At 36.8% G+C, this 71,147-nt stretch overlaps 6 protein-coding genes and 1 pseudogene across 6 annotated transcripts; 4 read left to right on the top strand and 3 right to left on the bottom strand.

Moving 5' to 3' along the window:
• Positions 1-1,383: 1,383 nt before the first annotated feature.
• LOC137730330 (uncharacterized) lies at positions 1,384-10,894 on the bottom strand. The gene is made up of 14 exons (XM_068469397.2): positions 10,252-10,894; positions 9,949-10,063; positions 9,756-9,836; positions 9,357-9,439; positions 9,159-9,265; positions 8,949-9,059; positions 8,588-8,697; positions 2,960-3,221; positions 2,772-2,849; positions 2,608-2,658; positions 2,442-2,531; positions 2,239-2,319; positions 2,029-2,091; positions 1,384-1,909 (listed from the first exon to the last, which is right to left on the bottom strand). Exons 1-14 carry the CDS (start codon positions 10,334-10,336, stop codon positions 1,883-1,885), a joined length of 1,344 nt encoding a protein of 447 aa, XP_068325498.2. The 5' UTR covers positions 10,337-10,894; the 3' UTR covers positions 1,384-1,882.
• Positions 10,895-16,390: 5,496 nt separating this feature from the next.
• Positions 16,391-17,962, bottom strand: LOC148693571 (uncharacterized). Its single transcript, XM_088678054.1, has one exon. It carries the CDS (start codon positions 17,960-17,962, stop codon positions 16,391-16,393), a length of 1,572 nt encoding a protein of 523 aa, XP_088534180.1.
• Positions 17,963-18,620: 658 nt separating this feature from the next.
• LOC148693572 (uncharacterized) lies at positions 18,621-20,431 on the bottom strand. Its single transcript, XM_088677593.1, has 4 exons — positions 20,257-20,431; positions 20,074-20,157; positions 19,671-19,829; positions 18,621-19,573 (listed from the first exon to the last, which is right to left on the bottom strand). Exons 1-4 carry the CDS (start codon positions 20,429-20,431, stop codon positions 18,621-18,623), a joined length of 1,371 nt encoding a protein of 456 aa, XP_088533719.1.
• Positions 20,432-21,178: 747 nt separating this feature from the next.
• On the top strand, positions 21,179-25,221 carry LOC148693573 (uncharacterized). The gene is made up of 5 exons (XM_088678055.1): positions 21,179-21,283; positions 21,602-22,048; positions 22,140-22,323; positions 22,767-24,397; positions 25,126-25,221. Exons 1-5 carry the CDS (start codon positions 21,179-21,181, stop codon positions 25,219-25,221), a joined length of 2,463 nt encoding a protein of 820 aa, XP_088534181.1.
• A 4,506-nt stretch (positions 25,222-29,727) lies between these two features.
• LOC137729651 (adenylyl-sulfate kinase 3) lies at positions 29,728-33,214 on the top strand. Its single transcript, XM_068468647.2, has 7 exons — positions 29,728-30,278; positions 30,387-30,527; positions 30,994-31,143; positions 31,250-31,368; positions 31,492-31,576; positions 32,105-32,151; positions 32,637-33,214. The coding sequence occupies exons 1-7, from the start codon at positions 30,047-30,049 to the stop codon at positions 32,733-32,735; spliced, it is 873 nt and encodes a 290-aa protein (XP_068324748.2). The 5' UTR covers positions 29,728-30,046; the 3' UTR covers positions 32,736-33,214.
• A 10,337-nt stretch (positions 33,215-43,551) lies between these two features.
• On the top strand, positions 43,552-45,785 carry LOC137728188 (endo-1,4-beta-xylanase 5-like). Its single transcript, XM_088678591.1, has 5 exons — positions 43,552-43,631; positions 43,732-43,895; positions 44,004-44,102; positions 44,183-44,971; positions 45,143-45,785. Exons 2-5 carry the CDS (start codon positions 43,839-43,841, stop codon positions 45,497-45,499), a joined length of 1,302 nt encoding a protein of 433 aa, XP_088534717.1. The 5' UTR covers positions 43,552-43,631; positions 43,732-43,838; the 3' UTR covers positions 45,500-45,785.
• Positions 45,786-51,422: 5,637 nt separating this feature from the next.
• LOC148693574 (uncharacterized) lies at positions 51,423-53,106 on the top strand (annotated as a pseudogene).
• The last annotated feature ends 18,041 nt before the right edge of the window (positions 53,107-71,147 follow it).

A 71,147-nucleotide genomic window follows, 5' to 3' on the forward strand; every position in this document is an offset into this window, starting at 1 on the left:
TTGAAATGGTAAAATCAGATTTCCTGTTGAGATTATGAATCCCACACGAGGGAAAGAAGGGACGTTGCATGTGCTTATAAGTAATTTTGCTAATCCCCATAATTCGAATTGATTTTATAGTAGAACCTCAACTTCTTCATTTCCTCAGTCACTTCTTTCGTACCAAGTTGGATTGAAAGTTGTTCAACCAGAACTGGTGACCCATGTTATAAAAGTAGACACAAGGGGTTTATGTGCTAGGTGAGAGCGTAATCCCATTAAAGAAAAAGAATATTGTTTGGCTTTTCACATGATGATATGATATTATTTTACCGTGTAAATGTCATAATTCAAACCAAACATGAAATTTTCTGCAACGAATCAAACAAGAACATTTGTACAAACTAAAATATTTACATTAGTGAGAAAATTAGGCTACAATCTTTGAGTACAAGGCTTGATGTTCTAAGTCAATCTCCAAAGTAGAATTTGATTCAAGGGTGGTGAACACTTGACCTTGAATCAGGCTTGTGATTTCTTTAAGGGCCGTCGAGCCTTAATTTTGAACAAAAGACAATGAGTAGTGTCACATGATAGGTGATTTTCGACTTTGATGGTGGATGAATTGGCATGTGTTTGTTGTGCCTGTTGATTCTCCATGAGCTTGATGAAGAACACAAAGTATACATTTGTGCATTTGGTGTTTGCTTTGGCCAAAGAGATTCTGGTTTTTTTAAAAACTTGGCTTGCTTTGTTTCCCTCGACTGTCTCTTTCATGAAAATGAGCCTAGTGTTTCGCTCGACTGTCTCTTTCATGTAATTTGTGGGATTGATTTTTTTATTTGATTTCATTTGAGCTAATTATTTAATTTAGCTCTTTATTAAATTAGAATCTTTAATTTAGGAAATTAAACCCTAATTGATATAATTTGATCTAGTTAGAGTTAATTTGTCTCCTTTTGTATTGATTTTGATTTAATTTAGACTAATTAATTTAATTTAGTCATGTACTTTCCTTTTAACTATAGTAATAACCTGAAAATATTTTTTGCCAATAATGTGAGCCTTCATAAGTACTATCATAAGGAGGTGTGGGAGTAAGTTAAGCCTCATAATAGACTAGTAATAATGTGGTTCAAATCTGCTTTTGGCGAGAATCGAACTTAAGACCTCTCACTTACAAGTAAAAAAGAATATCATTAGATCGTAATATTAATTGTTGGTGCTTCCATTTTAATTAGGGTTAAGATTCCTTTTTATCGTTGGTGCTACGGTCAATACCCGCCGTTTTTGGGATGTTGTACTTTTTTGTATGGCGTTAAGTTTATGCATGAGCTCTTTAATTTTTAATTCCATATTACCAAACACCTCCCTATTCCAACGTCTAATATTGAATTTAAATCATTCAGCAAAAGCTCGAAACATATCATTTGAGTTTCCAATGAAGTTACATTGCCAATTGTCCTTAACAAATTTATTGAAACTTGGGTGATGAAGCCACATGGCCTCAAACTTGAAGGACTATTTCCTCCAAGAGGTGCCATTGTTACACTGAAGGAAAATAGGACTATGTCCGAGCTAAATATTGGCATGTTATGTAAGGTAACATTTTCATACAAATTAAACCATTCAGAATTGGGCAAGGCATGATCAAGTCTTTCAAATGTTACCTTGGCCAATTCTGTGGTGTTTGAACGAACATAAAGGAATGCATTCAAGAAACGATATGAGAACTTACTAAATGTCAAACGCGATTGGGTTACGAAAACAGAAAGCTTAACTTATGAGAGAAAGCAATGAAACACAACTTAAAATTGAAGATCCCTTAAACACTGTTCAAAATGTAAAGGGTGACCAAAATCCTGCCACCCATTGGATGGCCGTCCATCGTTCACTTCCATTCTCAATCGTAGCAGCAGCTATTCATTTCCTACAGAAAGAACCAACATGGAATCAGACAAGTACATGAGAAGTAAACTTTCGAGGCAGTAGTTTGACAAACACAATTGAAAAATACAGATGATATGCTTTTGATAACATGAGTAAAACCTGTGACATTAGCCGATGTTTTCTCATTAGTTGTGTTCTTGCCTTGTCTAATAGCGCATTCCTCTGCACACAATGCATATACGGAAGTTAGTCTGAATGTCCCGGTTTGGTTAAGGATTACGCTACTTTAGGAAACTATGTGTACATCTTAAAAAGTTTTTGCGTACTAGAGAAAACAGTCCAAATATAACAACAGAAATAAAACCATACCCAAACCCTCTCTTTCTTTTGATCTTCCTTTGTCAGTTTATCTGGATCTCTTTCTTCAGGTACAAAGAAACAGACAGTAATCTGTAAATTTAAGTCGAAATATTAGCTCAATAATTCTTCAACTAACTACAAGACATTCAAAAGATGAGAATTTTTTTATTTTTGGTACAGAAAAAATGAAGATAAACAGAGAGACGACCAACCTTATCAGTGGTAGATGCATACAATTCTGGGCCTAAATTTTTGTTTCTGCGTGGATTAAACTCGAACAAATTCTGTAGTTTCTCATTTTCCTGGTGCATAAACCAAATTGTTAATCCACCATAAATTAAGAATGCTGAGAAAATCAGAAAGAGGGAAAATACCAACCTTCATGTGGTTCTCAAATCCGCCAGCTAAAAAACTCTTCAAAAACTGTAACTGTTTATAAGATATTTAAAAGAAAATGACAATGATTAGAAAACACTACAAATCATATCAACAAGCCGAGTGATTAAACAAACATTAATGAGAAATATGAAACATTCAATTACCTGAATAATTTGATACCATGATGATAACTTTAGTTCTTTTCCATTGACTGTTAAAAAAAATTCCGAGGGACGAGAACTCTGAAAGTATATAATTCAAATTACTACACTTTGATATCAACAAAAATACAATTTAAATGGTTCTGTCTCAATGTATTGCCAGAGAAATAAATTACAAAACTGACAGTTACCTCAAAATATTTCACAACCTCGCGGACTTTGTTTGCAACATTCTCATTTCTTATGTCCGAATAAAGACAGTTTAACTTCTTTAAGACATTCTCTTTCAGTAATTGTTGCATGTGTGAATAATTTGTAAGGCTAGGATCCTTTGCTTCACTCCAGAACTTCTCCAGACTACCAGTTTCAAATATCAAAGCCAGCGCTTCACTGGCTGCTACGCGGACTAATTTATTATCGTGCTCTAATAGGTTTGAAAAGTAAGAAACGGCCCTGCATCAATTTGTACATATACGATGAGTGCTAAAGCAACATAATTCACTCAATAACATGATAGAGATGGGCAATGATTGATATGTATGACATATGGAGTAAAAAATTCTGAAAAGGAAGAGAGAAAGAAATAGCAATTTTCATCTATGTTATTTGTCCTCAAAACTGTTGAATTGTAAGTCTATAGCTGATTAGGAATAAGTCTTAGTTTAATATGTGTAAGCACTTGAGTTAAAATACCAAGTGAGAAGCTGTGTGGTAGTAAGGCAAGAAATGCCAAGCGTTGTAATCTTAGCAACTAGCTAGATGAAGGGTCAAGAATAGTTTGTAAGCAGAAAGCATCCAACTTGGATTCTAACGGTATTATTCCATCTGCATGTTTTATGTGTGGTGTGATAGACAGAGAAAAAGTTAATGAGATTTTGATTTGCTCCTCTATGACTCGCAGAGAAAAGCAACATTCCTTTGAAAGCTCTCCATTGTTAATTTCTCCTTCTTCATTTCAATTCTTCTTCAAACTACCAGAATAAAACACAGAATCACAACATGGTATCAAAGTCAGGTTCAATCATCTGAGCCTGGGCATAGATATATTAATCCACTGAGCTGAATCGAAGCTCGCTTGAAGCTCAATGAAGGTCGCCGGAGACTAGTTATCATTTGAGAAGAGAAATCAACCCATTCGGACCAAAGATGTCTGGATCTGGAGGCTCAGAAGTACTCCAATTTTCTCCGGTGAGAACTACTAGTTCTGGAGAATCAAGATGGTGACGATTTTCAAATCACACGGGTTGTGGAATCTAGTGGAGAATGGAGTTAAAAACTTCCGATTCGAAGAAGAAGAAGGTTGAAGGATCATCAGAGGATGATGCAGATGAAGAAATGGCTGCTGTGTTGATGAAAGACGCAAAGGCTTTGGGAATCATGCAAAATACAGTTTCAGATCAAATCTTCCCACGAATCACCAATGCAGAATCAGCAAAGATGGCATGAGCTTTGTTGTATGGAGAGTACTATGGTGGTGATCAAGTAAGGTCTGTGAAATTGCAAAATCTGAGACGTGAATTTGAATATGCTAGAATGCGTGATGATGAAACTCTGTCTAGGCATCTTACTAGGCTAAATGATTTGATTAATCATATGAAAACGTTTGGTAAAATTCTGTCTAATGAAAGACTCGTACAGAAAGTTCTGATTAGCCTTGGTAAACCATATGATCCCATACGTGTAGTCATTGAGAATACAAAGTGTTTGGAGATTGTAGAATTGCAAGAGGTTGTGGCAATTTTGAAAAGCCAAGAGCAACGTTTTGATTTGCACAGTGTTGATACCACTGAGAGAGCTTTTGTTTCACTCTCTGTGAATCCAAAGGAACAAAACAAGGGTGGTGCTCATTCTGGTTCATCCAGATTTTAGAGAAACTGGAATTCTAAAGGTTAGAAATGGGAATCAAAACCCAAGTTTCAGCAAAAATCCCCCGTGAATGCTTATCAGAATATGAATGCATCTCAGTCAATGAGTCAAGAAGTTGCAAAGCCTCAGTGCAAGGTGTGTTCTAAGTACCATTTTGGTGAGTGTAGATACAAAGGGAAACCAAAATGCTTCAATTGTGATAAATTTGGGCATTGGGCTAGAGAATGTATTGCAGCTAAAACAATGCTAAAGGCAAATAATGCTAATCAAGTGGAGATGATAGGAAATCTGTTTTATGCAAATAGCACAGTCACATAACCAAAGGTGAATGGAGAGTGGTAAATTGATAGTGGTTGTAGCAACCACATGACAAGAAATGTGGAATTGCTTGTTGATGTGAGAACCAACATAGCTGGCAAAGTTCAAATGCCAACTGAAGACCTTGTGAATGTTGCAGGAATGGGTTCATTGGTGATTGATACAAAAAAAGGTAGAAAGTATGTTAGATAAGTAATGTACTTACCTGGTTTAAAAGAAAACTTGCTAAGTGTTGGTCAAATGGATGAGCATGGATATTTCTTGGTGTTTGGTGGTGGAATGTGCAGTGTGTTTGATGGTCCATCACTGGAATGCTTGGTTATGAAAGTGAAGAAGAAAGTGAATAGGTGCTATCCATTGACTTTATTATCTGAGAATCAGGTGGCTTTGAAAGCTAATGTCACTCACTCTACTGAGACTTGGCACAGGAGACTTGGGCACTTACATTTTGGTGGTCTCAAACAATTGAGAGACAAGGAAATGGTGCATGGTTTGCCTCAGTTTGAAGACTACAATGGAGCCTGTGAAGGTTGCCAATTTGGAAAACAACACAAAGAAGAGTTACCAAGAAATCAAGTGCAAAGAGCAACTGCTCCACTTGAACTAATTCATGTTGATATGTGTGGACCTAAGAAGAATGATTCAATTGCTAGAAATAAGTATTTCATGCTGTTAATAGATGATCTCACCAGAATGACTTGGGTCTATTTTCTAAGATACAAGTCTGAAGCATTCAATTGTTTTAAAAAATTCAAAGCTATGGCAGAGTTACAAAGTGGATTCAAAGTTAAGTGCCTGAGAAGTGATAGAGGAGGGGAGTTCAAGTCATCTGAATTCGACCTATTCTGGAAAAAAGAAGGAATACAAAGACAACTCACTCTTGCATATACTCCATAGCAAAATGGAGTAGTGGAGAGGAAGAACAGAACTGTAATTAAGATGGCCAAATCCATGTTGCATGAGAAGAGCATGCCATACTTTCTCTAGGCAGAAGCAGTTCATACATCAGTGTATATTCTAAACAGATGTCCCACAAGGACTTTGAACAACATCACACCTTTTGAAGCTTATTCTAGGAAGAAACTAGGAATAGCACACCTGAGAGTATTTGGTTCACTATGCTATGTTCATGTTCCAAGTGAACACAAACATAAGCTTGAGCCTAAAAGCTCAAAGGAGTATTTGTGGGATATGCAACTTGTGAAAAGGGGTATAGGGTATTTGATCCACTATCCAAGAAACTAGCCTTGTCAAGAGACATTGTATTTGATGAAGAAGCTGCCTAGAATTGGGAAGAGAACTTAGAGTCAATTTCTCTCAATACTGGAAGTTTTATTTATGGTGACATAAGCACAGGAAGAAGTAACAGAATGGTGCTGTCTCCGACATCATTTGTAATATCTTCATCTAGGAGAGTTCTTAGTATTGAAGACTCTGAAGTTCAATCCAAGACACCTATCTCAGGTGAATCTGCAAGCATTTCAAACTTGAGTGAAGGGCACAATCAAGCATTTGATCATACACCATTGAAGTGGAGGAATATGAATGAAGTGTTGGCTCAATGTAATATGTGCATCATGGACCCAGAGAAGTATGAGGATGCTAAACAAGATGAGTCTTGGTTAAAAGCAATGGAGGATGAGCTATTCATGATTGAAAAGACTGGTACCTGTACGCTTGTTGACAGACCAACTGAGAAACCTATTATAGGAGTTAAATGGATCTACAAAACCAAATTAAATCTTGATGGGTTAGTGTTGAAAAACAAAGCAAGGCCGGTTGCAAAGGGCTATGCACAAAAGCTTGGTTTGGACTACAATGAGACCCATGCACCAGTTGCTAGGTTGGACACTATTAGAACCTTAATAGCCTTGGCTGCACAAAAGAGTTGGAAATTGTATTAGTTAGATGTAAAATCGGCTTTCTTGAATGGAGTATTACAAGAAGAGGTCTATGTTGAGCAACCTGAAGGTTTTGTAGTCAAAGGGAAGGAGGAAAAGGTGTACAAACTTCATAAGGCTCTTTATGGTCTAAAACAAGCTCCAAGAGCCTGGTATGGAGAGATTGACAACTTTTTCTCACAGTGTGGTTTCGAGAAGAGCTTGATTGAACCAACTCTGTATTGTTTCTATCTATGTGGACGATATAGTCTACACTGGCAGTTGCAAATCAATGCTAGAAGAGTTCAAGGAAGATATGAAAATGAAGTATGAGATGATAGACTTGCGACTTCTTCATCATTTCCTTGGGATGAGAGTGATTCAAACTAACTTTAGCATCTTAATTCATCAGAAGAAGTATGCAAGTTCTTTACTGAGTAAGTTTGGATTAAATGAAGCAAAGACTATCACAACTCCTCTTGTAGCTACTGAGAAGTTGTCTAAAGATGATGGAAGTGGATCTACCAGTGAGGAAATGTATAGGAGTATTGTGGGAAGTCTTCTATATCTCACTGCTACAAGGCCGGATATAATGTATGCAACAAGTCTATTGGTAAGATTTATGCACTGTCCTACTAATAGACACTATGGAACTGCAAAGAGGGTACTCAGATGCGTCAAGGGGACCCTGGATTATGGCATGGAGTATGTGAAAGGAAGAAAAGCTTGTTTAATTGGCTTTTGTGATAGTGATTAGGGTGGTTCATTGGAGGATATCAAGAGCACATCAGGATATGCATCATTTGGCAGTGGTGTGTTCTCTTGGGCTTCAGTCAAGCAAAACTGTGTTGCACTCTCAACTGCAAAGGCTGAATACATAAGTTCATCAGAAGTCACAGCTCAAGCAATATGGCTGAGGTTTGTTTTGGAAGATTTCGGAGAATTACAAACTGAAGCTACTCCCCTTCACTGTGATAACACTTCTGCCATTGCAATTACTAAGAATTCTGTGTTTCATCAGAAGACCAAGCACATTGACAGGAGGTATCATTTTATCAAAGATGCATTGTAGGAAGGCATCATTGATCTGATCTATTGTCCCACAGAAGAGCAATTGGCAGATGTCTTCACAAAGCCTCTCTCAAAGGATCGATTTAATCTTCTCAGAAGCAAACTTGGAGTAAAATCAGTTTTAGACTTAAAGGGGAGTGTTGAATTGTAAGTCTATAGCTGATTAGGAATAAGTCTTAGTTTAGTATGTGTATGAGTTAAAATACCAATGAGAAGTTGTATGGTAGTAAGGCAAGAAATGCCAAGTGTTGTAATCCTAGCAACTAGCTAGATGAAGGGTCAAGATTAGTTTGTAATCAGAAAGCATCCAACTTGGATTCTAACGGTATTATTCCATCTGCACGTTTTGTGTGTGGTGTGATAGACCGAGAAAAAGTTAATAAGTTTTTGATTTGCTCCTCTGTGACTCACAGAGAAAAGCAACATTCCTTTGAAAGCTCTCCATTGTTAATTTCTCCTTCTTCATTTCATCTTCCATTCTTCTTCAAACCACCAGAACAAAACACAGAATCACAACAAAAACCAAGTAAATAATACGAACTTACTAACTTAGAATTTGATTCACTGCTACTATTTCACAATCAGATGATTTTTTTTTCAGAAAATATATTTTAACTGTTAAAAGGTAGTTCAAGACATTTCTAAATTGAGTGAACTTCTCATTATGTTGAGTTAAAAATTTACCCATTCCAATAGTTGTGGCTGAGTCTCCATCCCTCCATGCTTGTAAGAAGAAACAACCAAGCATATACTGCAGCAACTAGGACCTCTGCCGAATGCTTTTGGGTGTCAACCTAAAAGATAAAACAACGACACCCTTGATTACGACTAAATACTAATAAGCTACAGAAGATAATAACTATAGGGTCCTTGTAGTAGTAGGCATTAGAAATACTAGAGAAAATATATGGGAACTTGTAAATTAAGTTAGAAAATTGGTAAAACAAAGATCCATAATTCTTCAATATAAAAAGTTTTTCTAAAACGAATGCGAAAGAAGATATTGATTGGTTAAGACATAAAGGTAAGCTAAAGGAATACATACATCTAAGGCAGACTCAGGATTAATGAACTTCCAAATAATTTGCATTGCACTTTCAGTCTCCTCCGAGTTAGTTGCACCAAAGAAAGCCACAATAGCCAAACAATCCAATATCTGTATCAAAACATCTCACGGTCAACCCAACTTCTTGAGAAATCCTATAAACAAAACTTAACCGATAGTTTTTATGTAATATCATGAAAATTAAGCTACCTTTAAGGTTGTGGGTCCAGATTTCAGAACTTTGGAAAATACAGGAAGCAACTCTCTGTATATTTCGGACAACTTATCCTCGCAACAAATGACTATGGCCAGCAAGCCTGACATTATGATAAAAGGAGACCCGTTAAAGTTACAAGAGAAATGCAAAACCAAAAAAATACACATGCTACTTGACAGAGCTAGACAAACCAATGACATGAAGTGATAGCTGCTTCTCCCTGTTAGAACCCTTTTTTAGGCAATTCAAGCTTCTGAATAGAAAAGTAGCAAAACTGCAAGAAAACAAAAAGTAATCACAAAAGGAGCTCTCAGAAATCGTTTACACAATCTAGATCTTCTACTAAACAGCGATGACTCAACATACACGATCACACAACCCACATACAAATGAAAAACCCGCATGTTTACCAATTACCTATTACCTATTATCCACACATCAATCTTCTACAATGACATGATTCTTTGGGTGAAGACACAACTATTCTGATAGTACTGGAAAGCGAAGAAAACATAACGCAGTAATTTCATACTTCCTAGCAATAAAGCAAGACAATTTTTTTACACAAAAGAAAATTTAGATATGCTTACTTGTTTTCCAGAAACTCATGGTCTAGTTTACGCTTTAATCCCTCAATTATTGATGCCAATGCCTCCTCTCGGTCGGATCCCCTTCATTGAAAAAAACAAAGAAAACCCATCAAAATTTGGTGGCAAGCAAAATCAATGGTACCCAATTTTCAGAATTACAGAAAGAAAGAAAAACAAAGTGACACAAAGGAACCTCTTCTCAAACAACCCTTCTAACAAAAAGGAAAGTGTCTTCAGTTTTGGAGGCCGAATCACCGGTTCATTGTCCGTAGACTCGTCAGCTGCAACTGCACCAGGTCTACCAGTTTCTAAAACCATGAAAAATCAAGGGGTAAGAATTTATACACACATTGTAACTTTTCAATCTAACCAACATAGAAAAGAATTCTCCATCGACACAAAATCTGAAGATACTAGCTGAACTGAAACGTAATTACAAAAACCAGAAAGCCAAAAGAAATTTACAAAAAAAAGAGAAAGCAAAAAAATGAATTACTTCTTTGGCCGCCGCGCTTTCTGGCGGCTGAAGGCGGAGGAGCTTTGCCTCTTCTCATCATGTTCGAACGCATGTGAGAACTCATCGCTCGAAGTCAATCACAACGCAAAGTCTGGATTTTTTTTCTTCCGGAAACGGACGAATTTCCCCAATTCAATTCCAATCAGGATGAACCCTAATTCCCAATTGGACCAAATCGTAACCCCTTCTGCTAAACTCTGAATTCAGAACTCCGGCGACCCGTCCCAACCCTTTATTCCCGCGACGAACACGAAGCTCTAGTTCAAGCATTGTGGGGAGGTCTGATTGATTTATAAAAAGGTTTTCTTTCTGGTTTTGAATTCCGAATCGGAAAAGGACTTTGCTCTGTTTTTGAATTCCTAATCGGAAAGGGATTTTGCTATTTGCAAATTGGTAAGTAGATGTAGATTGGACTTTATGAAATTGGAGTTGGCAAGAAAAGGCAACCTCAATTGCGCAACTGGAAAAAAATGGCCGCCAATTTTAAAGTATTTAGGGCGGCCTGACCTCCTCCACTGCGGCGGTAAAAGCTCCACCCTGCGCGCGTAGCTTCAGTTATCTGGTATTAGGGGACCGTTAATATGGGAATAGATACCGTTAAAAAAGTGCAAGTTGTTCACGAAAATTTTGAAAATAACCTCTCCCTTTAATATTAGGTTACTCTATTAGAGCATCTCCAACATTTAGGTTAAAATTTAAAATATTTAACTTAGAAAATTTAGATTTTAACCCAAAAATTGTATTTCTCCTCCAACCCTTTTGGGTTAAACTTTTAGCCCAAGATTAATAAAAAATGAATTTAGTATAATTTTTTGTTCTTAAAGTAACTTTAAAAAAAAAATTATGTAGACTATCCTAATTTAAATTTATGAACATTTTAACCTAAAAATATTTAGATTCCGATAAATATTGAAAAATCATTAAACCGATACCATGAAATTCATGGAACACTATGAAAGAATACGAAACACATAAAATATATTTTTTAATTACATTAGTCTTTTGATTTAAATTTGAACCATTAGATCTTGTTTTTTACCGTTAAATTTAATCATATTAGATCTTAACCGTTGGATTCAATAAATTTATAAATATAGAACTACTAAAAATACGCATACATAGTGGGCCAATCCCCACTAACCTGGGCAATCATGTGCTAAATTTGCTCCAGAAATGAGTTTTGGGTTAAAAATCATATTTGCCCGAGCAAGTTGGGGAAGTAGGTCTTATGTTGTCAAATTATTATATTAAACAATGACATTATTTATCCTTATAGACATTGCTTATAATACTCACAACATTTTAAAAAATACAGTTTATCAAACGCTTAACTGTTTTATTTTGCAGCTGATTATTCTTAAAACATAACAAAGGTAATTTATTAAAAAAAATAACAATCCAAAAGTGGCCCTAAGTCCAGTTTTCTTATTTTTTTAATGTGAATAAATAATTTGGGAATTTAGAGTATGAGGTGTGAAAACAAACACTGCTTCAATATTTGTTCATGTCTGCCATTTAAGGTCGGTGACATAATTAATAAATTCAAAGATAATATGCATATTATATACGTACGTACGTGTTTTTTAAACGTACTTTTGTTTTTCATACATGTTTTAATGATTCATTGTATTCCACATTTTTTATAATTTTAAGGTACTATACACGTACGTCCGTATTTATTACGTTTAAAACATGTTATTTTGACACACTTTGACATATAAAATTCACGTTTTCGATATGTATTTTTTTTACATATTATCGAAGAAATGAAATAAATTTCTTCGACAAGTGATGGTGGAAATGTGTTGAGTTTTTGCATGACGGCATGGGTTCAAACCACGTTGGTGACTACTAATCTAAATCTATCATTTGACAAATAAAATAAAATAAAATAAAATAAATAGATATTTCACATGAAGTAAATATTAAAAATTAAAAAAAAAATCATAGAATTTCTCAAAATATTTTCTTAGCAAAGTTGTCGAATAATACACAGACGTATTTTTCACATACTATACCTGTTTCAGATTCTACTAACTCTGGTCGGTAACCTAACAAATGTCTATTTTTTAAAAAGGAAAACTAATGAAAATTTTTTGAAAACTTTGAGTTGTAATGATAAGGATAAAATAAAGGATAAAGTGAATAGTACCAAGATTGACTTTTTAATGTAAAAATATGATTTTTCGTTAAAGTGAATAGTACCGTGAGTTTTTCATTAAAACTCCAATTTTAAAATCCTAAGTAGTTACTTATTTTAAAGCATTTTAGATAATTAGGGTGGATCGGTTTTAGTAAAAATGGGGTTCCTTGTGTGAACCCCATTCGGTCCCAAATTCCAATGACTAAATTGCCCTCACAACTTTCAATCATAGCCGCAGATTCATAACCCTAGGTGTGTATTTTAGTCAAACACATTGTGGGCGGCCGAAAGACATGAGAGTCATTTCCTAGGCCCAAATGTAGCAGCGCGATACAGCTATGTAGGCTGAAGCACAATCCCCACACACACAATAGCAGAAACGTAATTAATTCAAAATCGAGACCCCATTTCACAACAGACATGAATAGTGCAATTTGAACCTCTATTTTATACTATAGTAATAATGTCATAATTTAATTAGTTACCCCTAAAATATTAATGAAACCTCTCTTTTCTTCTTAAGATTCTTAAGATTAAAAAAATCAAATCTTAGAAGTTATCCTTATGACCAAAATGTTCACTCAATTACATGAATTACATGACTCATTCATATGATGTGAGGGCATAATTTTGCTTTGAATAACACAAGATCCATTATAATTTTTTATTTGGGTGGTGCTATCTACACCCTTCTTGATTTCTTGTTGTTGGATGAATGAATTGGAGAATATCAAAGGACAATAATTAACAAAGAATGTGTGTATGATACCATTGTCACATCCCTGCCCGGGCCCCCATCACAACCTGAGCTCGACTCCACCGTAGCACGATATTGTCCGCTTTGGGCCCTGACCACGCCCTCACGGTTTTGTTTCTGGGAACTCACATGAGAACTTCTCAATGGGTCACCCATTTTGGGAATGCTCTCGCCCAAACTTGCTTAGCTTCAAAGTTCGGATGAACTCCGAAGCCAATGAGCTCCCAAAAGGCCTCGTGCTATATGGAGGTGGACATATACATATAAGGCTTAGATGATCCACTCCCCTGGGCAATGTAGGATGTTACAACCACTCTTGATTTTTCACAAAAGTTCTATGTGAATGCAATGGCGAGTCATGGGTGTATTGGAATGACACATAAGCTGAATGAGTTATTTCCCATCTGTCAATTATGTGATGCATTGTTGAACTTTTCAACCTTTGAAATATATGTATAGTGTGTCACACTCAGTAGAGACCAAAGTATTAATTGCAAATTGAAATCTTACCCAGTTGCAGTCTAAATATACATCTAAAAAGTTTACACAAACTTACATAGCTCGAGAATACAATTAAATAGTAGTGTTTTGTGTTAATAATACATCAACATATATCAACATCTCAAATGGTTGAATGTTTTGGGTGGGGCTGTTGGTTATATGGCCACCGATTCGGGTTTTACTTTGACTGTGTATATTTGGTGACCCGTACAACTGATATGGTTTATATTGAGCATATAGTCACGAATCTCTGGTTGAACGCTTAAGGTTTTTTTGTTATACAACAATCTTTTTGTCACTGATGATGGCTCCACCGTTTTGGATTAGTACTGTAGAGTATTCTCTGATGAGTTTGCTGCTTTGGGATTGAATGCTATGAATTTCTTTGTCAATTCGATAACCACTTCATTTTTAGTTTTCATTTGTTCCTAGAGATAAAGAGAAAGTATATGGAGAAGTGAGGAATGGAAAAGGATGATGCAAGGTTCATGGGAAGGATGAAAACAAAAACTTTGAAAATTGAAATAAAAAAAGAGGAGTCCGATTCTGATTATGAATCATTCTTATATTTACTAAGAAATGAATAGTTAGTCAAAATTACCGGGGCCACATAAAAATGGAATTCAACTCCTCCTTTTGGAGGAATTGGATTCCTTGGTGGAAGGTGGGAATTGAGTTCCAAGAGTTGGGGGCAATAAGGAATTCATGATTTTTACTTGTCATACCCGCACATATTTTATAAAATGCCATTGATTCTGATTTTAGTCAATGTCCACAGCCTTGGAATCTTTCACATTGACAAAAGTTTACTCTAACAATTACAACGGACTTGTAGTTCGTCAATTACGCTATTCGAGATTATGTAGTCATAAGCAGATTAGAACGGTAATCTCAGCAATCAGAATTGCCATGGATTCTACAAGCACTAATAAGTAAAGCATCGCATAAAGTGGAGCTATTAATCTCATCAATTGGGGTATGGTTTGTCTTTTTATACACTGTTAAACACCTTTTTTTTTTTTTTTTATATCTCTCAAGGAAGCTTTCTTCGAATCTTCAACCGTCCGTCCAGTAATTAGATCGTGTTTCTGATGAATTTTCACTGGAAAGTGGAAACTTCCTTGGTTTTCTTCAAAGGCAGCGTTCTCCTGCTTTTCCACCGTTCTATTACGTTTCGGTAGGGTTATAGGACTACTTTTGTCTTTAAGGTGCTTTGCTTTTGGGAGACGACTTGACTTGAGTATTTCACTTGGAGAAGTGTGATTTATATACGCTAATATATATATATATATATATATATATATAAAGTGAGAGCCCTAGTTTGGTGAAGCATTCTAAACCCCTAAAATACCCTTACTTATTGATAGAGCGCAAATCAAGGATTCAATACCAAAAGAGGGATAAAAAGGTAAAAACATTAACTATAGAATTTGAAACGCGGGAGACAAGTGAAAAAAAAAGACAGTTCTTAGTTTATCAGTTCTGCTTCAACTTCCCATGATCGAACCAGAGATTTTGACGATTCCCACGATCAAAACTAGAAAGCAGTTTATGATTCCCACGATCTGAGTTCAGTTGAAGGTTACACAATAACTACCCACATACAACCACTATATACAAATGAATAATCGAAAAGAGCCCAATTTTCGAAACCAGACTCCGAGACGCGGCGTGGAACCCATCCTTCTTCACACCTTCGATCCCGGATGCCCACTTTCAGGAGCCCAGCCTCCTGGCCGTTGCTCCTCTCTCTCCCGATCGCAATATTTAAGTAAGTTTTCCATTTTGTGCAAATCCCTAACCCCAACTTTCCTTACTATTTAGCTTTTGATTTCATCTTTTCATTCAACAAAATGCATGCTTTTAGGGTTTCTCAACCTTGATTTAATTATTCTTCATCCAATTTTCACCAATTCATATCACTAATTTGGTCCATCTCTAATTCATTTGCTGGGAAAGGACATTGGAATACCTCGAGTGTTTAGTTGGGGTTTCGATTTGATTACAATTGGTTTTAATTTTGTCTCTGCTGCATTCACCATTGCTAAACCTGGGTTTTGTGCTTTGCATGCAAGGGGCTTTTCAAAATCAGGTACACCACCTTTTGAATTATGTATTAATTTTGTTTGTTGCATTGATTTCAAATGGAAATTTGATTTAGACAAATTAGATCGGACAAGGAATTTCCATAGTTGAACCTAAGCTCGTACCTGAATATTGAGCTGTACAGTTCCCGGTTCCTTAAGGTTTCGGATATCCACACAATCTATTGGGAGCAATCTAGAAATCCCCACGGCCGTGTGAGTTGCGATCGTTCTTCTTAAAGTTTTTTATATACAACTTTGAAGCTTTTCTTCAAATTTATTCACTATATAGTGTAATTCTTCAGTGATTAGAGATTCTGAAAATTTAGAACACGGGGATTTTTAAATCCTCTCAATCAGAAAAGGATTGAAAAGGAATTTTGATTCAGAAAAATTATAGCATGTTTATCATCTTAATATAACACAAATTATAGCATGTTTATCATCTTAGTATTACAATAAGAGGCTCAATAGATTACCACATGATTCTCTAAGGCTTTTCCTCAACTGGGTTCTCTGCTTTCTTTCTTTCGTTTAAAGGTTCGGTTGAATTGGTTAAAAAAACAATGTGGGTACTCAAGGTTCTGTTCGGAATCATTGTTGAGTTTCTGAACTTTCATCTATGATTTCTGATTAATTTCTCAATTTAGAATGTGTTGTCCTCCCACCAGGCAATATCGTAGCTGCTATTCCAGATGATGCTGTTGCTAATACTATGTGCCCCAACCTTCTCAAGCTTGCTAACAATGCGCGATATAAGTAAGTTTTTCCAGTTCCACCGGGACCATCCACAAAAAAAGTTGCATTATCCGATCGTTGAACTGCACCCATTATTATGTTAAACGCACTTTTTTGGTCATCATTTAAGCGTTCAATTGCATCAAGATCTTGTTGTGGAACACATATGGATATTTCATCTTCAATACATCCTGTCAGTCCTGAACTTGATTCATTTCCTCTTGTCATTTGGGGCAAATCAAACTCGTTTATACTCTTATTAAATTGAACCAAAAGTATGTTCAACTCACGCAAGAGTATGTTGGTAGCAAGTGTGGGAGTTATGTTAGTCATGGAAACATAATCTTCCATCATGAATGGATAGAACTCATCCCATAACCCTCGAACACCAATTGGTGCACAATATACCAATATGGTGACGAATAATCTTCTTAAAGCCGACGACATCTGAATTGTGGAGGCCTCTAACAAACATTGTCGAATACTGTCATCTCTTTCTAACAAACCTCGTTGTTCTGCTGCCTGCTTAAATGTTGGATGCAAAACCCCATTAACTGTTCTCAAGTTTGTGAAGGATGTTGGTCCTCTAACATGATTAAGAAGAATCCGAAGGTAAAATTTTTCGCCTTCAGCAGGTGAAACTGCATATATTCGTCCAATAACCTTGTTACGATTCATTCTTTTAGACCACTTTCTTTGAGCTTGAATCCATCTGTAATGTGATGGTATCTCCATGTATAAATAATGTCGCGCTTCTGCATCCACATGATTAAGTGTAAAAAATTCAGTCAACATTGTCTTTCTTGTACTATCATCATGTAGAATATTTGTTATACTCTCATCGGCACGAAACTGAACTTGGTGCATATTAGGAAGATGTATTTGCATTCGCTCAACAGATGGGTAAATTCGATTAATAATGAACTTGAATATCTTCCATAATGCCTCTGGTGCGCAAACCCATCTTGCATCCTGAAACTGCTTTATTTCATCGTATTGAGGGTCTGATTGCACTTCAACTGTCACTCTGTCTGGGCCTTTGTAAACATACTTATATAAGTAATTGACACTTTTTATGCTTGCACAAATTTCAACATTGATGTGACAATCATACCTTAACAGCAACCATGGATTATATGGAATGACCCAACTATTATCAACCATTATGTTTCCTTGTCGATTAAGTGAGACGGGCAATCGATTTCCTCGCCTTTGATAAATTGGATACGAATCATTCCCTTGAACAGTGACTGGTGCAAATGGTTTGGGAAACTTTCTCTTACAACTCCCATTTTTCATACATGGAGATTGAAGATTATGAATCCCACACGGGCCATGAATCATATGCTTTAACACCACATTATAAAGTTGAGGCTCTACATCTTCATTTGGTATTTCAGCTCTAACAATTCGGTCATACTCATCTGGATTATTGATCTTATCATTTTCATCTAACACCACCAGCATATGCACATGTGGAAGACCACGTTTCTGAAACTCAATAACGTATGCGTAAGCAACAACACTGCCCAATACCCCCTTTTCGATGATGTCTTCTTTTAGTTGCTCAAGTTTTGCACGAAATACTCTAGTGAGTAAGTCAGGGCGATCTTGTGGAGTTTGTCTGTCCAGCGAGTAATTCGCTTTTGATTTCTTCCCAACTTGGGTTACATGTCATGGTAATAAAAAGATCTGGCTTTCCGAATCTTTGAACCAAAGTCATTGCGTCTTGATATCGTTGGTACATGTCACGTGGGCTTCCAACAAATGATGATGGTAAAATAATTCTACGCCCGATGCTACCTAATAATTTTTTATTTTCAATTAGCTATATATATTGTACACAGTTTAAACAAAGTTATATTTCTAAATAACGATGACTGAAACGATATATATACCTGCATTGTGTTGACCTGCATTTAGAGAGTCTTCAAGTCCTTTGTAGAGATCCGCTCTAACTGTGGCTTGATTAGAACGCAACCATCTAAGTTTTTGTGATTCAATTTTAATGTAGTTATCTACAGCATATTGTTGCAAGAGACGTCCACCTCGAAGCAAAAGTGATGATCCATTATGACGTATCTGCAAAAGCAAATTTCATATGTTGCTTTTAATATAGGAATCATCATTCATCTATATATACCGGGAAATAAATTATGTTATTAATACAAACCTGTAACATATAAGCATAATAGTCACAACATGTTATTGCTCTTCCACCATCATCACGACTGTTAACATCCCATCCATATGTACCGTAAGGCAGCAATAGTGGATATTGTAAGGGATCATAAAATCCAACATAGTCTCGGACGTGAGAAAGTCTTCCACTAATTGTCTCCACCACGATATCCCTTCCATTTGCAATTGTGGCATTATCTCCATCTATTATAATTGCCGCAACTTGTGATGCTGATGGTAGACTATACTGACGCCGATCTATAGGTTGCTCTTTTAGGATCAACTTGCAATTCGGCAAATCTTGGCTTTGTCCGAGGCTTCGCAATGTATGAACAAAAGGATTATGGTTGTTCAACATATGTTGTATCTTTTCAACCACACGTCTATCTAAAACTTCACTTTCACACATTCGGTTTTCAACTTCATGCTCAGTGTCATATATATAAGCTTGTAAAAATCGCGGTCTGTTCCCTTCATTTGGTAAAAGTCCACCAATCTTATGATATAATGCACCTTGAGCACGAAATGTGTAAATCCCACGACCACCAATATTAATTCTTTCATCCACGTGTACTCCCATTGAAGTGAATGCAAATGCATGATTGTAAGCTCGAATATTTTGCCTAAAGTGTCTACCCTCATTTGTTTGGTCAGAGAAAAGAGCAACCATTTCTGGTGGGGACTGTATTGGGGGTAAAACAATTCTTCCTTTCAAGCAACACATATTCAAAGTTTCTCGAGCAAACAATCGTGTATAGCAGTACGGACATGTGGTTGGAGGAGATAATTGGCAACCTAGGATACCCCGATTCCCATTATAATTTCTAGCACAATTGTGGTTTCTTCTTCCTCTGGTTTGGCGCGCATGACAATTGGTTCTATTTGCATGTTCTTCTTCTGATATTTTTACATGAATATCCAACATTCAGTATAAGAATTTTCTTTGTAACTAATCATATATCTATATAAAGATAGAATTATATACTAAGCTCACCATTGTGGGGAGGAATTGAGAGCATCCCATAAGATATTTGTGATCTATTTGAATGTGCCAACTGTCCCATATGACAACGCATTCTAGTAGAAGTTTGGTCATCATGATTTGTGATATCTGACAAAACCCTTGAATTCGCGCTTTCATGCTCAATTTGTTCTAATAAATAGACCACATTATAATACGATTAGTTAAAAAAAATTTCTTTAATATTTAATATATTTAGTTGTGAGTCTAATATTTCGTAAGACTACCACTAAAAATAACTACAACATTGAGATCAATATGAAAGTATCGAAGAAAAGAATACAATGAGATTTCAATTCACAAAATTTTGTTCTTAAAAAATAACCTAATTTTTTAAGTGTGAAACAAATACAAATAAAGAAATTGAAATAAATACCAGGAATTTGTTGTTCTATATTACTGGGGTCGACCTCAACATCATAGTTAGCCAACTGAACCCGTTCTTGTATATTATTGGGACCTACTTGTTGCATAGTTAAAAGAAAAATTAGAAATTAGATTTTTTTTTTATTTTTTTGCGTTAGTATGAGTTAAAGAAAAAGGAACATGAAATAAATACCAGGAATTTCTTGTTGTATGTTACTGTGGGATGTCATAGTATGATCATCATATAGAGTTGGAATTTGTTGTCTTTTTTCTTGTGCTATTAGACGTCGTCGAGCTAGATATCTTTGATGTTCTTCAGGACTCAATGATTGACGCCATTGTCTTGCACGACTTTGACCACGCTCCATGAAAAAATTTATCTAAAAAATTAAAAAATAAATGAACCTAAATTGAATACAAATTCTGTGACATTCCATAAATACGAAAAAGTCTACGTAGATGCCTATGAACAGAAAGAAGGAAAAGCATTTATCTACACATCACTATAATACAAAAGAACAAAATAAAATGATCACAAAATACTTTTGAAGTGTAATAAGTATCAGTGCAAGGAAATGACGGGCTTATATACACTTCTCGGTTGGTGTTAGGACTTGGATATGATTTAGCTTTAATGTTTTTTTTCTTTTATAAATTAGCATTGTTTATAGAGTTTTAATTTTTATGTCAACTGGATGAGTAGAATTTTAAACCAATTATGATATTCAAAATCCTTCTCGAACCCCACTGGTGTTTAGGGATGATTTTGGACTACATGGATATTTGAGATTACGAAGAAGATTATGAATAACTAAACATGGGTCAAAATTTTTTTTGTTAGAGGACAGCAATTGTTCATAATTGGTTTGATCTTGGACATAATAACAATTACGAATATTTGTTTTCTTCACATTATCTTCTCGAATTGGGGTTCAACATTAGAAGTTCTTTTCTCAAGTCTCAACATTAAGCAAAATGAAGAAAACAAAAGGCCAAAAGCAAAAAGCCACCTCTTCCGCTGTTATCACCTTCCCTTTTCTTCAATGCTCACTCCCAACAGAAAATCTATGGCAAGAATACACTTCCCCCCTTCCTTTTTCTTCGAGCCTCAAGAAATGGGTCTGCAACCAATGCCAACTGAAATAATTGAGGTTAAGCAAGAGGAGTTGATAAAGAATCGGCCAAGAGAAGACCAAGCTAAGCCAACTGAAATAATTGAGGTTATTCCTGACAACGCTATAAATATTACATCATAAAACAGTTTAGCTTAATTCAGTACATCTTTTTTTGTTAAATAAGAAATGGCTACGTCACAAATGTCCATATAATTTAATTGAAATGATAAACATGTTCTGTAAAACCAAGATTTTTGAAAGTCTAACTAATTGGTCAAATAGTGTCAAACATAGTAGTATTTCTCCAAGTAATAGCACGTCCTAATATTAAGCTGAAGAGTAAGAATAGTTATATGACATTAAATTGAAAGTCTAACTAATTAAGATGATTGTAATAAACATGAGGCACTGTTCTGCAAATAGAACAGGGCTGCAAACCAATTGGTAAAAGTAATCCTTTTGTCTGGGCCTTTGTTAGCAAACCAATTGGTAAAAGTAATCCATATGTTGAACAACCATAATCCTTTTGTTCATACATTGCGAAGCCTCGGACAAAGCCAAGATTTGCCGAATTGCAAGTTGATCCTAAAAGAGCAACCTATAGATCGGCGTCAGTATAGTCTACCATCAGCATCACAAGTTGCGGCAATTATAATAGATGGAGATAATGCCACAATTGCAAATGGAAGGGATATCGTGGTGGAGACAATTAGTGGAAGACTTTCTCACGTCCGAGACTATGTTGGATTTTATGATCCCTTACAATATCCACTATTGCTGCCTTACGGTACATATGGATGGGATGTTAACAGTCGTGATGATGGTGGAAGAGCAATAACATGTTGTGACTATTATGCTTATATGTTACAGGTTTGTATTAATAACATAATTTATTTCCCGGTATATATAGATGAATGATGATTCCTATATTAAAAGCAACATATGAAATTTGCTTTTGCAGATACGCCATAATGGATCATCACTTTTGCTTCGAGGTGGACGTCTCTTGCAACAATATGCTGTAGATAACTACATTAAAATTGAATCACAAAAACTTAGATGGTTGCGTTCTAATCAAGCCACAGTTAGAGCGGATCTCTACAAAGGACTTGAAGACTCTCTAAATGCAGGTCAACACAATGCAGGTATATATATCGTTTCAGTCATCGTTATTTAGAAATATAACTTTGTTTAAACTGTGTACAATATATATAGCTAATTGAAAATAAAAAATTATTAGGTAGCATCGGGCGTAGAATTATTTTACCATCATCATTTGTTGGAAGCCCACGTGACATGTACCAACGATATCAAGACGCAATGACTTTGGTTCAAAGATTCGGAAAACCAGATCTTTTTATTACCATGACATGTAACCCAAGTTGGGAAGAAATCAAAAGCGAATTACTCGCTGGACAAACTCCACAAGATCGCCCTGACTTACTCACTAGAGTATTTCGTGCAAAACTTGAGCAACTAAAAGAAGACATCATCGAAAAGGGGGTATTGGGCAGTGTTGTTGCTTACACATACGTTATTGAGTTTTAGAAACGTGGTCTTCCACATGTGCATATGCTGGTGGTGTTAGATGAAAATGATAAGATCAATAATCCAGATGAGTATGACCGAATTGTTAGAGCTGAAATACCAAATGAAGATGTAGAGCCTCAACTTTATAATGTGGTGTTAAAGCATATGATTCATGGCCCGTGTGGGATTCATAATCTTCAATCTCCATGTATGAAAAATGGGAGTTGTAAGAGAAAGTTTCCCAAACCATTTGCACCAGTCACTGTTCAAGGGAATGATTCATATCCAATTTATCAAAGGCGAGGAAATCGATTGCCCGTCTCACTTAATCGACAAGGAAACATAATGGTTGATAATAGTTGGGTCATTCCATATAATCCATGGTTGCTGTTAAGGTATGATTGTCACATCAATGTTGAAATTTTTGCAAGCATAAAAAGTGTCAAGTACTTATATAAGTATGTTTACAAAGGCCCAGACAGAGTGACAGTTGAAGTGCAATCAGACCCTCAATACGATGAAATAAAGCAGTTTCAGGATGCAAGATGGGTTTGCGCACCAGAGGCATTATGGAAGATATTCAAGTTCATTATTAATCGAATTTACCCATCTGTTGAGCGAATGCAAATACATCTTCCTAATATGCACCAAGTTCAGTTTCGTGCCGATGAGAGTATAACAAATATTCTACATGATGATAGTACAAGAAAGACAATGTTGACTGAATTTTTTACACTTAATCATGTGGATGCAGAAGCGCGACATTATTTATACATGGAGATACCATCACATTACAGATGGATTCAAGCTCAAAGAAAGTGGTCTAAAAGAATGAATCGTAACAAGGTTATTGGACGAATATATGCAGTTTCACCTGCTGAAGGCGAAAAATTTTACCTTCAGATTCTTCTTAATCATGTTAGAGGACCAACATCCTTCACAAACTTGAGAACAGTTAATGGGGTTTTGCATCCAACATTTAAGCAGGCAGCAGAACAACGAGGTTTGTTAGAAAGAGATGACAGTATTCGACAATGTTTGTTAGAGGCCTCCACAATTCAGATGTCGTCGGCTTTAAGAAGATTATTCGTCACCATATTGGTATATTGTGCACCAATTGGTGTTCGAGGGTTATGGGATGAGTTCTATCCATTCATGATGGAAGATTATGTTTCCATGACTAACATAACTCCCACACTTGCTACCAACATACTCTTGCGTGAGTTGAACATACTTTTGGTTCAATTTAATAAGAGTATAAACGAGTTTGATTTGCCCCAAATGACAAGAGGAAATGAATCAAGTTCAGGACTGACAGGATGTATTGAAGATGAAATATCCATATGTGTTCCACAACAAGATCTTGATGCAATTGAACGCTTAAATGATGACCAAAAAAGTGCGTTTAACATAATAATGGGTGCAGTTCAACGATCGGATAATGCAACTTTTTTTGTGGATGGTCCCGGTGGAACTGGAAAAACTTACTTATATCGCGCATTGTTAGCAAGCTTGAGAAGGTTGGGGCACATAGTATTAGCAACATCATCATCTGGAATAGCAGCTACGATATTGCCTGGTGGGAGGACAACACATTCTAAATTCAAGATACCACTTAGTCTCGATGCATCATCGATGTGTTCGATCGGTAAACAATCTGATTTAGCAAAGCTAATACAAAAGGCAAAGGCAATTATTTGGGATGAAGCAACAATGACGCATCGTCATGCATTTGAAGCACTCGATCGAACGTTCAGAGACTTAACAGATATTGACTTACCATTTGGGGGGAAAAATCTTTTCATATTTCTTATTTCTAAACTACACATTTAACCAAAAACACAAAACATATACCAATTAATCAATAAACAAAAATTCCATCTAAATTCCAATGATAAAATGAGTATACAAACATAAAACATATCAACAATCACATCATTAATAGACTAAAAATCTCCATCAATATCTAATATAATTTAATTGAGATAAGATTAGAATTCCAAAAAACTAACTTGAATTTTGAACCAAATAGTGGTGGAGTGGAGAATTAAAACAAGTGGATGTATGATATGGGACTTACGTAATTATAATATGAGATTGCGTCACGGGTGGGATTAGAAATTTAGGGTTTTGAAATGGGGGGAAAGAGGGAACCAAATAATATGGAATTGGGGGAAAAGCAGCAGGGAAAGAGAGAACTTTGGGGAAAGATGTGGGGCTCAGGGGCTGGGCTTTAAAATTAAAACAATATTGAGTCATCAAGCAAAGCAAACGACAACGTTTTATCCCTATTTTTTTTTTTTAACTGAAAACAACTGACCAAAACATTGCCGTTTTGGACCAATTGTTAAAAAGCCCTATTTTCTTTCTTCTCCCTGCGGTGTCTTCTTCTCCGTTGCTACCTGCAACATGCACAGCAGCTCAAACCTCATGTTCGAGGGGTCCCCCGGAAAATTTTTAGCAGGGATTTAGGGTCACCGAAGGGTCCTGGGACCTCTCAGGTCCCTCTGTAGATCCGCCACTGTGTGCCCCTTCAATTATTTTATGACATGTGAAGTAACGGCCCAAATACCATGCACTTTGAAAAATTTCTCAGTTATTCTGACAATTTTTTAAAATATTATTTTCTACTATCAAAACTCTCATGTGTGTCACAAATTAACTTCTATTATACTATCACAATGTAATATTATTCTAATCAGCTATAAAAAAAAATTAATAAGATTAAGGCCGCATCAAAATTGACAATCATAAACATATGATTTATACTTTTGATCTATACTAAAAGGTTTCTTCTTGGTTATATTAAGTATACAAGTTAGCAATACAGTTAGTAAGTTGGTTAGAGTAGTTAGGCCCTCCCTTATAAAAACAGTTGTGTAACCTTCATTCTATCAATGAATACAAAAGCATATTTCTCTCTCTAAATCTCTCTCTGTAAAACTCTCTGTGTTGATCTTTCTTCTCTTCAGCTTTCTTCTTGATTTTCTTTCAATTTCCAAACATTACAATGTAGTTAACATGGTATTAGAGCCACCAAGGCTCACGCCATGGATCTTGGTGGTCGATTCCTCTTCTATCTTTCTTCATTACTTTCTTTCGTTTCCGCGTATTTCCTTATTCGTAATACAAGTGCTCTTTCTTCCTTTCTTTTTATGTAAACTTTTCTGAGATTTCGCATAGGTTTTTCTTTGATTTCATCTGGGTTTCACTGCAAATTTTGACTGGGGCTTCGAGCTCGTCTTGTTGCTGGGCAGTCCTCTGATTGCTCTGCTGCTCCATGGCACCGCTGATTGTAGCTTTAACAACGACGGAGTCGACCGACTGAAAGACACAGAAGGAGCTCGGATTTCTCCTCGCAAGACACCCTAGAAATCTCAACTGCGAAAAAGGGTTGGTCGGATCCTTGGTGATCTTTCGTTCAGACAGACTAATCACCGCCTTCATCTTCCGCTACTCGTACCCCTTCTTGCCTCTGAGCTTAAGCTTTTTGCTACTTGTATCCACCACCAATGGCGGCACTCGCAGCAGGCACCCGACGGCCGTGGGTCGGCCTAGGAGCGGCAGTGTGGGTGTAAATTGCAGCCGGCAATGCCTTCACTTTCCCGCTCTACTCCCACTCCCTGAAGTCGGTTCTGGGTTTCAACCAGAAGCAGCTCACCATGCTGGGTGTGGCCAACGATATCGGCGAGAACTTCGGCCTTATCCCCGGATTCCTTTCCAAGAAGCACCCGCCGTGGCTAATTCTTTTGATCGGCGCTCTCGCCTGCTTCTTCGGCTACGGCATCATCTGGCTCACCGTCAGCAGCACCATTCTGCCCCTGCCTTACTGGATGGTATTGCAGCTATGGATTGCCCTTTGTGTTGCCGCTAATAGTAGTGCTTGGTTTACCACGGCTGTGATTGTAACCAACATCAAAAACTTTCCTCTACAACGTGGCATAGTTGCTGGTATTCTGAAAGGTTACGCGGGTCTTGGCGCAGCTGTATTTACATAAATTTATCGTGTTCTGCTTGGTAATTCCTCTTCCAGGCTTCTGCTGTTCCTTGCACTTGGAATTCCCGTTCTTCCGTCACTTGATTTGTAGTTGATTGGTTCTTGGTGGAGTTTCTTGGTTCTAGAATTATGGGGTTTTAGTAAAGTAAAGGTCTGTGCATTCTACCTGTTTGTTGATTTGTCTCAGTGAGAATTTCTTTATGTTTGATGAATTCCAAGGCCGATTGTCATCGTCAACTAGTTTGCTCGTCGGTTTCTTGAAGAATTGTTAATTGTGGAGGCTTAAAGATTTGGTTTTGGTTCAATTTCTGGTAGTCTGGTTGGTCTAGGAATGTTGATCTTACTTCCCTTGATAATCTAGTATGCTCAATGCGTGTGAATTCTTGCATTCTGGTATGTACAATTTTGTGGTTGTTCCGATTATGGTTTGTGTCAAAATTCAGAAATGTAATGTCTAAGAAGATTGTTCAGCAACTAACTGAGGAGTGGTGCAGTATTTTCCTTATTACAGCCTATAATGTCGAGTCTAACCAACTCAATTGTTAGCATGAATCTACAGTAAGTCCGGTTATACGATGAAGTTTGATGAAGTTGTAAACGGTAAATCCCACGAAGGGTAATTCCGTGATGTAAGTAGGTAAATCTCACGAAGGGTAATCCTACATAGATGTTGATTTTCTGTTGTTGAAATTGTGAAGGCCGATGCCACTGTTAAGAGTAGTTGTATTTTGGTAAAATCCACAAAGGGCAATCCCGTGGTGCTATAGTTAAGGCCGATGCCACACTATAGTTTGTTATTTGTCTGTTTAAAGGCCGAAGCCAATGTTAAATGAAGGTGTTGACGGTAAATCCCACGAAGGGTAATCCCGCAAGAAGTTGTTATAACCAGCCTAAGGGTGTGTTACAATTTTATAGGAGGCTGTTCTTCGATTGAAACTCTTGCGAGAGGCAGATGGAAGATTGCAGATGGTTCAACATTGTGTTCAGTGATTGTAGATGTTCTTCCAATCTCAAACTGGGTTTCCCCAGTTGAGATTGAGGGGGAGTATTAAGTATACAAGTTAGCAATACAGTTAGTAAGTTGGTTAGAGTAGTTAGGCTCTCCCTTATAAAAACAGTTGTGTAACCTTCATTCTATCAATGAATACAAAAGCATATTTCTCTCTCTAAATCTATCTCTCTGTAAAACTCTCTGTGTTGATCTTTCTTCTCTTCAGCTTTCTTCTTGATTTTCTTTCAATTTCCAAACATTACAATGTAGTTAACAGGTTAAAGCTTAATTTGTTATAAATGCGACTTGTTTGTCTAAATTAGTGAATACCAATGTTTGATTTCAATCTAATTTCAAAACTTATAAAGATCGTTTCAGGATTAAATCCGTCAAAACTTCATTGTCAAAAAACAATTAAAACGTCATTTTGGACGACATCACAAACCGTTAGTTAATTGAACATTTTTGCGCCCGATAACAGGGGATAGACGAACAGTTTTTCTAGAGTTTAATTATGTCAAGGGTGATTACTAATTATGCAAAATTGCAACTTGCATTCCAACACCATATCCAACCTTTGAGTTAAAATATAAAATTTTTAACTCAAAAAATTTAGGTTTTAACCCAACAATAATTTTTCTGCTCCAATCTTCCTAGGTTAAACTTTTAGTTATTAAAGAATGAATTAAATTTTTTTTTAAATAACTTTAAAAAAAAAATTATGTAGACTATCGTAATTTAATTTTATGAACATTTTAAATTAAAAATATTTAGATTCTGATAAATATTGAAAAATCACTAAACCGATACCATGAAACTCGTGGAACTCTATGAAAGAATATGAAACACATGAAAGATTTTTTTTATAAATTATTTTAGCTGTTGGATTTGATTTTAGATCGTTTGAATTTTTTTTTTTTTTACCCTTGGTTTTGATCTTTTTTTATTTTTTTTATTTTTTTTAATACATTGATATTTTGATCTTATTTGTAACATCCCACATCGATCAACGGAGAGGGGGCGATGTGGCTTATATCTACATGCCCACCTCCATATAGTACAAGGCTTTTTGGGAATTCACTGGCTTCAGGTTCCATCGGAATTTTAAAGTTAAGCAAGTTCGGGCAAGAGCAATCCTAGGATGAGTGACCCACTAGGAAGTTCTCGTGTGAGTTCACAGAAACAAAACCGTGAGGGCGTGGTTGCGGCCCAAAGCAGACAATATCATGCTACGGCAGAGCTGAGACTGGGATGGATGTGACAACCAACATAGCTCGATTTGAAGTCCTAGTGGACATTCCAGGTTGGAGGTGTGTCAGAATGGTATCAGAGCCACTTTGTCGTGTGGTGCGAGTGTGCTGACAAGGACGTCGGGTCTCTAAGGGGGTGGATTGTAACATCTCGCATCGACCAACGGAGAGGGGGTGATGAGCCTTATTTTTACATGCCCACCTCCATATAGTACGAGGCCTTTTGGGAACTCACTGGTTTCGGGTTCCATCGGAATTTCCCAGGATGGGTGAACACTAGGAAGTTCAGACGAGTTCAGACGAGAGCATTCCCAGGATGAGTGAGCACTAGGAAGTTCTCGCGTGAGTTCCGAGAAACAAAACCGTGAGGGCGTGGTCGGGACCCAAAGTGGACAATATTTTGTTACGGTGAAGCCGGTTTGGGATGTGACAACATTAGTTATTTGATTCAATGAATTTATAAATATAATACTAAACAAAATACACACATATGGTGGACGGCGACCCACTAATCCAGCGAGAATTCTGGCCTAAATTTGCCCCAATAATAAGTTTTGGGTTAAAACGATTGAATGATTGAAACAAGTTGAGGGATAAGTTTAGATTTAAAATTTGAGTTTTACTTGAAAAAATTAGAATAGGTTTAATTAAAAGTCCAACACAATAAACTACAATAAGTGTAGAGAAATAATTAAACAAACAAGGAACTCCCGAATTAAAGCAACATCAACGTGCAAATTTAATCAAACGATCAACAGAATCATTACGTCGAAATTAATCGCGGCGGTAACGCACGTTTTTTCTGCGTCTTGAACGAAGTCGGTTTCACAGCATCGTGAGAAAAAAAAACCAACGGTCACATTTTTATTAAAACCGATCCACCCCTGTTACCCACCGACAGCCCTCAACACTCTCACCGCCACAAACTCAACCCTCCATTTTCCCACGGCCTCCCTCCAAATATCCCCCACCAAAATTACACTCTAATTCGTATCAACATTCAGATTCACTACATATATCTTTCCGGGCTTTTAGAAAAAAACCCAATTTATATTTTCGTCAAATTCAAATTCAAGGAAAAAAAAAATTTTGGGGATTTGATGATTTTGCGAGACATGCAAGCCAAGTCACTGCAATGGGAGGCGTCTCCGGGGATCCGGGTCGGGCTCAAAATGCCGCCGTCGTCCTCGTCCTGGTCGCAGCTGGCGGTCGTGAACTTGCGCGGTGGCGCTTCTGTAAATAGCTTGAAAGCCAGAGGTTTGTTTGTAGTAAAGGCCATGGAGGTGGAGGGTTCCAAAACGGCGAGTCTGAATGGGCACGCCGGGAGCTCAGGTACTGGGTTATTTCCTGAGTTTCGCATAAACCCATTTGCAATTTACCATGTAGATTTGAAATTTTTAAGCTTTTATTTGAATTTGTTTTTTATTTCTTGTTGAATAGATAAAAATGGGAGCTTGTTGTCTTCGGTTGGAAATTCAACCAATATTAAGTGGCATGAGTGCTCATTGAACAAAACTGACAGGCAGAAGTTGCTTAAACAAAAGGGCTGTGTCATTTGGATCACCGGTCTCAGCGGTTCAGGTTGGTATTTTCTTAATTCAAAGTTGTATATACATATATACATGCCTACATACATATAAATGCATATATAATGCGGGCGTATTCATGGCACCAATTTTTTCCACAATTTTTTAAATACGTTTTTTGTGGAGTCCACTCCGTATTGTATTTTAATGATCTGAACCTTATATCTTTTAGAACATTATTTGTAGATCATCCTTGCAAAAAATAAATTAGACAAATCCAAAACCCTTATGACACGCATTTGTAGTGAAGAAAATGGACGAATACGGTTTTACAAAGAGATCCTAAACCCTTGATGCAATGGTCATATGATTTCAGATGTGGGTGATTTTTGGTGGATATGATCTATGAAGGATGACCGAAAAGATAGATGGATTGGTAGTCTAACAACACCTATACCCATCTGGCAATGTGCCGATAGAAAGTTGCTCATTACTTGTGTATTATTAATTTTGTTTGTCAGGGAAGAGCACGGTGGCATGTGCTTTGGGTGGGAGTTTGTACCGCAGGGGGAAGTTGTCGTACATTCTTGATGGGGACAATGTCAGGCATGGCTTGAATCGTGACCTTAGTTTTAAAGCAGAAGATCGTGCAGAGAACATTCGGAGGATTGGTATGTCTATGCCTCCTTTTAGCTTAACTAGGCCCTTTTTTAGATCAACTATGGCTGTCGACTTCATTATATAATCATGAAGCATTGGCTTTGGTTTTGTATTCAGGTGAGGTGGCGAAATTGTTTGCTGATGCTGGTGTTATTTGTATTGCTAGCTTGATTTCTCCTTATAGAAAGGATCGTGATTCCTGCCGTGCAATGCTACCTGCTGGAGATTTTATTGAGGTTGGTATTTTCACTGGTTCTTAAACAGATGACTGTTTTTCAAGTTTCAACTCTGAGCTTTGAGCATATGTTTGAAATAATTCTGGAAGAAGTTCTCAGTAAAGCGAACTTGTTTTGTGAAAGGTGTTCATGGACGTTCCACTTCAAGTTTGTGAAGCTAGAGATCCGAAAGGCCTATATAAGCTTGCACGTGCAGGGAAGATCAAAGGTATAAGCAAACTACTATCTCGGTTTTTGGTTACCGAATTGAGTCTTCTTTATTTTAACAGCCTGCTTAAGGTACTACTGCTACTATAATATTAATGTTGATAGTTCTTTTTCCCGTGCAATACAATAAACATTGTGAATCTTATTATTGTTTCTGAAACTTCTGTTTAAACAATCACTTGGAAAATTCTTATCTGGGATGCAAACCTGTGGATGTGGGTGTGAATCCATGAATCTTCTTCCCTTGTTCATTGACATGTTTACTTTTGATGTTAGTAAATTTCGACATCTCATATAGGCCCCTTAAGTGTGACTCTATTGCTAATTAAACTCTGGGCAATTTGTATGTTGAGTTTTATTTAAATGTGTAGGTATGCCAATCCCACTATCCATATTCAGAAGCACCGCATATTTTCATTTCACATTGCACAAGGATTTATGGTTGAATGGCCATATTGTCTATCACTTCGATAGTTTCCTAGTCCAAAATGCTGATCATTACTTATACCGTGTCAATCTGGCATTGCAGGATTTACCGGGATTGATGATCCATATGAGCCACCACTAAATTGTGAGGTATGTACCCTATCTAGAGAAAAGCAGAATACACCTTTGAAGTTAAAGTTGAACAGGTGCGGGTACATACAGACTGCACATATCATATATACATAAATGTTTCTCATGCTAAAGAGCAATACGCATAACGTCATGTTAGCTGGGGAATATCAACTTAAAGATAAAATAGTTAAACGCAATCCAGAAGAAAAGATTTTCTACGTCAAGAACTTGAATTTGAGATAAATTAGTCGCTTTAAATTGCATTCGACCATTTCAATTCTTATTTTTTAATTAGCCTGTAGGGATATGATGCAGACTAAAATGAATGATGATCTGGACTTGGGGGTGACATGTATGATGTAACTACGGCTGCACATAAACTTAATTCACCTGTTGTTACATTTTCCTTTTTGGCCTATACTGTGCTTGATTTTATTGTTTTATTCCAAATACGAAAGCCGAATTTCTCATTTGTTGTTTTTTCATCCTTTATCTGACTTCAGATAGTATTAACACATAAAGGAGGAGCGTGTCCTTCCCCATGTGAGATGGCCGAAGAAGTGGTTTCTTATTTGGAAGATCAGGGGTTCCTCCAAGCATAAGAAGTTGGTGGAACCCTTCCTTGAACTGTCAAAACTTTGAGCTCTACTGCAGATGCGGTGAAGATAGTTTCTAGCGCGCTGGGTGGATGCTATGCATCTTGCATTACAGATAAGATGCAGAAATCACCTGCTCTGATGCAATATTCCTGTAAACGCATTAGTTAATTGCTTGATTAATTTGTGCCAAATCTTCTTTATGTTTGATGTTAGTTTGAATTGTGGTCTCCTCATTGTAAATGATAGAGCGGAGAGTTTCTTGTTTCGAGTTTGATGTGTTTGTATCATCTCGTGGCGTTTTTACGTGCATGCGTTTGAATATTATTGTAGTTACAAACTGCTGCTAAACTCTTTGTACTAGATCTAATATGTAACTAAATACTTGGGGGAAAAGAAGGCCAGAAGAGCTCTCTATAGACGATGTAAGATGAAGAAGAATTTACTTAGAATTGGATGCCTTATTGGTTTGTGTTCTTTACAAAGTATCCATGAAACTCTCTAGTTTAAAGACCGAAAAGAAAACAGCGAGAAACAAAACAGAGGTTTTTGTTACTGGCCTTTGCCTTTGGCATATGCTATTATTAGTGATTTAGATAATTTAGTAAAAAGAAACAAAAGCAGAGGTATCTTAGAATACCTTCTCTTTCTTGTTTGTAACACTTCTCGTAATTTATCATCAATGCGGTGCCAATCGGATCCGAGACTAGTTGGACTTTAGATGTAACACAAAGCTAACAAGTTACCGGACGACCGCGGGTAAAGCCTCTTAGGTTATTATAATTAAGCCTTTAAATACACGATCTGGATCTTGCTCTGAATTGTGAATCCCAAAAGGGGGAAAAATACTCATAAAGAACTAGAGGAAAAATGAAAAACCCTCTAAGAACCAACCCACCTCATCACCTACCCTCCCCCAACCATAAGGCCATAGGCCACACTAAGATTGGACATGATAATTTTTTACACGATTCGTGAATACGACACGTAAATGACACGAAAATAACAGGTTACGGGTCAACACGATAACTACTCAAGTCGTTATCAGGTCACACGATAAGAACCCGTTAATATTGGGTCCTTAATAGGTTTACACGAGAGTGACACGCGGGTAATCCGTTTCGACACATTAAGAAAATTGTTATTTTGATGATTTTAATTTTTGAAACTAATAAAAAAAATTTACTATAAAATACAATAATCATAGTGTATACGTATATATTGTATATCAAATATGGATTATGTATCATTATTCTATATAAATTTAAAAATTTGAAGTTTTATTTATTATAAATTTTATAGTATACTATAGGCAATGAGGAAAATTAAAAAAAAATTATAAAACACATTAAAAATAAAAATATTGAGTAATTTAAAAATATCAAACACATTAAAAAATTATAATAATTAATTTATAAGTGAGAAAAATGTGAAAAAAAAATAAGCAAACACTCGTGTCCACATCCTCTACACTTTGAGAATGGGTACATCAAAGTATGGATACATCGCCGTTTGAAATTTTAGAACCATACAAGCCCTCATGAATAGTATATTTAAGGGAGATCAAAATAAAATAAAATAAAAATATTCATAATCATTAATGTACAAGTCTGAAAAATGTGAAAGCATATACAAACGCTCGTGATTGCATCCTCAACCTTGAAACGCAACTCCCTTCATTTTAGATATCCTTGAACATTTGGTATTTTGTAGTAATGTACTAATTTTTTTTTTATTAAGCTCTTATTTTGGGGTATGTAATGCTTGAAAGACAAATGTTTTTTATTTATTTATTTTTTATGTTTTGAAGTAATATATATGTGACAATGTAATATGCATATACTAATTTAGTATTATGTTTTCCTTTTTTTTTGGTCAAATTATTTTTTTTTTCATTTTCATTTTTTATTGATTTAAAATATATTTACTTTAACGGATAACGGGTCGGGTCATATTACCTGATAATATTAATAGGTCGATTTCGGGTCAGGTCATATTATCCGTTTACTTTAATGGATGTTACACGACATGACTTATTAAGATATCGGATATGTCATGAAAATGACACGAAAATTCTTTTAAACTACAGGAAGGGAGATTTGAACTTTGGGTGTGGAAGGAAGAATACACTGTTCTAACCATTTTGACTAAGCTTAGGTCTACAAGGCTATAAGGTACTTTCGACTACCTCATTTGAATTTAAACTATTTCCTTATGTTATTTTACCCAAAATCAATATCTTTCAATCCAAAACGGATATTATACTATTTGTGGTACAGTAAGAAATCAGGTCTATTATTGATTAGTGGGGATTTGCCAAATCATAGGATAACATAAGAGTCCTAATTGATATTGATTTCTTGTCTAAACAAATAAGGCATCATGATTAGTTGCACGGAATAAGGACTCCAAATCTTAATCAAACGAGATTCCATAATTTCCTCAACAGCAATTAACTTGTTGACCAAGTTAACTGATTGCTAAGAAATTAGTAAATCATATTCATTGATATTCACAATCTTGCATGGTTACCATCTTAGCTGAAGGCTGTATTTATATGGTGATTAGGGGATGAAAAATTAATGATTTTGACAAAAAGAGACTAACTTGCTTTAGGAACAAACGTTGGCTCAATGAATGGTGTTTCAAAACTTGAATGTTGTTTTGATATCCCAAAAACTGTCTTTCGTCGGGTGATTACCAAACATCAATGCATGAAAACTAATGAATAATTCCACAAAAAAGGAGTAATTGCAAAAGTAGTAGTAAAAAACAGAGGTATCTTGGGACACCTCATTTTGCTTTGAATTAGGGTCTCTATATATAGTCAATGGAGGTGTCAACTGTCAAGGATTGGATGGAATTGGATCGGATTGCTGCCCGTCTCGAACCCAGAACGACCTGGATTGTCAATGTAGCACACACAAGAGACCGGCTTTAAGGTGGCTCAAGTAATTCATATTAATATAATACGCAAGGCAAAAGGACTCCATGGTTCCGGTACAATGAACCGAATCACCTAGACCGGCTTTAAGATGTGTGTTCTAGGATGATTCGGTTCATTGTACAAGTTAGAGTGGTTCGGTTGATCATACGAGTTAAGAGCTTACACGTCAAGATCACATCAATAACTTCTAAGATCTCTCTCACACACGCACAAATAATTGTACATTTGAGGGCATTGAATTCATGGATCCATCTTAACACTAAATTATCGCTTTTCCTTCTCCACTTGGGCTAATTCCAAGAGATTGGAGCACACATATAATGATATTACCAAGTTGTAGAGAAAAATAATTATCATTCATCTATGCTAGAAAATGAAACGTTCTATCACCTTTTCCACATATTTTGACATTACTAAATACTTTTATTTGTCATTTAAATAATGTTAGTAAAACAGTAACAAAATAGAGTTATATTAGAATACCTCAGTTTTTTTAACATTTTTGGTACTTAATCATCATCAGTTGAACTCTAAGACTTGCTACACTTTCGATGTAGCACAAAGCCAACAAGTTGGTAAACCATCGGACGGTACTATCCATGTGTTAATGCTCAAACCTATAACGTTAGCAAACTTAAATAAATGATTTTAGGTGAGCTAATAAGATGGGCTAATTAAATGGACTCAAAGATGTAAGTGGTTCAACTCTCAGAATTGACTTCCATTGTGTTGTTCTCAATATATTGATTTCAAAACTATATAGTGCTCGGCTAATATATTTACTTTATTCTCTTTGATTCATCCGACCCCATAATAGAGGTTTTTACCCCTTTATATGGGTCTCACCCCCTTAGGGCCTCTCAAACCAACATTTAATGTGCCAACTACTTGTACTAGACTACTCACAGCTTTTCAACTACTCAGCTTGGCCTTTGTCAACGAAGTGACATTCTTGCAGTCGCCTGGCACCGTCTTTTAAGGGCCAAGTTGCCCGAGCGTCTTGCTCGGACCTCGATTACTTTGCCTTACCTTGCCGAGCATTGCCGCTGTCTTTATGTCTCATTCTAGGCCTCTGTTATTGCATGCATGTTGTTGAGTAGTCCAAGTAGCATTCGAGTACTTTTGTTCTTAGAGACTTATGCCATAAAACTGCCAACACACCCACGTTCTCTTCTCGGTCGATTGGTCTATCATGTGTCTCAGTCGACTTGAGCAATCAAGTCGACCTGCTCTAAACCCCTTGGGCTTCTTGGCTTTTCTTTGGGCTTATGTCTTTGAATGAGTCTAAATGGGCCCAACGTTAACAAGTCCCCTAACTCTTTGGTCAAGGGCCTTATCTTAATCATGGAGTTGCAATGGTCGATCAGTGCTTCATGTTGCACTCGACCATCCATTTCTTGTTTCTTTGTGATGTTTTTGAATTAAACTGGGTGTATTTTACCCTCTTTTATGTTAATGTGCAACTAATTGTATTTAAAATCCATTTAAGGGAAAAAGGGCAAGTTGGTGCTTGCAGTGGAGAATTAAAGATTGATGGTGATAATGGAGAATTGAAGATTAATGTTGATTTAAAGGTCCAACTAGTGTTTAGAGTTAATTCAAGACAAATATGGACCTTTAGATGATCAATAGTCGAATGTTAAAGAGTACTTTGGATATCTAGCCTGATTTGGAGGTGCAAATAAAGGAAAAAAATGTTCAAAAACTTGGCTTAATGGTTAGGATCTCCTTGCAATCTAATGCAGCTTATTTTGCATATAAATACTAGGGTTTCACATCATTTTGATACAAGCCCCCTCTTGAGGATGACCACAATTCTCCATCTCCTATCTCTTTGACTTTTGAATCAGAAACAAAACCCTATATCCCTTTATCATCCACTGCCACCAAAGAAACCATGCAGCTGTGCTGTGCTCGAAGGAATTCCACATCAGAATTGCTTCAAGGGGTTTCTTCTATTAATTTCACTCTTGATGTTCTTCATATTAAGTTTAACATATTTTGCGATTATGTTGTGTAATTAGGTTCATAGCTAAGGTTTTTGGATGTAACCTTGCAAAACTATTCTTTGTCATATTAAGTTTAAGCGTTCAAGTTTCCAATCTGTTTTCGTGTTTCATTCACTGTTATGGGACCATGATTTTTTAGGGCTAGAGTAAGGCTGATCCGAATACTGCTACCTCAGAAGTTTGGTCATGGGTTCACCAGCTTCGGCGGAGCTGTATCAGATGAAGCAGGATGCCACCATCATTCTGCTTCGGGGTGCTAGGCGGAGCCCAAGCGACTTCGCCGAATGACCATGCTTGTTCCACAAGACACGATATTTGATCTGGATATGGACTCAATCAAATCCTTTAAGTCTTAGAGTCTCTACAATCTAGGAATCCATACTCCTAAGAGGATGCAATATCTACTTACTAAATATCCTCTTGGATTCTCCCAATTTAAAACAAGGATTCTATCCTAAAAAGGTCTATCTCTCATGGTAACACCATCTAGGGTTCATCTATTGTAACACAATTTATACACTTGACTTCTCTTACCCACTGCTTGAGTCTCAAATCATTCACTAATATGTCTGTCGAATAGCCTTTGGCCGGCACACACACCCCCCTGGGCCAAGGATTTGCTTACGGCAATTTACTGTTTTGCATGTTGTTCTAGCCTACACGAATTTGTGCTCAACCACTGGTTTCGGAGGTGCGCATATTTGGTTCCAATGACTCTGCTTAATTGATATGTTTTTCTTGATGTTTGATAACCATTAAGATTACTTATTTGGTATTTAATCATCGTTATAGTACACAATGTTGGACATGTGAATGAAGAAGAAACTGCTATATAAAAATCCCGTCATGTGATTTCTTTGCTTCTTTGAAGTTTTCTTAATTCTTCATGGATTCTTAATTGGTAATCTAAGTTGAACATCACAACTAAGTTGCAGATTAAGACTACTAGATCAAAACCACACATCAAATGGATGATCATAAATAAGTAAAATGGACCTTAGTTGCAGATTGAAGAGTTGAATATGTTTTGACTTAATATACATGGATTTGGCTCGTAAGGGTGAAATTGAGATCCTTAGTCTCATTCTCATCGTTTTTTAATCAATCTATCTTTCATATTTACATGTTCCTGCATTTTAAATTACTTTTTATGTCAAATAAAATACCAAATTCAATTTGTTAGTTCCATTGTTAAGTTAGGGTTCACATAAAACCAGTAATCTGTAGAGTTCTAATTAGTCCCTATGGTTCAACACCCTTACTTGTGTCATTATACTATCCTTATTTTTGCATTTGAAAGGAATACAACATGGCACATAAATGGTTCCTGAAATTGACCCACACCATCAAGATGGTGCCTAAAATTGAAAATTGATCAATGTGGTCCTTCCATCACAACCTTAATGTAGGAAAGCTTAATGTAGGAAAGCTTACAACCTTAAGCTCAATGTGATGGAAGGACCACATTGTGTACTATAACGATGATTAATGTGGTCCTCCCATCCCCTACATTAAGGTTGTGTAGGAAAGCTTACAACCTTAAGCTCAATGTGATGGAAAGCTTACAACCTTAAGCTTAGTGTGAGAGACCCTCACAACATATGAGTGATCGACACCCTCACAACCTTAATGTAGGAAAGCTTGTTGGGCACTCCCCTGATGATCTTGGTTATGCGGGAAACGGCGAGCTCTGCTTTGATATTTTCACTATGCAAAAAGGTATTTTGACAACTCTTTTAATTAATTGTTAAATTATTAAACCCATATCAGTACAGAACAATTATCCTTTTTTTTTTTCCCTTTTTTTTAACAGAATTGTGACAAAAGACCACATTTATTTGCGATATCTATTTTTAGGGACTACGTTAGTTGATTTTTAAATTCAGGAATCATCTTAATGGTGTGGGTCAATTTAAAAAATCATTTGTGATAAAAACCTTAAAATGTTGTGAAACCCATTTATGTCTACACAGGGCTTGTGTGTGCACGACAAAACCAACATTCTTCACGCGACCGGCGTTAGATGATCCCTTGGCTCTGGTGAATTCGTTGAGCGTTGAACAATTCAAACCCTATTTTTACCGTAAAAAAAATCTCGGCTGATTGTAAATTCAGTCAAATTTTTTTGTTGTTGGAGCAAATTCAGTCAGTTAAAAAATACAAAGAAAGTTGCGGCCGAAAACTTAAAAAATAAAATAAAAACAGAGGTATTTTAGAATACCTCATTTTTGTTTCTGAGCTCTCAATCTCTCTTCTTCTCTCTCTCTGCCAGTCTCGAACCCAGGACCAGGTGGGCTGTTGTGGAGCTCGCACAAATCCAATCCAATCCAATACAACCCAACGGGCTACCGAGACTGGCGTTGTTGTCTCCGTAATTAATTTTATTTGTAATCTCCTTAGTTATTAATCTGTTTGTTTAGATTTTAGCTGGTTAAAAACGCATTAATAAGTGATTGTTCATAAAATCTTTGCACTTGCTATTTTTATTTTCTACTAATATATGTTCGCTTTTATGTGCAGCTTGGATCGTAGGAGACCAAGTTCGAGTTTACTAATCTGTCAATTGTTTCAAATGTTCTTTATTGCGAGATGTGATGAATTCTATGATAATGAGGCTTCAATTCGTGATGGCAGTCAGAGTTTAGAGTTACAAGTTATTCTAATGTTCTATCTTTGGTGGATGCCTGTGGACATGTTGAAGTACATAGACAAAGAAGTTATAACACTTGGAGCGTTATTCCTTAAAACAGAATGTTGTACACTCTTACTTTTAAGGTTAGAGTTTTCTTTTCATGGTAATTAAACCAATTTCGTCAAAAAATCAGGGGATTGGCTCCTTTGTTGATATTTTTCTCATATCAATATAAAATTCAAAGGAGAGATCATTGTTATTTACACTCACAGAAAATCATTATGCATTTTTTCATGTAAAAAATGAAAAGCTTTAAAAATGTCATATGAACTTAAACACATTTTTTTTTATTTGTCATATGAACTAAAATTTTAAACGATCTGTCATGCCAACTTTTCTGAAATCAATAATTTTAAACGACAATTAATGATTCTGAAAAGTTGGTATGACAAATCACTTAAAATTTTAGTTTATACGACAAATTGAAAAAAGTGTACAAGTTCATATGACATTTTAAAAACTTTCCAATAATGCTTTAATTATTTAAATAAAACCTAAGAAATAATAAAAATAAAATAGAAAAACAAATATTTAAATAAAAGAAATCAAAATAATGACACAAATAAATCTCTCTGTGAAAATATTTTGCTTCAATTCTCTGATCTCTGGAAAATCAAACTCCAGTTACACGCTCCGATCTCGGGATACCTCTAGGATGGACACGTGACATAAGAAAGTACCTATCTAACTGTCATGCCTCGTTTTCGAGACATGGCTAAAAATAGATGAATGGTCCAATAGTGTAGTAACTCCACTTTTATCACATGACTGCATCTAACCTTTGTGTTAGACTGCCTACTTACCCTAAGACAAGATCAAGCCATTCGTAGTTTTCCTTTCTATTAAGCTCTGAAATTTCTCAATGCATACACGGGTAAGAACATAGAGAATTAGTATCACTCAATGGCCCTCAACAAGCATGGCTCACTAGATTCCATATTACGTAAGGCAACTATTTAACAACCATGATTGTCATTCATCTTTCACATACATTGCACTGTTTTCCAACAACAATTCCACAATCACAACAATAATCGAATCAATGAGTCAAAGATGCACAATATTAACATTTAACTAAGTTAATCAACTATTAAGATCATATATCACTTCACTAAGTTTAGTAAAGCTAACCTCAAGGTTTGGGTTGTTCCGAGAACCTAGCGTAAGTATTTTTGGAACTACAAAAGGATGTTAATGGTGCAAAAAAAATAATAAAATATTGAATCACAATTTATAAAAAGAGGACTGTAGACCAAAAAATTATTTTCGAATTTCTGGACTGTAGATCACTAAATTTATTCAACAGACTGGGCCTGATCAGGGTCAGCAGTAGAAGCAAGAAAATACAGTAGTTCAGCCCATATTTTGGTTGGATAGTTGCGGGCCAATCATAAGAAAAGCCCAGATTCTGGGTGTTGGCTGAAGTGAAAGGTAAGCCCATTTTTTGGGCTTGGACCACGAGGCGCAACAGGCCCAACGGATTTGGCTGCAGGAGTAGGACGCAAATGTCGTCGTTAAGGGACAGTTGCAAGACGCGGCTTGGCGATGGATTAGGGTTTTTTTTTTTTTTTTTTTTTTTTTTTTAAGAAAAACTAATAAAAAAATGTTTAAAAATTTTGAATTTTAACGATAAGAAATAAAAGGTAAAGTGAATAGTACACGATTGACTTTTTAGTGTAAAAATGTGGTTTTTCGTTCAAATGAACAGTATCAGGAGTTTTTCGTTAAAGTTCTTTTTTTTACCTAAAAAAATCGAATTTTGTTTTTTTTCTCTCTTTGTATTCACACAATTCATTATGCCAATATGAAATAACTTGATAACATAAAATATTGCAAATCAAAATCAATACAATAAAATATTGCGTAAACATGAACAATATTTATAATTGAGCAATATATGGAACATAGCAAATATATAAAGTAAAAATAAATTCGTTGCCCATGCATGGTGATACTTTAATTCAAAGAAAATAAATGAACAAAATCCTAAAGGGACATGATTTGAGACATTAAGACCGATAATAAACATCAGAATTCTTTCCCAAATTAAGACAGCGTAGAAGAGGAAAGAAAACTTTATACTTACCAAAACGATATGGAATAATTATTTTGTTATTTTTTTATGGTAATAATTATTTTTGTTATTATAATACAGAATACGATACGTAATATAAGATGTGGCCATGTACCTAGCAGCATTCATCTTCTCTATAAATACAATCACAACGCATTGTTTGCTTCAACTCAGGCCACTGCTTCTCACTCTATAACGTTCTCCCTCGAACTTTCTCGATCTCTCTCCCAGCCTTTCTGATCTGCTCGTCAGTTTTTGAACTAGCAATCGACCTACAATGAACATTCGGGGCAACAACATTCTGCTTGTGCTGTTATACGCTTTCGCTTTTGCAGGTTTGCTTTGTATTCCTATCATAGTTTTATGAAAAATAATGAGTTTGAGTCATCATAAAGCTTCAGAATGAAGATTAAACACTTACTGGCCCGATCTCTCACTACGGTTAGTTTTGGTGTTAATGTTGAATTACTTTGGTGGGGCATATTGGCTGAGCCCTCTAGGGAGAATAGCTTCTCTATCACCAATTTTATACAATCGGTTACACCTAAGAGACAGTCGAGGCCAAGACAATTATAAGTCACCCTAAGTAAGGGAACAATACTGTCATTGATGCTGTTGAGCCGTAACTTGTGCCCCAAGGCAATACAGAGCGACCAAAAGAGTACTGCTATTGTTTGTGTTTAAACAATATCCAAATTACCTAGCTATGTATTTAAACAATATCAAATTTATTTATTGACAATATTACCTATGTACTTTAATTTTAATTCATCGCAACATAATACGATTAACAATTAAACAATTGTTTTGTGCTTTACAGGGTTTGACGTAAATGGCTTATCCTATGATTACACTTCCAGTATTGAGGCAAGTTTCCCAACAACTGTTTTGTTAGGTTTACGTAGAGATATCAATTAAATCTAACAACTTTGTTCCCTCTTTTGTTCCCCTTGTTTACAGTGTTTGGCAAAGCCTCACAAACCACAATATCGCGGAGGAATAATTGTAAACCCGGAACTAAATCTTGGCGTGAAAGGATGGTCTACTTTCGGCAATGCAAAAATACAACACCGAGAATCAGAAGGCAACAAATTCATTGTGGCTTATAGTAGAAACCAGCCACATGACAGTATTTCGCAGAAGACGTACTTGCAAAGAAGCAAGCTCTACACGTTCTCTGGTACTTAACCAATTATTCTTTTTTACTGATTCATGGTATAATTATCAACTAATTACTTAATCGATAATTGTAACAATGTTTCCTGTTTGTGTTGGTGCAGCTTGGATACAAGTGAGTACCAGCAGTGCTCCGGTATCAGCAATTTTCAAGACAAGTAGCGGATTTGTACATGTTGGTGCAATTGTAGCTGAATCCGGTTGCTGGTCCATGCTCAAGGGTGGCTTAACCGTCAATGCCTCAGGTCCCGCCGAGCTCTACTTCGAGGTATTTGTTTCTGCTATTTGTATGATATTTACTGATATTTTTTTCTGTTACAAGTAATTAGTATGTTCAATCTTTTATAACTAACAACCATCAAACCTCTTAAATCAGAGCAAGAACACATCTGTTGAGATCTTTGTTGATAGCATCTCCTTACAACCATTCACTGAGAAGCAGTGGAATTCTCATCAACAACAAAGCATTGAGAAGGTGAGTTTGATCGGGCCACATAATTACTAGTGAAACAAGGCTAATTAAACGCAAATTAACTAACTATACACTTTTCACAGGTTCGTAAGACGAATGTTAGAATTCAAGCGGTCACCGAGCAAGGAAATCCACTAGAAAATGCAACAATCATCATCCAACAAAAGGCTCCTGGCTTCCCTTTCGGCGTTGCAATCAACAAGAACATCCTCACCAACACAGCCTACCAAAACTGGTTCACTTCAAAACCTTTCAAAGTCACAACGTTTGAAGACGAAATGAAATGGTACACCACGGAGCCTTCTCCGGGCCAAGAGGACTACTCCGCTGCTGATGCCTTGGTTCAGTTTGCAAAGCAACACCGGATTGCAGTCCGAGGCCACAATGTGTTCTGGGAGGATCCTCATTACCAGGCCGGTTGGCTTAACTCGCTCTCTGGCCAACAATTCTCCGATGCTGCTAACAAGAGGCTCAATTCTATTATGGGGAGATACAAGGGACAAGTCATTGCTTGGGATGTTAGTAACGAAAATTTGCATTTTAACTTCTTTGAGAGTAAGATGGGTGCAACTGCGTCTGCTGAATTTTACAATTGGGCTAGTAAAGCTGATGATACAGCCACACTATTCTTGAATGATTACAATACCATTGAGGAGAGTGGAGATAAAGATTCGATTCCGGCTAAGTACCTTCAGAAGCTGAGAGACATACAAGGGTTTCCCGGCAACAGTAATGCAAAGATGGCGATTGGTCTCGAGTCACATTTCCAGACTCCTAACATTCCTTACATAAGATCTTCTATTGATACTCTTGCTGGTGCAAATGTGCCAATTTGGATTACAGAATTGGACGTCGGTAGTGGTCCCAATCAGGTAAAAAACTGCGCCTCTCCACCTATTGCCAATAATTTGATTTTGCGTTCGATATCAGAGCGAGAAATTTATTTACGTCACGTGTGAAGGAACCTAGGTATTGACTTTATAAACATAAAAATCACAACTCTGCGGTGTAGTTAACTTTTCCTTTTTTGGTTATATGTGCAGGCATCATACTTGGAGCAGATTCTAAGGGAGGTGCATTCTCACCCTAAGATTCAAGGCATTGTGATTTGGGCTGCATGGAAACCTTCAGGATGCTACAGAATGTGTTTGACGGATAACAATTTCAAGAACTTGCCCACCGGCGATGTTGTTGACAAGCTCACAAGTGAGTTCGGTTTGACTTCGGGCTTAGCTTCTGGCACGACGAACGCTAATGGTTTCTTCGAGGCCTCGCTTTTCCACGGCGATTACGAAGTGAAAATTACTCACCCCTTGGTCGACTCCCCCTTCGTTCAGGGTTTGAATGTGGCACCAACTACTGAGTCCCAGCAACAATTGCACGTCCAACTTAATGCCTGAAGAATTGTTACGTTTTCTCTTGTTTTTGTAAGCACTTTTGGGTCTGAAAGGTGCAAAAGAAAGACAAAAACAGAGGTATTTTAGAATACCTCATTTTGAGGCAATTATTTTCTTATTTTCTTCTTCTGGTGCCAGTCGAACTGTTGACCCGGTGGACCTTATGTGAACACAAAGCCACTAGGCTACAGAGGGACTGGCTGTGTTTGTGTTTCATTTTTATCTTTGTGTTTTCCAAATTGCTTTAATGGGACGAAAATTGACCATATATTTATGGGTATGACTTTAACGTCTTAGTTGTTGGATTTGATTTTCACAACTATTAGATCTTTTATTTTATCTCAGTCATTCATTTTTCTTACCACTTAGTGCTACATAATTGATATTTAAAAACAAGAGAACATGGACGATAAAAATTCATAATATTTTAAAGATCATTATGGAGTGTGTGTGTGTGTGTGTGTGTGTGTGTGTGTATAAGTAGCACAATATCGTCATTAGTACTATGATTTAGTGACCTCCCAAGATTTCTTTAGAACGCCAATTGAAGAGTTCTATAGACAAGTTTTACCTTTTATCTAATGGACGGACGCTGAATCCGGTATTTCTAGAACAGGCTTTGCAAATAATATGTATTTTTTTTTCTCTAATTTTTGGAAATTTCTTCAAACATGAGATTGAAATAAAAAATCTAAATAGTTATGAAAATTAAATTTAACTACTAAATATAGTATTGGAGCCAGACCCCTAATACAAACACGAGAGAGGGTTACAAACTTACAATAAGTCACTTATATTTTGTATAAAAAAAAATATATTTAATCATGAATAGAGAAGACAAAATCAATTGCTTTCCCCTTAACAAGATAAATATATATATAAATCATGAATAGGGAGCACAAAATCAAACGTTTTCCCACAACAAGATATAAAAGACGAAGTAAACTATATTTAAAGAGGAATATAGAGCACAAGATCAAATGTTTTTCCCTGAATAAGATACCAAAAAAAAAAAAAAAAAAGTAAATTATATTAATCCTGAACAGAGAGCACAACATCAAATGTTTTTCCCTTAACAAGATACCAAAAAATGGAAAATTAGATTTTAATTCTTAAATTTATATTAATGCCTTTTTTTTTTTAAAGGATATATTAATGCCTTGAACAAGATTCAAGTTTAGTCCCTTAGTTCTACTTAAATGTCAGCATTTTTATTTTTATTTTTGGTAATTTCATAATTTTTTCTTTTTCTAAGTCTACACTAATTTATTATAATATATTTTGGTACAAATATTTAGGTAGACCAACTCATCATATATATATATAGGGATAGGTTCAAGAGACAAATATTTTGACAAATACTTTAACACTCTTTTTAAGCCTTTAGATTATATGACATCCAAGGATCCTTATTTATTCATTAAATGACATGGATGCTTATGTGGATTTTAATTAATATTAAAAATAAAATAAAAAACTGAAAAAACATAAAATTTATAAGGAAATTTATAAATATAAAATTTAAAGGGAAGAAACCCTATAATCGTGAACTCCATTAATTTGTAGCCTCCATCTTCCTCTCTGCCGATGAGGTATGCAACTCCATGCTTTGGATTGATATGGAATTCTAATGCCCTCTACAATGAATCAAGCTATTACTTATTAGTCTCTTAAATCTTCATTAGGTAAGCAAAATAAAACCCTATATTACTGTTCATATATGCAGGATGATTAAATTTAGTTCTTCAAAATCTTGTTAGTTTTTCCTTGGGCGACCAACAAGTGTTCCAGAAACATCCCCTACTAGTCGGGATTCTTCATTTTCTAGTTCAATGTCTTCTTCAATCCATCCTCCTGGCGTCTGTTAGGACCATCCCAAGGCATTTAGCTTTTCGTAATCTATGAAGTATCTCTTATCATGAAAAGGCCTATCATGCACAAACTTAATATGGGTATCTGGGTTCAAAGAGAAGTGTTGGTAAATTTTCCTAGCCACATCAATCAATCTCCTCTCTTTGTTCGTCCCGATGTTGTAGACACAGCCTACCTCACCCCTATGGAGAATGATCAACTTTTTATCAGAATTTTGTATCAATCAATTGAACGATACTAAGTTTGACAGCATGAATGACAGGAATTCGAGGTGTTGGGGTTGGACGCAATTCGGATGGTCGTGCATCTGCATTTTCATCCAAGACGGTCATTTTCGCTTCTTTCTATGTTTACAGGATTATTCCCTCAGTTTTTATTCTTTTCTTAGTTTTAACTTTTATTAATTTCTTAATTATAAATTTATACCTCATTTAATGTTTAAAATCCTCTACATAACTCTTAATCAAGACCGTTGAATGTTACAAGATCTAAAGGTTGTAAAGAAGTGTAAAAATATTTGTCAAAATCTTTGTCCTTTGTCCTTTGATTCTATCCCATATATATATATATATGTGTGTGTGTGTGTGTGTGTGTGTGTGTGTATTTTGATACTAACATGTAGGTACAAAAATTGATTATAATATAGTTCGGTACAAACATTTTGGAACAATATTTAATTGCAGCAATTCATTATAATATATTCTGGTACAAACACTTAGGTGCAGATATTTCGGTACAAATAAGTCAATTTAACATATTTCGGTATAATCATTTCTATACATTGATGTATTTACATTTTTTTCCTTATGTGTCACTAATTTCTTTTAATGTTTTTCATTTAGGATTATTTATAATTGGAAGAACTAAAAGAGCATACTAATAAAATCAAAACTTTAATGAGCTTTTATACTTAATAGCCAAAATTTAACCCATCATTTCAAAAATGTCAATTTTTATAAAGAATTTCATATGTAGCAAAAATGCCAATTGAATAGTCTCAAATGCCCTCTAAACATAAGTTTAATTACATAATCTTGTGGGTTGATGATCAAACTTGGTGATCTGTAAACTGGTGGATAGAGATTTATAAATGAATTTATCAAATATAGCAAAAAATTAACCCTTAAATTCAAATATGTCAATTTTTACTCTCAAATATATTTGAAATCTCACTTAAATAGATACAAATACCCCTCAATTTATATGAATAGCTAGTTGTTAACTAAAAGACTTCCTGTGCTATAATCAAGTGTAGTTGACCCATGAAATTGAGGACTATGGTGGTGATTGATTCTACTGGCAAATACGTCATTGAAAAATTGGTCAGATCATGCTCAGCTTGCACTAACAATATTCATAAACATGGACTTGTTAACAACAAATTGTCATCACCACTATATGTGTTAAACTTCAAACTAAATTCTATGTCCTTGTAACAAGTTTATGAGAAGAAGATAGACCCACAATGTCTAGATATTAAGTTGTCACCATCTACACTCACTGTCGTTTAGGGCTGCACAATTCTTCACCGTTTCATACTAGCAGGCGATGCTTTCACTCTCTATTACGTCTAGGGTTGTGCCATCATATTCACTAATTTCTCATCTAATAGGGTTTTTGTTTTTTAGTTTTTTTGGTTTTTAACTTTCAGGGGTATTCGTGTCTATTTAAATGATATTTTGAATATATTTGAAAGTTTTTATAAAAATTGACATATTTGAAATTAAGGACTAATTTTTTGCTATTTATGATAAATTCGATTTATAAACTGGTGAACCACCGTGAATAGTTTGTAATAACATAAATCTAATTGTTTTGGGGAGAATGAAATTGGAATAGTAGGATCTATCATCCTAAAAAGTATGATGAAAACAGGGAATGAAAAACCAGACGAATGAAACCAGAACTTCATCAAATTTACCAATCAATAGAAACTTGATCTCTTTCGATTTAACTACACAGTTTTTGTTGGTCTGCAAAGTTATGCAGTTAATTAAATTCCTCCAACAATATCAATGGTAATGGTGAGACTCGTAAACAATTCCATATACCTTGACTAGAAAAATAATCCAAGGTTAATGAAAATTAAGACAAGATCCCTTATAAAAGAATAAAACAAATCTTTCTTCTTGGAACAAATAGATTGTCATGATTGTTTAGTTATGCCTTCACCACAAAATGTCGCAAGTTCTCAATTGCAACAAATAGGTTTTCCTGTTTGTTGGCTTCTGTTCTTGGTCTAAGGTTGACGAAAATGAAGAAAACATCCCATCTAAAAGGTAAATTGACATTAAGGTTTTGATTTTTAAAATTGAGGGTACTTCCCTCTATTCGTGTACGCTTTCTGCAAATATATATGAAATGATGGGATAAATTTTAGCTATTAATGATAAAAACTCTCCATTGAGTGTCAAAACTTCCATTATTAAGGTTCAATCCATTTAGTATTAAGGTCTAGCAGTATTCCTATCAGTGGCGAAGCTAGGAATTGCCGAGGAGAAGGGCGAACTTAAAATGTTCAAAGGTAAAAAAAAAAGGGCAACAACCAAATTACAATTGTTATTGGCAAGGTTTCATGTTATGAAAATGTGCATAATAGATTATTGTCAATAAAAGCAAATACATGTATCTCAATGTAAACAATCATGCTATCATTTAACCATTGATCCCAACCGTAATAAAACATCGATTGTTGCTAGCTTTTCTTGGCAATGATGTGGTCTTTAGGTTGACAATAATCATTTTGAAGAGTGTCTACGAATTGCTTCATGATAATTAGGTGGATAAGCAAGCATTTGACGTCTATGTTTAAGGTCTGCAGGAAGATTAGCCAATAATTCATCCAACTCAATAGCCTCACTTTGTTGTGAACTACTCAGAATATTTGAAGGAGGATTTTAAGCACTTTTTTTTTCTTTTATAGTATCGTTGCATTACTTAATTGTATCTAGGAAAAAAAAAAAAAAAAACTCTTAGACTCTTAGACTATAGTGATATGACTAATAACTAATCAATCCAACAATTCAATTAATCAATACTAATAATCATACAAAGTATTTAATAAACAAAAATTCAATTCAATTAATCAGTATGAATAATCGCATACATTATTCAATAATTCAATTAATCGATCAATAACAAGAATTCATTTTTTACCCTAAACATAATTTCATTGCCATCAATAATCATAGAATTCATATCAATAATCAATATCCATATTAATATATTATCATATTATTCTATACTAATTAAAGAAAAAATTGTATTGAATAATTAATTAGGGTTTGAAATAATATATAAATTTAGAAAATAAAAAATTTACATAAAATTGGGAAGGATGGCGTAACGGGTGGTGATTGAAATGGTAGCTAGGAATTGGGGGATTTGTTGCGTTTGGTAAAGTGTGAGTGAGAGATGGGAAATTGAACGGGGTGATGGCTAATGAGGACCAGTGGTCCACACAATATTTTATTATTGTGTTTTAATGAAGCTGTAAAACTGTGTTATTTTAGTTAATAATTTTTTTATTTTTTTTATTTTTTATAAAAGCAAATCCTGCAGTGCGCAGAGTCGTTGCACATCAACAAATGCCAAAAAGCTGATAAAGTATAAAACTTGATGTATAAGATTGTTAGTTAAGACAGTTAGCCTTGTGGTTATAGGAGTGTAAATATCTCAACCTTGTATTACTTAGATATTTAAGAAATATAAACAAGATTCTTCTTCTCTCTCCAAGTTTTCTCTTTCTCTAAGTCTGCTGCATTGTTCTTCCTTGCTGTGTAAGATTCATCTTGATTAACATGGTATCAATCACCATTGTTGCCTGTGCATAAGCTTCAATCTTGCTTCTTTGCTTCTGTTCAATTCGAAGGCGTCTTCGCATTCATAAATTTGTCTTTGGTATCTCCATTTCTCTTTGTCTTCTTGCAATTCTGATTTCTAGGGTTTCTTGGTTGGTCGTGTTCCTTCTTCGATCATCCTTTATGCTCCCTCGATTCTTGCATATCAACTGTTTGCTATAATTCCTCACTGAGAATTTTTCGAAGTAATCTCCATGGTGACTGCAACGCAACTTCAACTTGTGCAATCTCCAATCACTGCCTTAATCTCCACCATTTCGACCTCGGTGAATGTAAAATCGGATGACTCCAATTACCTTAATTGGCACTTTCAGCTACAACTTTTGTTGGAAAGCAATGGAATTATGGGGTTTGCTGATGGCTCGCACCCCTGTCCTGCTTAACATTCAGTTCCATCTGGTGAATTTGGTATACATTCTTTTTTTTTTTTTCGGGAAACCTCGACGGTACAAGGGAAAATCTGGTATACACTTTGACCATAACACTTCTATTAAATCTGATGCATTTGTGGTTTGGAAAATGCATGATAGAGTTATAATCAAATTGGTCACTACCACTTTGTCTCCTGTTGCTTTATCCTGTGCTATTGGTAGTAAGAGTTCTCATGATATTTGGACTCGTTTGAAAGAACAGTTCTTGACTGTGTGTAAGGCTAGTATTTTTCAAATGAAGTCTAATCTTCAGACCACTAAGAAAGGTTCTGACTCTATGTCTCAATATCTTCATAGAATCAAAGAGGCTAAAGATTACTTAGCAGTTGCTGGGGTTTATTTTCCAGATGAAGATATTGTTATACTTGCTCTCAATGGTTTACTCCCTGAATGCAACACCTTTAGATGTGTTATTAGAGGTCGTGAGAATGTGATCTCTCTTAAAGAGTTTCGATCTCAGTTGCTTGCTGAAGAGATCATAGTTGAAAACTCTACAACTGCATCATTTATTACTGCCATGGTTGCAAATAATGTCTTTCATCCTGGAAAGGGTCAATCTTCTAATCATGCACCTGGTCAGTCTCAATTCTTTTCTAATGGTTATAAGCAATTTAATGGGAACAAAAATAAAGGCAAGGGCAGGTTTAATCAAAGGGTTCGGTTCTATCTACTCAAACAGTCTACTCAAACACATGTGCTTCCTACACCAAATCTAGGAATACTTGGTCAATCACCAGTCCAGTATTTTGGTACTCCAAGTGCACCATTGCTGCCTACTTACCAAATTTGCAACGCTGAAGGACACACAACACCATTGTGTCAATCTAAACCTCCTGATAGAGTTCCTTGTCAAATTTATGGCAAACATAATCACACTACATGGTACTGTTTTTCCAATGATAAGGGTCCAAATTTTGTTGGCTCGATAGTTCTATCCTTCTCAATTGCATTCCTCTAACTTTGGTGCTCCAAGTTATAACGCTACATTTCAGTCATCACCAATGCAGTCTCAACATTTTCCTTCTCAGCAACAATCTTTACAGGCTATGCATATTGTGATGACTTAGTCCTCTTCAGCACCATCTACTTCTCATTCTAATCCTTAAGTGTGGCTCACTAACTTTGGGGCTACCAATCACATGACTGCTGATCTTAGCAATCCATCTTTGTCCTCTCCATATCCTACATTTAAAACCATTCAAACTGCCAATGGTGAAGGTTTGCTTGTGTCTCGTATTGGTAGTACAGTTCTCAATATTCCCAAAATGAATTATGTGTATCCAATTAAGCTCAACTATGTGTTATATGTTCCTAAGTTGACACAAAACTTGTTGTCTGTGCATTGAATTTGTTTAGATAATAATTGCTGGCTAATTTTTGATGCCTTTTGCTTCTGGATACAGGACAAGGCCATAGGGAGGATCATTTACAAAGGAATGTGCAGTAATGGACTATATCTGATTCCTTGCCTTTCTGCAATCTTTCATGCATCAAAATCAGTACCATTTCAAACTAAAGCATTTCTTGGTCACCATATTCATTCTACCACTTAGCACAATAGACTAGTTCATCCATCCAATAACATTGTTTCTTTGATGGTAAGTCAAGCCAATATTCCCTTCCCAAAGTTTCATTACTTGTCATGTGCTTTAGTTGTTTGGAGGGTAAATTTTGTAAACTTCCCTTTCCACTTGGTACCAATAAGTCTGTAAAACCATTTACTGTTGTGCATAGTGATCTTTGGGGTCCAACACCTTCTGTTTCAATTGATGGTTACAAATATTATATGACCTTTATTGATGAATGTACAAGACATTGTTGGCTTTTTCCATTAATGAATAAATCTGATGTCTTTGCTACTTTTGTTGCCTTTCATTCATTTGTTGTTACTTAGTTTGCAACTACTATTCAAACTTTACAAAGATATGGAGGGGGGAGTATGTTAGTAAACCATTTCAATCTTTTCTTCTAGCGAAAAGAATTACCCATCATATTTCATATCCCTATACACCTGAGCAAAATGGCTTAGCTGAAAGAAAGCAAACGCATATTATTGAAACTACTGTGACACTTCTACAAACAGCTAGGTTGCTTGTATGCTTTTGGTCCTATGCTTGTCAAACAACCATATACCTCATTAATAGAATGCTAACTCCAGGACTAGAAAATAAATCTCCTTTTGAACTCTTGTTTGGGCATAGTCATGTTATTTCACATCTCAGAACATTTGGATGTGCTTGTTATCCATTATTAAAGCCTTTTAATGCAACCAAATTACAAGCCAAAACTACTAAGTGCATTTTTCTGGGATATGCTACCAAATATAAAGGGAATATTTGTTATGAGGTTTCAAAATAGCGAATTTATGTCTCTAGGCATGTAGTATTTGATGAGATTCAATTCCTTTACACAGATTTGTTGGTACATAATAAATCAACATTTATACCTTCTGCAACTCACAGTTCACAACTTTCATGGCCTGTGATTTCCACTAATAATGTTGTTTTGCCTATGCCTACCTCTCCTTCCACTTCATCTCATGATTCTTTATCTGTGCCGGCTACTTCTCACATATCACTCTCTCCAATTACATCATCACCACTGTCATCTCAATCCATTACTAGTTCTTCCACTTCTAATCCTCAAGTCCCTGCGGCATTTGTCAATAGTCCTGATGCTACTCCAGAAGATCAATTTTGTCCTGAAACATTACCAATGGTGTTAGAGGTTCCACTACTCAATTTGCATCCTATGCAAACTCGAAGCAAAAGTGGGATTATAAAGAAGAAAGCTTTGTTGGCTACTATTCAGGAGTCTGAGTATACTGATTTGTCTAACATTGAACCAACTTCATATAAAACTGCAATGAAAGATCCCACTTGGTTTAAAGCTATGTAAGAAGAGGTCAGTGCTTTAAATAAACAAGGTACCTGGAGTCTGGTGATGTTGCCTTCTATAAAGAACCTGGTGGGATGTAAGTGGATATTCAAGATTAAGAGGCATTTTGATGGCACTATTGCTTGTCATAAAGCTCGCCTAGTAGCTAAAGGGTTTAGTCAATAACCTGGAATTAACTATGGGGAAACCTTTAGTCCTATGGTTAAACCCACAACTGTTAGGCTTGTATTAGCTTTTGCAGCTCAGTTAAGTTGGTCCCTTAGGCAACTCGATGTAAAAAAATGCCATTTTACATGGCATTTTGGAAGAAGAAGTGTATGTGGCTCAGCTTCTGGGGTTTGCAGATGTTAATTACCTTCACTTAGTTTGTAAGCTACACAAGTCTTTATATGGACTTTAGCAACCTCCTCGAGCTTGGAATGATAGATTTACAAAGTTCTTGCCTCACTTGGGTTTTCGAAATACCTATTCCAATTCCTCCTTGTTTGTCAAGAAGGTTGACTCTGGTATTGTCATTATATTGCTTTATGTGGATGATATTATCATCACAGGAAGTGCAGTTGTAGCTATACAAGAAGTTATTGATGCATTAATAGTTGAGTTTGACATCAAGGATTTAAGGGACTTGCATTTCTTTCTAGGCATTCAAATCTCAAAAACTGCAACTGGTTTACGTTTGTCTCAATCCAAATATATTTTAGATCTTTTCACTAAGACTGAGATGGTTGATTCCAAACCTTGTGACACTCTTTGTTTTCCCTACATCAGGCTTCTCAAAGATGATGGTGATCCCTATAACAATCCTACCTTGTACAGGAGTGTGGTTGGTGCTTTGCAGTATCTAACTTTTACAAGGCCCGGTATAGCCTTCTCTGTCCATCAAGTGTGTCAGTTCATGCAAACTCCTATGGCTTCCCATTTCACTCTTGTCAAACTTATCTTGAGGTATTTAAAAGGTACCCTTCATTATGGCATCTATTATTCCAAGGGATCGCTGCAATTAAAAGTCTTCAGTGATGCGGATTGGGCAGGAAACCCTGATGATTGAAGGTCTACTACTGCCTCGGCTATGTTTTTAGGGAACAATCCTATTTCTTGGTCTTCCAAGAAGCAGTTAACAGTTTCCCGATCCTCCACAGAGGCTAAATATCGAGCCCTGTCATCCACTTCTACTGAAATAGACTGGATTAAGCAACTATTAGCATTTATGTAGGTTCATTTACCCTCACCACATGTTTTATTTTGTGATATTTTGTCAGCAGTTGCTTTAGCTTTTAATCTTGTTCAACATCAACGCACTAAGCACATTGAGGTTGACGTTCATTTTGTGTGTGAAAGAGTTGCTTAGAAACAACTATCTGTCTAGTTCATGTCCTCTAAAGAACAGTTTGTTGATATTTTGACCAAAGGCTTAAGTTCTCCTTTGTTTCATACTCATTGTAACAATCTCATGCTTCGTGCATCGAAGCATGAGTTTGCAGGGGGATGATAAAGTATAAAACTTGATGTACAAGATGTTGCCACTTGTAATTAGATTAGAAGATCTGTTAGTTGGGACAATTAGCCTTGTGGTTATAGGAGTGTAAATATCTCAAGCTTGTATTACTTAGATATTTAAGAAATATAAATAAGATTCTTCTTCTCTCTCTCTCTCTCTCTAAGTCTGCTGCATTCTTCTTCCTGGCTATGTAAGATTAATCTTGATTAACAAAAGCCACTATACTTTCCAATTTCCGACTAAACCAAAGAGGCATTCTTAGGCTTGTTTTCCGATAAGTGGAGGGGCGACGACCACCCCTCTCCTCTATGTAGCTTTGTCACTGATTCTTCTTCACTTGTAAGTGAGAGGTCTTGGGTTCGATTCTCGCGTAAAGGCGAATTTGGACCATATTATTACAAGCCTATTGTGAGACTTAACCCGCTCCCCCCGCTCCCTTAGTGCATATAATATCATTTGCTCAGAAAAGAAGATTGCAAGGTTCAAATGTTGAGTGTCAAAATTTGGAAGCAATATATATCAATTGGACACTGTACAACAATACATAATAGGCTAAGCTTACACATCCCACACTTGCAAGCTGGCAGAAAATACAAAAGCCTAAGTATAATAACATTTGTTGGAGCACCTGATTATGTTTAATTATTTTTCTTACTCCATATTATTCTTTTCGTGTTAGTCAAACTTAAAACCTGATGGACATTGTGCATGCCACAAAGCCACTATGCTACAAAAGACTGACAACTTTGTTTCTATAGTCCAAAGAAAAACTTTAAAAAAAATAAAACTTTGAAAAATAAAAAACCAAAAACACATTCAAGGGAGAAAATTGAATAGGTTAGAAGTAGCTCCACTCTTCAACCCAAGTGGACAGTGGAAACTTTAAGTTTACACAACGTTGGATTTTGATGGAAAACTCAAAACATGCATGGATGAAACTTCACACATGTAAACTTTTTCTGGAGTGTACTTTATTTTTAGAAAGATTGAATGAATTTTAGCAGTAAAAAATTTGAAGCTAAAAGGTTAAAAAGTACTATAAACACGAAAATTCTGTAACGAATGAAACGAGAACATGTGTACAAAGTAGATTTATATTGATGAATTTGTAGGGTTACAATCTCTGTTTATAATTTTCCTCTGATTTAGTCTTCAAATTTGATGTAGATGTGTAGGTTGTTGATCCAAGGGTTGCGATGACTTAATCTTGGACGAATGATTGAATGATTGCTTCAAGTTTTGAGTTTGAAACAATGCGCATATAGTTGTCACCTCAGGTTTAGGGTTGCAGCAAAGGTGATTTGATGTAGGACTTTGTTGATTCAAGGATCTTGGCGACTTAATCTTGAATCAAACGTCGTTACAAGTTTTGGGCTTGTAACAAAGTCTTGAAGGAATCGGCACAAGTGATTGTTGATTCTTCAAGGGAATGCTTTGGCTTTGGTCGAAATCTATAGGGCTTTCTTGCCTATTTTGTGAGCGATCTTCAATTCTTGCTTGTTTTGTGAAGATGCTTTAGCTTTCTTTCCAGTTTTGGGAGCAATTTGGGTTCTTTGCCGATTTTAAGGAAATTTCTTCCCCTTTGCCACATTTTAGGAATGCTTTTGAGCTTCCTTTGCTTGATTTGTGCCACATGTCATTGATGACTTGTCCATTTGTATTGAGTCAGATGCTACATGGAGCTTTGTGATGCATCATTTGCATGCAACGAAATTTACATGTCTACAAATGCCTCCACTTAAAGGCGCATTGTAGGCATGTACTTGTCACATGTAGGAAATGTGTTTTGAAGTCATGCAATGTGAATGCTCTAACTCAAGGGTCGTTGAGACTTGATCTTGAATTAGTTTGCTTCTTCAAGGGCCGTAGAGGCATATTTCTTGAACGAAACATTTCTTAAAGAGCCATTGAGGCATATTTCTTGAATTGAAATGATGAATTTCGTCAAGGGCCTTTGAGGCGTATTTCTTGGATGAAATATTTCTTCAAGGGCCGTTGAGGTTTGGTCTTGAATGAAATGAAAATTTTCTTCAAGGCCTGTAGAGGCTTAATCTTGAATTGTAATGAATTTTTTTTTCTTCAAGGGCCGTAGAGGCTTGATCTTGAAAGAATTGAGATTTTTCTTCAAGTGTTGTAGAAGCTTGATCTTGAAAGAAATGAAAATTTTTTCTTCAAAGGCCGTAGAGGCTTGGTCTTGAAAGAAATGAGATTTTTTTTTTCTTCAAAAGCCGTAGAAGCTTGATCTTGAAAGAAATTTTGGAAATGGATAAATCGGCATATACTTATTGTGCATATTGATTTTCCATAATTTTGACAAAATACATTTGGTGTATTTTGAGACTTGGATTTTTTCCTTGTGGTTATGGGAAAAAATGTTTTTCCTTTCTTAGGTAGGAACGTCCTTTAATTTTGGTAATGACGGTGATTTCCTTCAAAGTTTTGGAAAGATTTAATACTTGTCCTTGGGTAAGTAGGATGTGCATTTTTTTTTCCTTTCCCTTTCCATTTTCTCAGCCAAAGGGGTGTTTTCCCCTTTGGTTTGGGAAACTTGAAGGCTTGTCCTTGCTTTGGAGGATTCCCTTTTGTATTTTGGCAAGGAAAAGTACTTTCCTTTGATATTTTGGAAATTTTAAATCCCTTTCCTTAATTTTTTTTTTTTTCCATTTCTTTTCTTTACTGATTTTGTTGTAAAAACAGAATGCTTTTTCCCTTAGTGTCGTGTATAGCATTGCTTTTTTTTGCTTTAGAATTTGCTTCCTTCTTGCGGCTAGAATGTGCTTCCTTGTTTTGATTTTCCTTTTGCTATTTGGTATGTATTTCTGTATAGCATTAGGAAGCATTTGACCCTTATTTATAGGGCAATTGGGTGTGTGTTTTTTTCCACAAACTTTTCTTGTCGTACACATTGACTCTGCTTGCAGCCATGCCCCCCCTCCCCCCAAATTTTTTTGCTGCTGCTATCGTGAGTTTTGTTGTTTGGAGTTTGTTGCAATGAGTCACTTTTTACCGCATGTAGTGCCTTTTGGTCATAGTTTTCCCTCGGTGGTGACGTTGCCGTGCAGTGCAAGAAACTACTTGTGTAATTGCTATGGGGTTGCGTAGCATTTTAATTTTCTTTGCTATTGTAGTGTGCTTTGAAAGACCATCTTGTAGTTGCCTTCTTTGCCATGCTGCTCAAGCTTTGTGGCTGATTTCTTTTCGCTGTTGTGACTTTGTCATTGCCATCTTTCAACATTCACGATGTTTGTCTGGCATGTCTTTTGCTTTAGTGAAGCAATCTTCTTCTTTTTTTTTCTTGCCATCCTACCTTATGCTTATGTTGTCTTTTTTTTTTTAGGGGAACGATGTTGAAACTTTGTGGGCCATTGACTGGCCCTAAGACACTTGTTCTTCTTGCAAAAGACAACTTGATGCATATTAAGTCACGGTCTTCTGAAGTATCTTGGGAGGTGACAAATTTTAGTCGACCAAATACAAAGAAGAAGGCGTGTACGTCGAGGATTCTTATCTTGAATCCTTTGCACCATGTTCGTGACAATTCACCGGCTTCATTTGAGCTTCTTGGTGATCACATCCATAACGGAGCTATGACTTGGAATGGCATCTTGTCTACTACTACAAAGGCTATCTTTGCTGAGTTTTATTGTGAGTGGCTTGAAGATGTCTTGAGCTCATCTAAAGATGTACTTACCAATGTGGGCCTTTATCACGCCGTGTATGCATCTTTGTTTAGTTATGATCGCTATCCTTTTGTCCTTTATGCGTTCTTTAAGCATTGGTGTTCAGCGACCAACAAACTTCACACATCACAAGGGGAGATGTCGATTTCACTTCGGGATCTCCATAAGATAGAAGGTTTGCTGATCCAGGGTAAGTTTTACGATGAGATTGTTCTTAGCATGGAGGAATTTTTTCATCGCAATAGCCGATGATTACTTGCAAGTTGCCGCTACTTGTTTTGGGCATATCACAAGCTTTCCTAGGAGGCTTAGGGCAAGTCAAACATGAAGATTTCTTCATGGATTCGATTTTGGTATTGGGATGCCATGAAGTTTTAGAAGCCTTCGAAGAAAAGTGGCTGCAACATGACCACTGAGCCAAAAGGAGACTAAGACTCGTCAGGTGCCATTGGTTCAGCTAGGCGTCGTGCCCCTACCGAGTTGAAAGCATTTGAGGATCTTAATGTAGCGTTAGAGCACGTGGAAGAATCTGACCTAGCCGCTTTCTTAGCTTGTTGGCTTTGTAAGTTTGTTTTCCCCAAAAACGATGTCAACTTTATCCGCCTCGGAATCTTCAATGTGGCTAGCAAGATGGCTACAGGTGAATTTTTCAGCCTTGCTATTCTGGTCTTAGCCAATATTTATGATGGCTTAAGTGTTGTTTCAAACTCGGTGAGCATCGAAGATCATGCTGCAGTACTTCTCTACCACTATGTGTATGGTTAGTTGGGTGAGTACTTTGGCACTCATTTTTCTTCCTCGACTTTAGACAAGTTGGGGCATTCTTCATCAACTTCAGCCAAGTTGGGGCCTTTGATGACAAAGTACTCTGGCGTGCTTTCTGCATAGAGCCTTGATGATTTGTAGGCGCAGGCATTGTTTAGAAGCTGTGATGGTTTGAGAATAGACCATCTAGCAAGGGTTGGCTTGACGCGATGAGGTCTCATAAATGATTTGCACCTTTGTTTCTTAGACTTATTTTACATGTCTTCGCTCGAGGTATGTTTGTGGCAAAGAGATCGATGTATTATTCATCCTTATAACCCTCATTGTTTCAGTAGGCAATTTGGTTTTATCCAACATTTGCCAGGGAAGCTGAAGGAAAACACATAGCCAGAATCCTTGCAAGCCGTGTATATGCATCAGGAGTCTTGTACCCATTTATGCATAAATGTTTCTATCACCCTGCTGCCCAAGGACGAGTTCAAGAGCAATCCGATGATCTGTGACTACGTAGGTTGGTGGTCAAAGGTACACCATGAATACTTGGGGATGGTAAGTGGCATCAATTCTTCTTATTCACACAATGATGCGCTGAGAAAGGGTTGTTCTGTGGTTCATACACAGCTGGCACCCTTTGATTGTGCGAGTGCAACTCATTTGTTAGATGGAGCTACAGCTCTAGCTCCTCAACGCCCATGCTTTTCTTCGCAACATTCGGATGCTTCTAAAGAGGCGAGCGACGAAGTTGACTCGCACGAAGATGAACTTGTTTTATGGTAGGGTCAACAAGTTTTTAACAAGCAACCGCTTGAAGGTGTTCAGGATGACAACGATGTCAATTTTCATCACAAGAGGAAGAAAATGTTTAGGCCTCATCAATTTGATGGTCGTGTGTCACTTGAGAAAGATGTATGTATTTCCTATTTTTCTTGTGATTTCTTCTTTTATGGGCTTAGCTTTTGTTTCTAACATCTTTCTTTGTCTTCTTTAGGCTGGGCCTTCTTGTTCCTTTGATTTGGTGAACATGGGTGTTCATTCTTTTACGGAGATGTTATTTGGAGGTAACCTACCCACGGATGAGGAGATTAGGGATCCACCTGGTGCAGAGCTTTTTATGAATCCGTCAAGTTGCCCAAGTTTACCGTGTGAAGGTGTAAGTATGCAAGAGCCTGTCATGCGTCCCGCACCTTTACCAGCTAGCTTCGAGATTTCTCTTAGAGTGCCAAACCTTAGTGGCAATGTGCAGCTCATCCATCATGTTAACCTTCGCGCGATTGTAAATATTAAGAGCCATATTAAGAAAAGGATTGCGAAGTGCCTATTGGAGGACCTTGCGTTGCTCAAGGATGACTTGTCGAAGTTTGTTTCTGCGATTGATGACCTTAACGTTGATTCCTCACTCTTGAGAGTCAAGATTGCCGAGCTTATCGCTACCTCAACTGTGTATTCTTATTTGCATGCCATTTCCTTAAAGAAGTTGAATCCAGAGGTTAGAGCTCAGCAACTTGCGGCAATAGACTTATCAATTACCCAAGTTCAGTCTTCTCAGCAAGCTGTTTTGGAAGGTTATTAAGCCATAGGGACTTCTTTAGCTTCTGTCCAGGTGCGTTTAGAAGCGTTGGTGTGAGAACGAGAACAATTGGAAATTGAAGCATACTGACTTCAAGGTGTTTTCTCAGAGCAAGAAGCTACAGTTTCTCAGCATCTTGAGGAGATTTCACGCCTTGAGTAAGAGAAAAGCATGGTCATGGAGTTGCCCACCTTGTCTTCTACTGACGTGGAGACTTTGGAAGGCTTACTTGAAGATTGTCGTAGTTTTAGGGACATAGCTTTCAAGTAGTGTCTTCCGTTCTTTGTACTTTAAGCCTTCTTTATTTTATTTTATTTTGCTCATTTTGTAATACGGCTTTGTAGCCGAATTCTTCTTTTAAAGACATAAAGTATTCACATTCTTGAATTTGCTCTTTATTCTTCAAAGCATTTGTGTTTTTGTTGATGATGTGACTGTATTTTAAGTTTTGAAGTTTTAAGTTGCCTACGTACCCTCGGTTAAGGAAGGATCAAGTTATGACGTAGTTCAAAGGAATGATGGATTGCTTTTGATGGTTTTGGTGGTTTTGGTGGTGAGTTTAATGATGATTTTGGTTTTGTTTTGCCATACACATTTTATGTTCTTGCAGGCTAGGGGCGTTGGGTGTTGCCTTTTAAGCTCCTGCCAACAAGAAGCATTGTGCCGTGTAGTTTAGGCTCATGCAAGCGAGGAGTTTTGTGCCGTGTGTAGTTTAGGCTCATGCAGGCGATAAGCATTTTATGCCGTGTTGCAGTTTCAGCTCATGCAGACAAGGAGCGTTTGGTGGCATGTTGCAGTTTCAGCTCGTGTAGGCAATGAGCGTTTGTTGTCATCTTTTAGGCTCATGCAGATGATAAGCTTTGGTTTAGGGGTAATAACGCCTTAAGAACCTGTTGTTGATGGGGCCGATCTTTATGCCGTCTTCCGCCATGATTAAGTAGGCGCCGTTGGTGTAGACCTCTTGTATTACGTAAGGTCCATCCCTCTTTGATGTGAACTTGCTTTTTATTTTGTGAGTTGTAATGATGGGCCTTTGTAATGCTAAGACAAGATCTCCAGTTTAGAAAGACCTTGGGTGGACCTTCTTGTTGAATGCCTTGGATAGTCGTACCTGATAGGATTCCAAGTGTTGTTGAGCTTCAAGTCTCCTTTTGTCGAGTGCTTCCAACTCTTGAAGTCGTAGCTTTGCATTTTCCTCTTCAGTCAAGCTTTCTTGTATAGCCATCCTTAGTAAGGGGATTTGACTGTCGAACGGCAGAACAACTTCCATGCCATATACGAGAGGATAAGGCGTAACTTGGGTAGGAGTTCTATGTGTCATCCTATATGCCTAAAGTGCTTTGCTTATTCTTTTGTGACACTTTCTTTGTTCGGCCGATCACCTTCTTCAGGAGGTTGCACATCATTTTGTTGAATGCTTCCACAAGACCATTTGCCAAAACATGATACATGGAAGACTTGTACTACTTGAATTTGTATTTCTCGCAGAGCTCGTCCATGAGTCAGTTGGAGAACTATTTTCCATTGTCGGTGATGTTGTAGCAAGGCACACCATACCGATGGATGATATGTTCTTTAATGAAACAGATGACAGTTCCTTTCTTGACTTCCCTTAGGGGTACGACTTCAGCCTACTTGGAGAAATAGTCCATTGTGGCTAGAATGTAGACTTCTCTGGCAGATGATTTTGGTGTGATTGGTCTCACGACGTCCAATCCCCATGCATCAAATGGCCATGAAACAACCATAGGGTGTAATGGCTCAGGCGGTTGATGTATGAAGTTGGTGTGGAATTGGCAGGCTTGGCACCTTTTGGCATATTCCAGGCAAGCATTCACCATGCTTGGCTAGTAGTAGCCCATTCTTTTGAGCTAGAAATGTAGCTTTGTTTCCAGACTGATGCGTTCTGCATACGCTTGAGTGTACTTCTTCAAAAGAGCATCAGTAGAGTGTTCCTTTGTAGTAGAGGAAGCGAGGTGCTCGTCAATGATAAGATTAAAAGCACACCACAAAGTAGCACACAAATGTCCTATTGATTTTCCTTATTAACACTAAGATTTGTCAAGTGTAGCATATGAAAATAAGGGTCTTTCCCGAAGAAGATTGTTTTATCTAACTACTTAAAATGTCACAAAAACTGGGCTGTTGTCTCTACTGACCAGCCACCGAAAAAATAATTATTAGACTGACTTACACTTATCTAAAGTCTACGAAATTTTATATGCAGATACTAGACACACAGAGCTACACTCACACAAAGTTTTGGGATTTTTAGAGTTGATTTGCTATTTAAATTAAATCGAACAAAAACAGATTTGAAGTATTTCGCAAATTAAGAAAAATGAGTTAGGGGAATTGCTATCCACCACCAAATAATCATGCAAACATGTTATGTTTCATTCAAATTCCTTCTATTTCCGGATGAAGATGCTCAAGTTAGCTCAATGTTAGAACTCAACCTATTACTCTTTCTTATGTAGTATGTTAAAAGAATGGCGTTTTCAACTTAACTTATTCTCTAACATGCAATCTAGAATGGCGTGTTCATAGATTTATCAAGTAGAAATCATTAAGAATGAAAAGAGTTTGAGTCATCACAAGGCATTGTAAGTACTGGCGTTGTCTTACTTATCCTAGAAATTGGTTCACATGTTAATCGCAATTAACAAGTACTACTCTCGAACATATGTAGGTCCTCATTTGACAAGGGCAGACACACACATATTCATAGCATTAGAATCATAGATATGCTTACTAAGTATGCATCCGTAGAAAACACATAAAGAATTCATCAATGAGACAAGTAGTGAACCAATTTTCATCCAATCATAAAAGTAATTCAAACGAAATGTCATAACAAACTTGCAATCATATTCAGGGCTGCAAACTGCCCCTAACTACTAAAACTTTAGTTACACAATCCTTAAGTTAAAACAAAAGATAGACATGAGTTTGAGAAAATAGAACCGAAAGAAATCGACTGAGGCCTCCTCTTTCCTTCCTTCCCCAACACTACTTTTAAAACAATTCTTACTGCATCATTTTCTTCTACTTAACTCACCCACTAATAGCCATTTAGTCATGACAATAAGTGAGAGGAAATGGTAAAACAATTGTAACTCCTTGGGTAGCCTTTATGCCAATTACTCCCCCTTAATCCTCATCTTTAATTCCATTTCCTGATATATTTGAATAGGTGTCAACTGGTTTGTTCTTGATTGCATCAGTTTTGGCTACTAGATTTATTGGATTTATTGCTTTCAATGCTTTCTTGTCAGTTACAAACTGCTCAGCCTCTTGGGAACCTTTCAGTGTTAAAATAGCCATAACTTCTTCTAGAAAAATGATATTAACAATCCGCGAAATGCTCCAGAAAATAGACATCCGGAGCTTTCCAAGAATATAAGGCTCATTCTATAATTCATTCTGAGATGTCCGCAACTTTCTTCCAAAGTCAGCTTACTTGCACAGGCAGTTTTGACGAATTTGTTACTTAAAATTTCACTTGTGTTATTTTTCTTTTCTTTGCTTGACAAATCCTACAAAACACAAAAAAAAAAAAAAAAAAAAAAACAGTAAATAACTCAAAAATATAAGGAACTAACTAAGAAAAGGCAAGTGAATTTGATATAAAATATATATAAATATGAGCTTATCAGTCAACGTATGTCAGAGCGGTATCTAAGATCGTCTGGAAGTCTTCCATGCTCCAAGTAGTCGATACTCTTCAGTGTTGACTAGAAGTACTGAGATAATGTTTGTGTCATCTAATAGCATTTCATTGACGAGTGGGATCACCCATCTTTGGCAAACTAGCACATCTGTAGCTTCATCTTCTCCTAGCGCCATACTTGAGGCTAAGTTAGCGAGAGCGTCCGCCATTTGATTTTCTTTTCTTGGCACATATTCTAGTGTCACGGCCTTGAACTTTTGCATCAGTTGAGTTGCTAGCCAAAAGTATGGGACGATATCATCTTTCCTCACTTCATATTTAGTCAAGAGTTGATTAATTATGAGCTTGGAGTCGCCATACACTTATAGCATTGTGATTTCCATGTCAATCGTCATTTGGAGTTTAATGATCAGTGCTTGGTATTTAGCGATGTTGTTAGAGCATAGCTTGCTTAGTCGGAATGAATAGGGTAGTAATTGTCTTTATGGTGAGATGAATACTACTCCTTCCCCTTCTCCGTCTGCTCGTGCGGATCGTTGAAGAACATTGTCCACGTCAGGAAGATGTCAATGTAGAACACCTCATCGGCTGGGATTGTCTATATCAAGAAGTCATCCGAGATTTTCCAATCGGTTGGGATTGGATGATTGGTAAGGAAGTCTATTAGGGCTTGTCCTTTAACGGCTTTAACTGAGATGTAGATGATCTCGTGTTGGTTGAGAAGCAACGCCCATTTAGCTAGTTGCCTTGTTAGAACCGGCTTGGACATAATCTACTTGACCGGGTCAGCCTTAGCAACTGAGTGGATGGTCTAAGCATGGATGTAGTGTCTAAGCTTTTAGATGGCAAGGCACATCTTCTCAATTGGTGAGTAGTTGAGCTCGGCACCAATGAAGGTTTTACTTAGGTAGTAGAGTGCTCTTTCATTTTCTTGTGCCAAGAATGCTCCAATGGAACTTTCTTGTGCATCAATGTATAGGATGAGCAGTTTTCTAGTCATGGGTATTCCTAAGACATGTGGGTTTGCCAGGTACCATTTTATGCTCTTGAAAGCATTACGGTAGGCGTCATCCCATATGAATGAAGCATCCTTCTTCATGAATTGACTAAAAGGTTGACATTGTCCAGCAAGGTTAGAGATGAAGCGTCTGATGAAGGCAAACCGTCCTTGTAGACTTTTTAACTTATGACGGTTCCTTGGCTCAAACATGCTTTGAATGGCCTTGATTTTTAATTGATCCACTTCAATGCCACGGTGTTTTACAATAAAACCGAGGAATTTCCCAGAAGTGACGCCAAATGCACACTTCAACGAGTTCATTCTAAGGTTGTAATGTCGTAATTTGTCAAACACCATTCATAAATCCTTCAAGTGATCGGATCTCTTTTTGGTCTTGACAACTATATCGTCTATGTAACATTCTACATTTTTTTGTAGCAGGTCATTGAAGATTTTTCGCATTCGTGTTGACCTGTAGCTTTAGCGTTCTTCAGACCAAAGTGCATTACCTTGTAGCAGTAAATACCTTTTGGAGTGCGAAGGTTGTTAGTTCCTCATCTTCGAGAGACATGCAGATTTGATTGTATCCAGAGGAGTTGTCCATGAATGACAGTGCTTCGTGGCCAATGGTCGCGTCCACCATGATTTTAATGATTGGCAAGGGAAAGTCATCATTTAGGCAAACATTGTTGAGGTCTCGGAAGTCTACGCAAACACATATTTGTCTAGATTTCTTAAGGACAATGATGATGTTGGAGATCCATTTAGGGTATTGGACTTCCCAAATGAAGCTTGCTTTGATTAGCTTGTCAATCTCGGCCTCAATTTATGGGATGAGCTCGGATCAATAGTGTCTTTGAGTTTGCTTTATCAGTTGCGTTCCAAGCTTGACTGCAAGACGATGCACGACGATGGTAGGGTCAAGGCTGGGCATTTCTTTGTAGGTCTAAGAAAAGACATCTTTATACTCTATTAGCAATTGGTAGTACTCATCGAACTCGTCCGCACTTAATAGTGCACTTATGAAGATATGCTTCAGTTCCTCATTTGTGCCTAAGTTGAGCTCCTTGAGATCATTAACCGTGGCTTGCCCCCCATCCTTGAGCTGTGGTGGCGAAGTAGTGACATCTTCTACTGAGATTTCGTCTTCTTTGTCTTCTTGGATTATGATGTGGAAAACTTCTTGGACCTTATCTTCATTACCGTCCTCTTGGGTTTGTTGGCGTGAAGATTGGCCAGTGTGGATGATGGTGCGCCTCTTTACCTTCAGTTGTCCTTTTTTGTCAACCTCCAAGGTTATTTGGCGTTTCATCCTTAAATGAATCGAGCTTCAAACATCGTCTTTTTCTGCTAGACCATCAAGCTTTTCTTCCTTTAGCATTGTCTTCTTCTTTCTAGAAGGTTTCTTGGTTTATTTAAGTCTTTCCAAGGCTAACCGTCGCGGATGAGAGCTAGCCCTATTGCTTTGCTTCTTAGGTTTTGACAACCTTTCAAAAATAAAGCTTTGAGGTGTTAGCGTGTTAAGTCGTTTAAAGATAGAAGTTCAGTCTTGTCCACAATACGACCAAGTGCCAAAATTCTAGGTTTTGAACAATTCAGTTGATCGAAGACTGAGGTTCGAGTGGTAGGTTTAGGCTCATCTTGATCTTGTTCAACGCTCACGCTGATGTGTTGAGCGCTAGCATAATGTGTTTTGCTTGAAATCTTCATGGATGTATTCGGTGTAAAGCCAAGTCCAACTTTGTTGTTGTCAACTCCGTAACCATGCTCTTCAACTTCTTTTGAGTCTTGGTGAGGTCACATTCTCTATCATTGGCGGTGTTTGAAGCCTTATTTCCAAGATTTAAAGGGGAGGTGAAATTGTACCCAGCCTTTGACATGAGTTTGTAGGCATTTGGGTCAAAACCTTCTTCGGCCCTCTTGGTTGGCAGAGAGTTTGGTTCTGCCTCTTTTGGCAGGGGTTTTATGAAACCTTGTGGTGGTTTTGAAACCTTAGCGTCGCCTAGCTGTGTTAGAGGTAAAAATGCATTTGTCTTGAGCAACTTTACATCGTCTTTGTGCAACTGTGTGTCAGCTTTGCTTGTTCCAATTTTGAATAGGGATTGCCTATTCTTTCTTCTTAGCATCGGGATATATCGGAAAACAGGTTTGTTTGGTCCTTTTGAGGGTGTCACATTCCCTTTGATTGTTGTGGCTTTAGCAGACTCATCGTCGTCTTTGCTTGAAGATGGCACGGCTTCCCCTTCTTGCTTCTTAAGCATGGCTTGCCACTTCTGCTTTTTAGGTATGGCTTTGCTTGTGGATTTGATCTCATTTAAAAGAGCTTCGAGCACCATTTCTTCATCCATATAGAACTTGGCGTCTGTGAAGTATGATTCAACTTCGGTGAATGGCTTGGTGTCGCCTTGTATCACCTTCACTCATTCTCGGTAGAACTTTAGGTATTGGTGAAGGGTGGATAACACCACTCCATTCTCGTAGATCCAAGGCCTTCTTAAGAGCAAGCTGTAGGAAGTTTTTGCATCAATCACATGGAATAGCATGCTTGATTTGAGTTCGCCAATGATCATCTCTACTCGAATCATGCCCATCACTCGTTGTCCTCCTTGGTCAAAACCTTGGATTAGGAGGCAGCTTCGGCATAATTCATTCACATTGATGTCGATTGTGGTCATTGTTGACTTTGGCATGATATTTATGGTCGACCCACCATCCATAAGCATGTGATTGATTTGGTTCTCTCTCACGTACCTAGAGACGAAGAGATGATGGTTGTGAAGCTTTGACCCTAGCAAGAAGTCTTCGTCAGTGAAGTTGATTGCATCATGGACGACATAGCATATGGCATATTCATGTGGCTAAAGCTTTAAGCCTTCATCCTTGCTTACTTGCACCTCGTGGTTGGTAGGACTTGCCAAGACTGTTACTAGTGCTTTTCGCATCTCCTTGGGCAATCATAGTGCTTCCTCAATGCTAAAGTGTGCCGACAGGTTTTCTTTGGGCGTGAGGGTCTTCTTTTCCTCGATCGCAATAACTTTGCTTTTTGAGGGCTCTTCTATCTCCACTTCAACCATGTGACAGTAGTGGTAGTGCACTGTTAGAAGAAGTTATTTGGGAAGTATTCGTGTAAGGAGACGGGAATGCGCAGCTCTTGCTCCATAGGTTCCCCTATGTTTGTTGGATTAGCAACTCCTATGCTTATTTTGGGCTTTCTATTGTTGCGGTGGCAGTGTTTCCTCCTTTGTTCAACCTTTGGTCATGTGGCTTGTGGTCTTGGCTTCCTTGTCTTTTTTTAGGTCATTAGTGTTTACCCTTCTTCATCGTCGGTAAGTGCATTTTGGTCGCTTGCCCCCAACGATGATTGTGCAGAAAGTGCTATGTAGCTTGAGCATAGACAAGAGTGGTCAGGCGTCACTTGGAAAGGCACGAGATCAAAGGATCCAAATGCAATTGTAGTAGTATGTGTTACAGCTGTTTCTTCAAGGTCAAGCTCAATCTTCCCTTGTTGTGCTAGCTTCATGATGAGCTCCTTGAGGATGAATCACTTGCTAATAGGATGACTCACAATACGATGATACTTACAATACCTACGATTGTTAATGGGATTCATCTTTTCGGGGCGCTTGCATTTAGATAACTCAATTACCTTCTTTTCCAATAAGTCGTCTAGCATTGCAGCCACGTCAGAGTTAGGAAAAAGGTACGTCTTCTGCTTTAGTTCCTCAAGGTTTTTTGTACCTATCTTGGGTACGAGAAGGCTCACCCTTCATTTCCTTTGTTTTGCTTTTAGAGGATATCTTGATGGGTGCGGATGAGGTCTTGATGGAGGTAGTATGGATGGCAAAATCTTCATTGGTCGACTTTTTCCCAGTTTTGTCTACCTTTGGGGCGAACACCTTATCCTTTTTAAAGTCGATGATTGGCTTATTCTTCTCATGAATGGCAATACTCAACTACATATCATGGGATTGAGTTGCCAATTCTTCAAATGTTCTCGGTTTTATGCCTTAAAGGATGTAATGTAACCCCCAGTGCATGCCTTGAACACAAATCTCAATGGCGGAGGTTTCAGAAAGCCGATATTTGCTATCTAGATTTAATGAATGCCATCTATTGATGTAATCGACGATAGGTTCATCCTTCCACTGTTTCGTACTCATCAGCTCCAACATGCTTACGGTGCAGCAAATGCTGTAGAAGTAGTTAAGGAATTCCCTTTCAAGCTAGTCCTAGCTATTGATAGACTCAGGCTAGAGGTCAGTGTACCAGTCAAAGGCATTACCTTTTAGTGAGCGCATGAACTGCTTGACGAGGTAGTTTCCCTCCGTCCCAGCATTGTTGCAGGTTTCAATGAAATGGGCAATATGTTATTTAGGATTGCCCTTTCCATCGAATTGCATGAATTTG

The sequence above is a fragment of the Pyrus communis genome, chromosome 10, assembly GCF_041283825.1.
Source record: "Pyrus communis isolate YQ-2024b chromosome 10, ASM4128382v1, whole genome shotgun sequence".
Lineage (NCBI taxonomy): Eukaryota > Viridiplantae > Streptophyta > Magnoliopsida > Rosales > Rosaceae > Pyrus > Pyrus communis.

What these genes read in the sequence shown, in the direction of transcription:
- LOC137730330 (XM_068469397.2), bottom strand. Translation starts at nt 10,336, where the DNA reads ATGAGTTCTCACATGCGTTCGAACATGATGAGAAGAGGCAAAGCTCCT. An exon ending in ATCCTGAGTCTGCCTTAGAT is followed by an intron (nt 8,698 to 8,948) that starts GTATGTATTCCT and finishes TTTATCTTTTAG; the next exon opens with GTTGACACCCAAAAGCATTC. An exon ending in AACATCGGCTAATGTCACAG is followed by an intron (nt 1,910 to 2,028) that starts GTTTTACTCATG and finishes TTCTTTCTGTAG; the next exon opens with GAAATGAATAGCTGCTGCTA.
- LOC137729651 (XM_068468647.2), top strand. Translation starts at nt 30,047, where the DNA reads ATGATTTTGCGAGACATGCAAGCCAAGTCACTGCAATGGGAGGCGTCT. An exon ending in TGGGCACGCCGGGAGCTCAG is followed by an intron (nt 30,279 to 30,386) that starts GTACTGGGTTAT and finishes CTTGTTGAATAG; the next exon opens with ATAAAAATGGGAGCTTGTTG. An exon ending in CTGCTGGAGATTTTATTGAG is followed by an intron (nt 31,369 to 31,491) that starts GTTGGTATTTTC and finishes GTTTTGTGAAAG; the next exon opens with GTGTTCATGGACGTTCCACT.
- LOC148693573 (XM_088678055.1), top strand. Translation starts at nt 21,179, where the DNA reads ATGGGTCTGCAACCAATGCCAACTGAAATAATTGAGGTTAAGCAAGAG. An exon ending in AGCCAACTGAAATAATTGAG is followed by an intron (nt 21,284 to 21,601) that starts GTTATTCCTGAC and finishes TTCTGCAAATAG; the next exon opens with AACAGGGCTGCAAACCAATT. An exon ending in TGCAGGTCAACACAATGCAG is followed by an intron (nt 22,324 to 22,766) that starts GTATATATATCG and finishes TGGTGGTGTTAG; the next exon opens with ATGAAAATGATAAGATCAAT.
- LOC148693572 (XM_088677593.1), bottom strand. Translation starts at nt 20,431, where the DNA reads ATGGAGCGTGGTCAAAGTCGTGCAAGACAATGGCGTCAATCATTGAGT. An exon ending in TATAGAACAACAAATTCCTG is followed by an intron (nt 19,830 to 20,073) that starts GTATTTATTTCA and finishes TCTATTTATTAG; the next exon opens with AACAAATTGAGCATGAAAGC. An exon ending in CTCAATTCCTCCCCACAATG is followed by an intron (nt 19,574 to 19,670) that starts GTGAGCTTAGTA and finishes TAAAAATATCAG; the next exon opens with AAGAAGAACATGCAAATAGA.
- LOC148693571 (XM_088678054.1), bottom strand. Translation starts at nt 17,962, where the DNA reads ATGCTGGTGGTGTTAGATGAAAATGATAAGATCAATAATCCAGATGAG.
- LOC137728188 (XM_088678591.1), top strand. Translation starts at nt 43,839, where the DNA reads ATGCTCAAGGGTGGCTTAACCGTCAATGCCTCAGGTCCCGCCGAGCTC. An exon ending in AACAACAAAGCATTGAGAAG is followed by an intron (nt 44,103 to 44,182) that starts GTGAGTTTGATC and finishes CACTTTTCACAG; the next exon opens with GTTCGTAAGACGAATGTTAG. An exon ending in TCGGTAGTGGTCCCAATCAG is followed by an intron (nt 44,972 to 45,142) that starts GTAAAAAACTGC and finishes TTATATGTGCAG; the next exon opens with GCATCATACTTGGAGCAGAT.